The following is a 72,089-nucleotide window of genomic DNA, read 5'->3' on the forward strand; positions in this document are numbered from 1 at the left end:
TAGGCAGCAAGTGTAGCAAGAGATCAAGCCAATGGTAGAAGGTTCCAAAACATAGCTAACCTTAGAAGCTATTCAGATTCACACCAGGAAGCCACTGGAGAATTCTGAGTTGGAGGAGAACTTTATCAGAAGCCTCTTAGCAGCTTCTCGCTTCTTGATCCTCCCACAGTCCAGTCTCAGCTGAGCTGCCAGTCTGCTCTAGTTAAAATGTAACTCAGATCACGACATCTGTCCAGAACCACCAAAGGCCTTACATCTCAGAGAAGCAGAAGTCGAGGCCCTTGATGTTCAGTCTTTCTGACAGGAGCTGGCTCCCAGCAGCTCTCTTACACCTCAGCTACTGCTCTGACTTGCTTGTCGGTTCCATTGTGCTCCAACCAGTGGGAAACAGCAGGATGCGATTCACTTCTAGGTCTTTCTGCCTAATCTTCCCCTTGCATAATACTTTCCCATTAGAATCTGCATATCTCACAATTTTACATCTCTCAAGATTCCACCAAAATCACACATCTGTGATTTGATCTTCCCAAACTAAACTATCAAAAAAAAATTCTATCTTTCTTTGCCATATGCTCATCCTACCTCTTAGCTTTGCTTACAATAGCTTCTAATGTTACCTTGTAATAAAACTAACAGTTACCCTAGGTAATGCATCTCTTGTCTTCTCTTCCTGCAAGATGAAACCTATGAGAACAGGATGTTTTTCGTTTTTCCATGACAAATGTTTTGAGTCTTCCCTTTTGTCTGTTTGGTTGACTGCTAAAGTCCTAATACCTCAAGCAGTGTCTGAGAAGAGTAGATCTTTAGTACATTATTGAATATATTTCATTAAAGGGTGAACATTTATCGTAGGAATGACAGGATTAGTGAGCTACAGAAGAACAGAATATACAGACTTGCTGTGGCAGGACCAGTCACTCCACAATGACAACCACCTTCTGACTGGTCTCCTGCATTCTATTCTCCATACAAAGGCAATCGAGGTTGGAGGAGAAAAGAGAATGTTGGTGTTCAAGCAGTGACCACCGCTTTGACAACTGTCTTTTGGCTTCTCTTCTGGTCGCCTGGAATTCTAATCCTGAAGAGAAGCTGCATGAACCCAAATGAATAGATGGTAGCTGCTAAATAATCTTTATATGTGTCACATCCCCCCCCCCCCAGCCCTCAAGAACATCTGGGACTCTCAGATAACATTTGAAGACAGAACTCCCTCCTGCTTCTAGTTGTTACATAGGTCATCTAACAAAGCATAGAAATTACTGTGAGACTTAATGTATACAAAAGTATTGCAATGATCTAAAGAATTCTAGGAGTGGGCTCTAAGAAGTCAAGGTTGAATGTTATCTTCTAGCCAAAGAGGGGAGAGTAGAGATGCATACCTTTGGATGATGAAGATCCTCAGCAAACACACAGCCTTCATTCTCCTTTCTCCACAATAACTCCTTTCCTATGAAAACCTTGCTTTTTTTGCATTCTAGATTCCCCATGATGGTCTTTTGGTAAAGAATAATAGACCCTGACCCAATATCTCAGGGGCCCAGTCTTTGAATAAACATGATCCCCCTCCCCCCCACTGACTCATCTCCTGGACATTGGTTTTGAGCATGGAGCAGATAGGCTTACATATGTGCCAGTAACACAGCTTCTTGTAGTGTGCAATCAACAGAAGTCAAGTTATTGAAGGGATAAAGAAGCAAGAATGGGTTCAGAATGAATGATACATTAACTTTTTGGCTGTGACAATTAAAAGTACCATAATTATGTTTCCTAGATAGGGAATGTAATAACGGAGTATACAGAAGGAGGTGGTGGTTTCAGAGTCTGACATGCTGAGTTCAGGCAATCTGATGGAAATTTCCCTGGATCTAATCGTTGCCATGAGATGCTCAGGTCTTGGAATGAGAATACAAAGTGCAAAGCTTTGTTTTTCTCTGGAGTCTTCTCCGTGCAGATGAAATTCCAAGCAAAGCCATTCTGGCTTTTGTAACCACCCAGAGCACCCATAAAGGAAAACTGTTTTCCTCTACTCACAAAACTTCTCAAATGCATGGCACGCTCTCACACCAAGCAATCTCCCAGCTCTCTGAGGACAAGTGGCTATCCTGCCACTTAACTCAATCCTGATGATAATTTCCTGGAATCGGTGCACACAGCACAGGTTCGGCATTCACAAGACTGCCCTCTGATTCAGACACCAATAGCACAACCCAGGTTGTCACCTGGATTTCTGGCCACCTGCCTACGAATAAAAGATGACCACAACCTTTCTTGATGCTTAATAACTAGCTATAATGAGTCATAATTTACATGTATTGGTTTATTCAAGAGGCTATTGCAAAGGCTGAAGCCAGTCAGCCAAAAGGAAGAGGCACACAGGGCACTGTGTAAAGGACAGACAGAACTTTTGTGCTGTCTCCGTCCATGCTTTCTCCTAGCACCTCAACCAGCTCACCAAACCGGATGCACTCCAGGTCTCATTACTTAGGATTCTTATGAAGATTTGCTTACCCAAGTCACTAACTCATTAGCTACTGGGGACTGAACTCAGTCTCCAGCATCTTTTCCTCCCCTGGAGGTTGGGACTTGGAGCTGAACATTCTCCAAGTGGTAGGCACACATCGGCTCCCCTGACTACCCTCTACCCTCCAGGTGTCACAACATAAAACTATCTAAGGGGCAACTGAAAAGTGAATAGCTTTCTGCAAACCACTAAAGAGGCTTTTCTGGACCCCCTTCACTCATGACATTGTATTTGTTTAGGAATTCTATACTGGGAATTAGGGGCAAAGGCCAAATAAATATTCCTTATGTCACAACCAAATGGAAGGCCCAGCTGGTAAAGGTATGGGGAAGCAGAAAAGGCCAGGGTTACACATACCAACTGGGGAGAGCTGTGGTCTAGACTCATCCGTGTATCTGTAAAGTTTTCAGATACAGTGTGGCAAAGATTCTGTCACATCCAGGCTCTCAGGTAGGCAGAGAAGAAGGCAAGAGGACTGATACCTACTTTCTGCCCAGGGAACTCAAGAGTTGCCATGGGACTCTGAAATAGCACTTTATCGTTATTTTAATTATCAGTATTTATCACTTATTTTAATATGCAGTAAGGCAATCCGTATGGTTGAGAGGTAGATGTATCTTTGGGTCTGGAGAGTTGGCTCCACTGTTGAGGGGATGTTCTTACAGAAGACTGGAGTTCCCAGCAGTCACATTGGTTAGCTAACAAATACCTGTAAAATGAGTGCCAGTGAACCTAGCGCCTTCTTCTGGCCTCTTAGAGTATATGTACTCACATGCAGGTACACACAGAAAAGCACACACATATAAATGAACATACACAGAGCCTTTTTTTTTAATGATATTGAGACTGGGGGTGGTGGTGAATCTTTTTCACTTTTTTTTAAAAATTAGGTGTTTTCTTTATTTACATTTCAAATGTTATCCCCTTTCCTAGTTTCCCCTCCAAAAATCTCCTCTCCCCTCCCTCTCCCCCTGCTCACCAACCCACACACTCCTGATTCATGGCCCTGGCATTCCCTTATACTGGAGCATAGAACCTTCACAGGACTAAGGGCCTCTCCTCCCATTGATAACCGACTAGGCTATCCTCTGCTATATATGCAGCTAGAGCCATGGGTCCCACCATGTGTTTTCTTTGGTTGGTGGTTTAGTCTCAGGGAGCTCTGGGGGAACTGGTTAGTTCATATTGTTGCTCAGAACACCCAAGATACAATTTGCAAAACACATGAAACTCAAGAAAAAAGAAGACCAAAGTGTGGGTACTTCAATCCTTCTTAGAAGGGGGAACAAAATACCCATGGAAGGAGTTACAAAGTATGGAGCAGAGACTAAAGGAAGGACCATTCATAGACTACCCTACCTGGGAATCCATCCCATATACAACCACCAAACCCAGACACTATTGTAGATGCCAACAAGAGCCTGATATAGCTGTCTCCTGATAGGCTCTACCAGTACCTGACAAATACAGAAGTGGATGCTCACAACCATCCATTGGATGGAGCACAGTGTCCTAATGAAGGAGCTAGAGAAAGTACCCAAGAAGCTGAAGGGGTTTGCAGTCCCATAGGAGAAACACAGAGACTTTTTAAAAACCTGAAAATAAACCCTTAGAGATGTGTTATAGCCCTGAGAGGGAAGGGTTCCCCAATACAAGTATTGCAATTCTGAAGGGAAAGGCATCCTGGTAGTCGGGAGCCAAGAAATACCACAAAGTCACACAGCACAACAAACCTCACACAAGGGGTTTATTGGGAAATACACAAGGGCATGACTGTATCTGCTCAGAAAAAGCAGCCAAGAACTGAGCAGGAGGTAGGCTTATGTAGGGTTTCTTGGGGGCAGAGTTTTCCAGGGTGGAGATTTCCAGGGTGGGGATTGGTAAATGTTCAAAACCCAGAAGTGGACCGGAACTTCTTAACCTTAAAAGAGATATGTCTAAACCATTTCATCTTATGAGAAGGCTAATAAGTATTGATATAATCAAAAGCATTGAGAAGAGTAGGAATATGTCACCCCAAATATGCCTCTTGGACACAAGGATTAGTGTGAATTGATTAGTTTGAGAAACTATTAAAAAATGACTAAAAATAAGTAGGGTTATCATATTGTAAGATAAAATTATAACTATGAAGAAAATCTTGGTTGGTAAAGGTGTCTCCCTCCAGGACGAAAATTTAGAAAACCAGCATTATATTACTGTCAACTCTTTTCTGTACATATGATTTGAGAACATATGCTTTAAGTTTGCATAGGGACCTCACCTCAGCTGGTAGTGTTCTTTCTAGCTACCTCTCCCATAAATGCGACTTTCCTTTAAATACTTCTATCTTTGTTGTCTTTAAATATAAACTCTTTCTTCTCTCTCATATATTATATCCTGACTGTAGTTCCCTCTCCCTCCTCTTCTCCTGGTCTCTCTTTCTCTCTATCTCCTCTTCCCGAGATACATATACTCCCTCTATTTCCCCTCAGAAAAAAGTAGACCTCACAGGGACATCAACCAAACATGGAATAACAAGCTATAACAAGACCAGGCACATCACATAATGCCTGGATAAGTCAACCCAATAGGAGGAAAAGAGTCCCACAAGTAGGCAAAAGAATCAGAAACAACCCTTATTCCCACTGAATCTCACAAGAACACCAAGCTACTCAGCCATAACATATATGCAGAGGACCTAGGTCAGACCCCATCAGACTCCCTAATCTCTTCTAAGTCCACGAGTCCCAGTCAGTTGATTATGTGGGCCATGTTCTCATGGTGTCCCTGACCTGTCTGGTGCCTCTGATCCTTCCTCTGCTTCCCGGTGCACGACTCCCTGAGCTCCTCCTAACGGGTGGCGGTGGGACTGTGGATCTGCTCCCATCTGTTGCTAGATGAAGTGTCTCGGGTCTCTTCAATGACAATTCTGCTAGGCTCTGGTCCCAGGACCCTCTGCAGGCAGGGCAAGCTGTAGGTGGAAAGTTTTGTGGCCAGGTTGGTGTCCTAATCCCTCCATTGGAGACCATGCCTGGTTACAGAAGCTGTCCAGTCTTTCAGAGACACTCTTGAGATTTAATATTGGAATGATACTTTGAGATTTCCAAGTATCTCCCAGGCACATATGTTGTCAACTTCCATTTAAGTTTTCTTAAGTAATGTATCATCTGTCACACACACACACACACACACACACACACACACACACACACACACACACACACATGCACACTTTTCTGTCAGTTAAAAAAAGATTGAACAAGTGAATTCTAGGGAATATCCTGACTTTTTACCATGGATGCCACACACACACACACACACACACACACACACACACACACACCCCTCTATAAGCATTCACACTACAGACGTTGAGTTAAAGACCTTGACCACACATGTTCATGAACAACTGTCACGTTTGAATGTGTACTTTTTTCTGGTCTGTCTATATTTTCATCCACATATCAACTAACGGTTTGAATAGCTGCTATGATGTTCTAGTCCTGGGGAAAGTCAGACCCCACCAAAATACTCAATGCAGCAGTTGACTTAGAATAGTATCTGGAATGGGTTGTGTAGCAAAGTATGTTTGGATAAGCTTCAAGAGCTCTTCTTTGCATTCATCCTCCAGGTGGAGAAGTGATGAGAAAGCATCATCTATAGTTTTTTACTATGCTAGATGATCTCTGACTTAGCTAGATTGTTACTGTAAAGCTATGTGGGTTGGTTTGTTTGTTTTGATGTTGTTGTTGTTGTTGTTGTTGTTTTAATGTGCTATCACTTCGTTATTCACAGCTTGGTAGCAGGAAAACCTATGATCCTAGAAGATCTTGTGAAGGGAAACTCATCACCTGACACTCCCCATCCTCCCGATGCTCATTTCCAGCCTCCTCCTCCACCCATCGTCTCCCTTGCTGCTTGAGTAGCTTTCATTACACTAAACTTCCATTACCGGTATCTGCTTTGTAGAGACAGTACTCATTTCAAATTGTTCATTAGTAATACTCCCTCATATTGCTCAATTGATAATATTTTTCTGCTCATGAATATTGTTTGGGGTGATTTGGGTTGGGTGGAATGCATCACAACTTTTTCCAATTAAAACTAATGGAAAATTGTTTTATTTAATGGCTTTTCGCTAAGTGACAGGGCTTTTCGGAGACAAATTAAAATCGTTCAGTGAGGGATAGTAATATCTAACTTACTCTCCTGGCTTTATTTCCCCTTTAATCTGGCTGGTGTTGTAAAGCAACTCGCTACCTCTAATTAAATAAAATAATGTTAACATCATGGTCCTTGCTTACTTATTTTAATGAAACTTATCTCTTGATTTCTCCTCATGATTCCCTTTTTAAAAAGTACTGTCAAGGGAGGCTGGAGAGATGGCTCAGAGGTTAAGAGCACTGACTGCTCTTCCAGAGGTCCTGAGTTTAATTCCCAGCAACCACATGGTGGCTTACAACCATCTGTAATGGGATCTGATGCCCTCTTATGGGTGTGTCTAAAGACAGCTGCAATGTACTCATATGCATAAGAAAAATAAATAATTCCTTTTTAAAAAAGGTATTGTCAGCTCTGACTTCAACCTCTTGTTCCTCAGACCCAGAAGCCCCTCCTCTCTCATTAAATCTTCCCTTGCTGCAGGCTTGGGAGGAGTAGGGCGGCTGTAGCTGGGATAGTTCATGCTCTACTGATCCTCAGCAGACTCACTCTTCCCCAGCAGGTTCTTCCCTGAGCTGAGCTGAGTGACAGGAGACCAGACAGTGGGGACTGCTTTCAGAGTGACTGCAAGTTCAGAACTGAATGAAGGCAAAAGGAACAGGAGAGGAGAAAAAAAGAAGAGAGGGAGGGAGGGAGGGAAGGAGAGAGGAGAAACATTTGAAGGAGACATGGACACACATAGGCAAGCACACACACATACATGCAGAACAAACCTATGGAAAAGAATGCATGGTACTCAAAAATATTCTTTATGGGAAAAATCTTAATACCAAGGCTCATGAGAAAGTTATGAAATTAAATCTTTTCCCTTTTTATTACTGAGACACTTTTCCAGCTTGTTTTCCTTTTTCATAGATTTCCAGATCAAATTGCTCTAGTACCAAACTCCTTATTTAAAAAAGAAAAAAACCTGACATACTTTATTGAAGCCCAGCATGGAGCATCATAGCTCAAGTATAGTAGGCTTTAAAACGCTTTCTTTTACACGAATATACTTATTCATTTGGGACCTAGTAAGGAGACAAGACACTTTCTCATACTTAATCAGCAGCAAAATGAGAGCTAGCATGGCTTTTATATTAGAGATGAGAGAGCCAGAGTAACACGATGCAAACCAGTATTCCTTAAGGGAAGATTCCTGCACAACTCACCTACCTGAAAATTATTATGGAAAGAATAGAAATACAAAATAAAGACCACTGTATTATCTATTCATAGACGTCTCCACCATTAGTTGTATTGTTAATACGATTTACATTGACTGAAATTTAATAGAAGGAGCAACTGATAATATGGATTTTTCACAATTGATAAAAATCACTAAAAACTGAAAATATTTTTCTAACATTGCATTGTTAAAAATACCAAACATACTTAATGTTTGAAAGAGTTAATGATATTAATTATTAATTAATTATTCAGTGGGGTTGCATTTATTAAGAGTTTCCTTCCTTCTTTGCTATGCCCAACCATATGAATATGTGTATGAATATCTGTTTACCTTTCTGTACATACATCTGTGCATCCATGTAAATATAGGTGTATGTTATATATGATGCATGCATGTTTTTAGGCACAAATTCTTGTCTGAATATATATGTAGGTATGTATTTATATATCTATGTACACATATATGTATATATGGAGCTGTGGATACATATATATTTATGTATGTATATATATATATATATACACATATGTATGCATGTAGGTTTGTATACTTGTATATATTTACATATGGATCTATGTATGTGTCATAGTTAGGATTTCTATTGCTGCAAAGAGACACCATGACCATAGCAACTGTTATATGGGGAAACATTTAATGAAGCTGACTTACAGGTCAGAGGTTTAGTCCATAGTCATCATGGCAGGAAGCATGGTGGCATGTAGTCAGACATGCTTCTGTCTGGATTGGCAGATAGCAGGAAGAGAAAGTGACATTGAGCCTGCCTTGAGCATTTGAAACCTCAAAGCCCACTCCGAGTAACTCACTTCCTCCATCAAGGCCACACCTACTCCAACAAGGCCACACCTCCTAATGACACCCCTTCCTATGAGCCTGTAGGGACCATTTTCATTCAAACCAACACACTGTGTATGCCTATACATATATGTATAGGTGAATGTTTGTATGCAAATGTGTGTATATCAGTGTGCTGGTAGTATGAATGTACATATGTATCTGTATGTGTGTATGTATGTATGAATGTATGTATGTATGTATATATGTATGATTGCATGCATTGGTAGCTTCTTTTTGCCACACCATTTGTACCTGAACTGCAAATTACCACTAAATAGTTCAGCATGTAGCTCCTAAATAAAGATGTTCTCCCACATCTGTTTGTTTGCACAATCACACTTAAGAGAATTAATAACTTCATCACAATATCTAGCCCTCAGTACATATATAAATCCCATCAGACCCAGAGTGACAGAAGATCAAAACCACATCTCCCCCACTGCACCTGCCTGCCCGCTGTCATCACCTCTTCATTCTGGAACAGCTCCCCCATTTTTATGTTTTTTTCATGACATCAGATTTCTGAAGAGACCTGGCAATTTCTTTGGTTAGAATGGTTCACACGTTAGGTTTAACTGGTTGTAGTGTTAGCTGACTCTCTATCCCCATGATGGCTATTCTTGCTTGTCAGCTTGACTACATCTGGAATGAACTACAATCCAGAAATGAAGGGCACATCTGCGAAGCCTTCTTAATATTGGTGGGAAGTAGGTGAATCCACTTCTAGTCTCACCTTTGAGTTGGAAAGACATGCCTTTAATCTGAGCAATACCTTCTGCTGGAAGATTATATAAGGACATAAAAGAAGGAAGCTTTTGCTCTCTGTGTGTCCTTACCTTGCTAGCACATCCACTCCTTAACTGACATGAGAGCCTACTTCTTCTGGATCCCAGCATATAGTGAAGACCAGCTTATACACCAGGCTTATGGTGGACCAACTACTGGGTTATTGGACTTTCCATTCATAGACGGCCATTGTTGAACTATCTAGATAGCAGCCCATAAATTGTTATTTTATTTTATTTTTTTAAATTAGGTATTTTCTTCATTTATATTTCAAATGCTATCCCAAAAGTCCCCCAGACCCTCCCCCCTCACTCCCCTACCCACCCAGTCCCACTTTTTGGCCCTGGCGTTCCCCTATACTGAGGAATATAAAGTTTGCAAGACCAAGGGGCTTCTCTTCCCAATGATGGCCGACTAAGCCATCTTCTGATACATATTCAGCTAGAGACATGAGCTCTGGGGGTACTGGTTAGTTCATATTGTTGTTCCACCTATAGGGTTGCCGAACCCTTTAGTTCCTTGGGTACTTTCTCTAGCTCCTCCATTGGGAGCCCTATGTTCCATCTAATAGCTGACTGTGAGCATCCACTTCTGTGTTTGCCAAGCCCTGGCACAGCCTCACAAGAGAGAGCTATATCTGGGTCCTTTCGGCAAAATCTTGCTGGTGTATGCAAGGATGCCAGTATTTGGAGGCTGATTATGGGATGGAGCCCTGGGTATGGCAGTCTCTAGATGGTCCATCCTTTCGTCTCAGTAGATGGGTTTAGTGCAGAGTTCTATCAGACCTACAAAGAAGATCTAATTCCAGTTCTTCACAAACTATTCCACAAAACAGAAGCAGAAGGTACTCTACCCAACTCATTCTATGAAGCCACAATTACTCTGGTACCTAAACCACAGAAAGACCCAACAAAGATAGAGAATTTCAGACCAATTTCCCTTATGAATATCGATGCAAAAATAGTCAATAAAATTCTCACTAACTGAATCCAAGAACACATCAAAACAATCATTCATCCTGACCAAGTAGGTTTCATTCCAGGGATGCAGGGATGGCTTAATATACAGTAATCCATCAACGTAATCCAGTATATAAACAAACTCAAATACAAAAACCACATGATCATCTCATTAGATGCTGAGAAAGCATTTGACAAAATCCAACACCCATTCATGATAAAAGTCTTGGAAAGATCATGAATTTGAGGCCCATACCTAAACATGATAAAAGCAATAGACAGCAAACCAGTAACCAACATCAAAGTAAATGGTGAGAAGCTGGAAGCAATCCCACTAAAATCAGGGACTAGACAAGGCTGCCCACTTTCTCCCTACCTATTCAACATAGTACTTGAAGTCCTAGCCAGAGCAATTCGACAACAAAAGTAGATCAAGGGGATACAAATTGGAAAGGAAGAAGTCAAAATATCACTTTTTGCAGATGATATGATAGTATATATAAGTGACCCTAAAAATTCCACCAGAGAACTCTTAAACCTGATAAACAGCTTCGGTGAAGTAGCTGGATATAAAATTAACTCAAGTTAACAAGTCAATGGCCTTTCTCTACACAAAGGATAAACAGGCTGAGAAAGAAATTAGGGAAACAACACCCTTCACAATAGTTACAAATAATATAAAATACCTTGGTGTGACTCTAAGTAAGGAAGTGAAAGATCTGTATGATAAGAACTTCAAGTCTCTGAAGAAAGAAATTAAAGAAGATCTCAGGAGATGGAAAGATCTCCCATGCTCATGGATTGGCAGGATCAACATTGTAAAAATGGCTATCTTGCCAAAAGCAATCTACAGATTCAATGCAATCCCCATCAAAATTCCAACTCAATTCTTCAAGGATTTAGAAAGAGCAATTTGCAAATTCATCCGGAATAACAAAAAACCTAGGATAGCAAAAACTCTTCTCAATGATAAAAGAACCTCTGAGGGAATCACCATGCCTGACCTAAATCTGTACTACAGAGCAATTGTAATAAAAACTGCATGGTACTGGTATAGTGACAGACAAGTAGACCAATGGAATAGAATTGAAGACCCAGAAATGAACCCACACACCTATGGTCACTTGATCTTTGACAAGGGAGCTAAAACCATCCAGTGGAAAAAAGACAGTTTCCATAAATCATTCTTCTTTTTTTTTTTTTTTTTGGTTTTTCGAGACAGGGTTTCTCTGTCTAGCCCTGGCTGTCCTGGAACTCACTTTGTAGACCAGGCTGGCCTCGAACTCAGAAATCCGCCTGCCTCTGCCTCCCGAGTGCTGGGATTAAAGGCGTGCGCCACCACGCCCGGCCCATAAATCATTCTTAAAGAATATCCTTTACATATATAGAAAGATTAATTCTGTGCATTCTGTTACTAGAAAACCCTGACTCATACAATTCCCTTTATTTACTATTTCAGCTTGGAAGGTACTTTTGGATACTTGGTTACCCTGAGGTTGAACATTTGGCAAGAATTCTCTCAGTGGTTGGGGGATGGATATTGGGATCTTCACATGACATCACACAGTGCCGGGTTGCTCTTCTTTGTCTATTATCACAGACCCACCTTCTGTTTTTGCCCCCCTTCACACACCCACACCTTAGCAATTAACTAAGTATGTCATGACCTTTTGACTCCATGTGGCTATTCCAGTTCCCAGTGACTTCTCACCTAATGATTTCCAAAAACCATTTTTGATCCCAGGCTAACTCCAAAGTTTCAGAAGTGGCTGCACAAAAGTAATGCTTGATTCTCATTATCTATGTTCAGTTGTAGAATTGGTGGAAATGGGTTAAGGAAAAGCTTTTCCTCAACAAGAAACAAATGATAGGTCCTCCCCCAAAGAAAACCATCTCTCTGTGTTGCTGTTTTGCTTTGTTTAATTATCGCCTTTCAAAGAGATAATGTGAGTACCGTCTCATGTGATGTCAAAGACTCTTACTCCTTCCCTCTAACTGAATTCATGGTTTTTAGTTACTCAATATTTTGTTTCTATTTTATTTACTTTGGTTTTGTTTCTTTAGATATGCTTCTTAGATGTTGCTTCTTTTAGTAAGCAAGCTTGAACCTCCCTATGTGGCTCATGCTGGCCTCGTGTGGCATACGTTTCTTCATCATTATAATCTGAGCTATGATTCTTCTTCTGGTGCTCACATTGCCATGCCCATGGTCCAGAGGAGTCCACCACAGCATCCTCTGAGTCCCTTTGCTGTGCTCCTGCTAGTTTTTACTTATTTCTTGATCTTCTGGCACTAGATGTGGCCTGTGTATATTGTCTCCTGGTCCAAATGTGGAATTTCCCCAATCATCTCTGGCTTTTGTGGGGGAATGTATTTAGAAACCATAAGGCAGTACAGATGACTGTTTCTAAGTCCATCAGTCATATAAAAATCATAAAGTCATACTGATAGTTACCAAATGTAATTTATAAGATTATTTTTCTAAATGTCTTTAATTTCATTTTCTATGATAACTCATTGACTTCTAACAGGAATAACAATAGGATTAGCTTTTGATATGATTGACATTGCCATTTTAATTTGGCATTTATAGGCTAACATATCAGGTTTTGTTAGAATTAACATACATAAAATTATTTTAAAGCTGCACAAATGATATTATTTCTGACAGGAAATCCCTGACTAATGTTTAAGATTCCTTTGTGGTTGTTGTTAAGTGTCTGTTTATCAAAGAGTTGGAACATCGACTCAAAATCCCGTTGGTATAAGCCTTCTCTGGTACCCACCTGCTATCATTCTGCTTTAGAATCAAGTCAGCTGGGGCTAGGCATGTGTCTCAGAGGTAGAGCACATTCTTAGCATGAACGGGGCCCGGGGTTCTTTCCGCAGCACCACAAAAAATGAAATAGAAACAAAGCAGATCTCTTCCCCTTAGTTCCCGTTTAGAAATTATCTTTTTATCATTTGACTTCATTGTGTCTTTTGAATAAGGCATTCAGTGATGAAAACATTAAAGGTATATTCCCAGAGAAGTTAGGTTCTCTTTCTCCCTGCCCATAAAGCTATTCATTTGCTGTAAACTAACTTTTCTTTCTACTGCTTCTTACATTGTAAATAAGTACATAGCTATAAATTCTTTTATGAAATCTCTTTTATTCTCTAAGGTATCATACCATATACTTGGATCTGTACCATATTGGAGTTCTGCTTCCTGTGTCTTATTATACTGAACACTTCTACAAATGTAAATCTAGACTTCTTCCTCAGTCCTAAACTTCTTACTTCATAACTCCTTCACACTCTATGGTGTGATCATCATATACATGTTTGGCCATTCATGCAATGACAATACCTACTATTCAAGCATGAAGAAGATCTCATTTCATGTGAAAATATGTAATGCACATAAATGTTTATTAATTTACCTTCTGGTAGATAATATTGTCTCTCATTTTGTATATTTTTATATTTCTATAGATAACCAGATAAGTAGTATAGTTGTTGCAACTAGGCAACAACTTTAAATTCCTTCAACACAAAGTTTTTCTTCCACCTCCTGGTATAATACTGAAGATCTGTCATTTTGTTTACTGCTAGGTAGTCAGTCATGTGCACTGACTGCTCACTATGCTTATGTTATTACCACAAGGGCTTACTTGTTCGTATTATACATGCTGGTTCAATTATACCCTCTACAACTCCAGGAAATGGATCCTCTTCCTGTGTCCATTTTGCAGTGGATCCCGGTATGGTCTGTGTGTTAACATAGGTTACTGGGTATCAGAGCCACAGTACAAATCCAGACAGCTTGAATTCTGAACATTTGGTCATGATGTTGAAGATGTACAGCCAAATCAAGTGTTCCTACTATGTAAACTCTTCCTTGCTTCAAGCAGTGCTTGACGGTGTTGTCTTTCAACTCTTAAATAGACTTGATGGAAATGAGGTCAGAGCACCTAACATTCTGTGTGCCTGGCTTTCCTCTGATCCCTGCTCTAGGTGCACGTTGGTCTTTGTGATGGTTAGTGTTGACTGCCAACTTAACAGGGTGCTCAATCATCTAGAAAGAAGCCTCTGGGAACACACATAAAGAATCCTCTAGATTAACTAAATCTCTGGCCATGCTTATGAGGGATCACATTGATTAGATAAACTGAGGTAGGAAGAAGATCAACCCTAAAAGTGGGTGGCATCATTCCTTAGGCTTGGGTCCTGTACAGGATAAAAATAAAGAAGCCTGGTGATAAGGTCATCCATTGCTCCTTTCTTCCTGACTGCAAAGGCAGTAGGACCAACTGCTTCAAGCTCTTGTTCCCTTGACCAACCCCCTTGTTACACTGCACCCTTGAACTGTGAGCTGAAATGAGCCCTTCCTTCCTCAACTTGTTTTCGTTGGCATACTTCATCACAGATACAAAGAACTAAAACAGATAGAGTCTTTGTCTTCTACTCTTTGAGATGGGAGGCCAACCATCAATGTTAATCAGCTTATCATCTTTCTGGTCCCACTCTCTTTTGGAGAGGATAAGCAGGACACTAGACCTCATTTATCTTAATCATACATGCTCTACAACTGAGAATTACCATGGATTAATTTTAGTGATGATCATAGCTTCTTTTCTCTCTACCACATGGTCCAGAGTTAACTATAATAGACGGTGTTCATACAAAGAGATTCGAATGAAACTAGCTCATGTCCAATCAGGAGCCATAAAAAAAGACAGGTATTTTCTGAAAGCAAATATTGAAAATAAACATAAAAGAAATAGGCAAAGCACCTTTCAACTTTCCCCGTGCTAAAATAATCCTCTTAACTAGTCAATTGGAATTAGTAAGCGAAAGCAATAATGGAAACGGAATTAGACCAAGAGAATGCTCAATCAGGACACAGACTAGACTCAAAGACCCATCCCAGCTGGGTCACGTAGCAGATAAGATTATTCTATAAACAATAATGTTCAAAGTTCACCCAATTGCCTCTCTGTTTAATATATCATTCCATGCACTGCTCATGTACAGTCTAGATATTCACCAACTTACTTCTCATGCCCCACCGGTTTACCCATCATTTTGAAGAATTGGATTCATGTGGCATTTTTATATCCATTCTCAAAAATAATTCTTCCCTGATTTAGTCCCAATTTGGGTCCCAATTCTACAGAGTCTAAGCATTGTGGTTCTGAGCGACTTGTTCCATTCCATGACTCTCATTTTATTTTATTGTTTTAGTGGTAAAAAAGGAGGTGACAAATCCTCCCTTGTTCACTACACACTTCGGTGTGGAAGCAAAGTCAGAACAGCTTATGTACAAAGTGCTAGAGTATCAGAAGAGACTTACTAAGGAAATGTCTTACCACTCATTCTGCTATGCCACCTCTGCTGGCACGGCCACCCAGCCACCTGTGTTCTCCTGACCATACCATAGGGAATTCAACCATTCAAGTTGTCCCTGATCAAGTGTACGGCACTCAATATGTTCATGCTACAAATCCATCTATGAATCATCTTAGGCCATGCACGTTGCTCCTGGCTGGTGGCAGCTGTGTCTCTGCTAACGGCCTCCTAAGCACAAGAGCCACTTTAATGAAGCAATTATTTGCATTAATCAAAGGCTTCAAGCGAATCTCTCATGTGTGGCTGAATGGGAAAAGTGTATATTCACGCTGTGCTCAAATTAGAGATTTCACAGAAAAAGGCATGCTTCAGTCAGATGTTGCTCCTAAGCTTCCAGCCAATATCTCATTCACAGACCAGCAACTTTGCTGAAGGATATCACTCATATACGAGTGAACTTAATAAAAGTGAATATAGGGAAATAAGGGCATAGGCATACTAGATAATTGAGCCATATTCGGGTTCTGTTGTCCCGAATCAGCTCTAGAGGGCTAAGTATAGAAATGAGAGATAATCAGCATAAACGAACACTTCTTTGAACAGGCGGGATGTTAAGCTAAGCATTCTTGTCTTTTATTTGATCTGACACTGTGGGCAGAGACTTTTAACCCAGAGAAACAAAGCCACATTCCTCCTAAAGATATAGATGGTACCTATGTTCTAAAGGCATCATGGGCACTCAAGTAAGGAATCCCATAAAACACTGCCCTCTGGTCATCTGAGTCATTCCTTTTTCCCTCAAAGATATGGAAAAAATGTGTGTGTGTATATATATATATATATATGTATATATATATATATATATATACACACACATACACATATGTGTGTGTGTGTGTGTGTGTGTGTGTGTGTATTCCAGAATGACAACAGACTTGAAAACCTGAAAAATCCTATGTTGAAGCACCTAAGAGTGGGAGGGTACTTCTATCAAACAATTTAAATGACTTCAAAGTAACTGTGGGTTCACTGGTATTCTAAGAATCTGAGATAATCAACTGATAGAGAGAACAGGTTTTATTTTGGTTCATGATGTTGGAGGCTTCATTTGACTACCGTGGTCAGTTTCTTTGGGACCTGTGATGAGGCAAATCTAATTTATCTCACAGTCAGATGTGTGTGTGTGTGAGTGTGTGTGTGTGTGTGTGTGTGTGTGAGAGAGAGAGAGAGAGAGAGAGAGAGAGAGAGAGAGAGAGAGAGAGAGAGAGAGAGAAGAGAGAGAGGAGAGGGAGAGAAATCAAGCTGGGGTCCTACTGGCTATCTCACAAGAACATCACAATAACTTACACCTTACTCTCACTAGGTTCCATCTCTTTAACGGTTCTACCACCACCCACAATAAGTACCTCATCTTTAACATATGGGCCTCTGACAACGTTTAAGGTGCCAACTCCAGCAAAACAAATAGAAAAGGGGCACTAGAAACTGCTTGAGCAGTGTGTGTGGTGACCTGTTCTCTGTAGGATGGAGGATTAAAAGAAGGAGAAGGAAATCTCACAGCAATCAAATGCTAAAGGAAGCCCCTGCAAGAGGCAAAAGTCATTGAGGAACACAGTGGGTGAGATGCAGGGGAGGGGCGTCTCAGTCAAGCTTGAAGGAATCCATTGCTTCAAGAAGCCTCCCCCTGTGCATCCGGAGTTCTCAGGTTATTGCTTTAAAACTTTACCCTGTACTATTTCTCTAAAATAATAGGAACTAACGTTTTAATGAAAGGCTGATTATCATATTCAAGCATATGCTTTCCCACAGGACTTTGTTCTTTGCATATTTATGATGCCTCTGGCCTACAGCTGAAAGGAACTCATACATGAACAAAGGAGAATAGAATGCTGACTTCTGAGAAGATGGTTGTAAAATGCCTTTTGCAGAGATGATGTGTATGTGTGCCCTGTCCACATTCACTCAACCCTCCTTGGGTTAGCATACCCCACCCAGTCTTGCTTCAGAGACTCCCTTTCTTCCTTACCCTGTAGTTTCTTTTAGAATTGTGTTCTTGGCTCCAAGGGCAGAAATCTAACTCAGAATTTTCCAAGGGAAACCTCACATCTCTGTGGACCATAATTTATATATGGACATGACACCTTTACATTATACCAACTAGCGATAGATCAAGCTGATATGGAAGAGACAGGTCTTTCTTAACCTTAGATTTGGACTTTCAGTGATCTAATCCTGACACAGTGGCCAGCCAGCCATAAAGCCACATAAGAGGGGACCAGAGTCCAGAAAGAAGAACGAGCTGGATTTGTATGGAGCCAGAAACTTTGAAGGCACAGGAGCTTCTAAGGTCTACTCCCGCTGATGCTGGTTCACCTGGGCTCTTTGTTCATGCTTGCCCAAATAGAGCACCCTAGCCCAAATAGACTGCCCCCTAAGATTCAGAACCCCATGGCAGATTGCTCCCTCCAAAGAACACATTGCATATCAATCTTTTTATGCTGTTAATACCAAAATATAGCAGGTGGGGTAAGTCTTAATAACAGAAGTCCATTTCTCACTTTTCTAGAACCTAGGAAGTTCAAAGTCAAGGCAACAGCAGATACAGCACCTTCATAAACTGCACAGTTTAGACTTAGCCTTAAGTGGGGGAAAGGATAACGGGGTTATTTCAGTCCTCTTAGATAAGAACACTAATCCTCCTCGCCAGGGCTCTGCACTCATGATCTCATCACTTTCATACCAGCACACTGGAGTCTATGAACCCTAGGGAAAGGGGAGGCATAATCATTTAATTGTAGTGGAGTCTTTTCCATGTCTAACTTACCAGTGTAAGGACAGAATAGGATGGGGTCAGGAACAGGGACACCAGCTTGCTGGTTGTACCAGTGTGCTGAATGCCTATGAGATAGGAGCTCATCACTGACCCAGGGTGGATGCCTAGGGATTTTTCTCCAAGATATGATGGGACACAAAACAGAGGACTTCTAAGGGCTCTCCAGCGATAGAATTTTCACTGTGCTAACTTGCTCAACAACCCTGCCAAGGATTTTGAAGAAAGAATCAGAAAGAAAAATGTTGTCTACTTAATAGGGTGCTTACTCATGTGCGCAGGATTTTTGTGTTCTTTAATCATCTCTCAGAAACCTTTTAAGCCTTATGGCAAAGGGCATGGTTTAAAAATAAATAAATCAAAGAAGCATACACCTTAGAGCGCGTGCTCCCTCACCTACTCGCCAGAGCTGGCGTGGGAACCAGATTAAGCTATTTTCTAATTTTCTAACCAGGCCAGCTGGGCAAAGCTACATGGTCTTTGATAAATGAGAAAGAAAGCCTCATTAAAGAGACCCTCGATGCTTTGATTTCTTCTTTTTTTTTTTTTTTTTTTTTTTTTACTTCCTTCCCCCACCTCCTCCCTAACACCTCCATCGTGAATTTCCACAAGCCACAGTCAAGGACTGGAACAATCTGCTGACTACACTTAACAATCCACACCATGTTTGTGCCTCTGCTGAACTTGTTTATTTGCATTTAAAAGGGATTCAGGACTGGATGTAAACACTTTGATGGGATTTGTGGCAGAGACAAAGGAGGATTCACATTTTTGATCCAGTGGACAAGAAACTGAAAAGCCATCATTAAATCAGTAAACCAATGGCATTGAAGTCACCTTTGGCAATCACTGATTGGATGTTGGGAGGGGTAAGGATCAAAACAGAAGTGGGGGAGCTCAGAGAAAGAAGGGTAGGAAAAATGTGCTTGTGTGGGGAATTTAAATGCGTTTATTTTGAAATCGTAACATGAAAACCAAAGTGTGTAAATAGATCCACAAGTCAATACACATAGGAATGGTGACACTTGCTTGTAATCCCAGCTGTTTCAGAGGCTGAGATGGGAGACGGCATGAGCCCAGAAGTTCATGATCACAGTGAGGTGCCCTCTCAAAATATATAACTATGCAGTATAGGTAAAAATGTCAAATATTTGGAACAGAAATGCAGTCATATTCCACAAAGAACTTTGTCCAGTGATGGATCTCATAGTGGCACTTGTCCCATGAGAGTATCGTAGAGCTGGAAACTTCCTGTCACCTTGTAGCGTCAGAGATGAGCACCCATTGAATGTGTGCAAGATGTCGGTATGAATGCATGTACCTCCCTATCAGCTGATAAAAGAGAGGTACACAGCACGAGAGATGAAGCTCAATCATGGGTAGTCATAATAAATGACTATGCTATTCTTAGTTGGTGGCTGTGGTATCAGCCTCTGTATTAACGAGAACACCTTTTTTGATAATTTAGATTTTACTTGTTATTAAAAAGTTTATTGTGTAAAAGAGTGCCCTGTCCTTCCTATGGCTGCGTCATAAGCAAATGCTGGGTTTATTTGTCCCTTGATTGCATCATTTTCTCTTGAGTTTGCTCTTAATGTTTGGCTATTTTGTTCACTATGACTTTACAAATCAATGAAGAAGAATACATATATATACAGAAACATATACTTTTTACATAAATCATATATGTATACACACACACACATATACATATATATACAGAATACACCAAATATTTCCACAGAGACTGTATGTCCATGCTATGCCATTTTGGTTTATGAATATATACCCTATGGTTTTTATTACAACAACAAAACTACCTAATGATACATTGTTCCCATCATTTCTTACAATACCTATGTATCTATTCTTACTCCTTGCCTTCAGGATAATTATCAAGGAACAAAGGATTGTCTTCCTGGAAGTGCTCCTTGAGGTCGGAGCCCACACACTGCAGAACACCTTTTGTCTGAATGCTTGCCATGTTTCCAGAATTCCAGCGCCTTCCACAGGAAACACTAACATAGGCCAAGGGTTTCTGATCTCTCCTGCCCATCTAGCCAAATGAATAGGATGCTTACCTTGCAATTTCTGCAAAGATACAACACTTTCTCTGCAACCACATCCTGGACAATGCTGTGCCGGATGCAACGCTTTGTTATTTTCCTTTAGTGCCACCTCTGCAATTTTCTCACCAAGGACAAATCTCTATCGATTGATTGCTATTGAATGAATATCCAATGTGATTGCATGCTTCTTAGGTGCTCAGAAGCATCACTGTGGAAGAACGGCACCAGACCTCAAGGACTTCTCTGGTGATGGCAGATGAGGCGCATACAGGGCGCTTTAGAAATAGAAAGCATCCTAGATCCTTTATTGCATGTTGAAAACAAACCAAGTGAGGGGCTAAAGAGATGGCTAAATTGGTGGAGAAGTGCTTGCTATCAATGCAGGAAGACCTGAGTTCTATTCCCGGCTCACCCTTGAAAGGTGGGTGTGACCTCACACATATTTAATACCAGCACTGAATTAGGCAACAGGATCCCTTGGATTTGCTCGCCAGCCAGTCTAGCCTTAGCAAATCCTAGGTTCAGTAACAGACTCAGTCTCAAAAAATAAGAGTAAAATGCACTCAAGGAAGACACTGAATGTCAACTTCTAGCCTGCACACATGTATGCAATACACACATGCAGATGTGCACTTATTCATGAACACACATAGATACATTCATAGAATATAGTGACTAAACCAACCACTCTTTTACTCCTTTCTGTGCACAGCCGTGGAGCACTTAATAACCCATATGCAGAAAAGGAGGGTAAGGACATTGAGAAACACCCCACTCCTATTTAGCAGATGATCGCTTTTTATACTCTCTACCGCTTTGTTTTAAATATTTAGAATCGCAGGAGTGTTTCTATTTAAAATTCAGTCTCAGCATAGAGGAAAACTCCATGTATCAGCTCCTCTGGTGCAAAGGGGATGAATGTGGACCCCTTGATCTATAAAACAATGCTCCTACTGGGAATCTGATGGCATCTGGGGTAGGCTGGCTACTGAACAATATTAGTGCCTTCTTTTGATTTTTATTTAAACTTTCTTCAAAGCTTCAAATTCTTCAGTCACTTCTAGGAGTGATAATTGTATCTCTCAGGAGGTATGTCTAATGTTTAAAAAGGATCTTGGACTTCTAAAACAATGAAGGAGCTATTTACACTCACAAGAGCAGACAGATCTATTTATCAATAGCCTGTCTCTCCTAAATGAATTAATAGAACTACTCATAGGGCGAAGGCTATTGATGTTCAGTATATCTCAGGCTTTTTTGAATTAATTTTCCACTGCTGAATGGCAAAAAAATGCAACAAAAGACTTTGTCTTTTCTTTCCCCTTTCTGTCTTTTTTCTGCTAATGAGGATAGAACCAAGGACCATGCACACTCTAAGTAGGACACTGTACCCCTGAACCACACATCCACAGCCCCAAGATGTCAAGCTTCAACTCTGGAACAAGAAGAACTGTAATAGCCTGTACCCTGTTCTGCTGGACCTGGGGAGTCAAACTGCCTGTTATTAACTTCTTATGCAAAGATCACGCAATCCCTCCAAGCTTCCATTTGATTGTGAAGGAAAACAATAGAACTGGGAAAAAAAATCAGTTAAATCCTTATGCAGCCCTGATATTCTAGAGTTCTAATATTCCTAGAGAACCGATGTAAGAAGGGATAAGGCCAACTCTTCAGCCTCAGAGACTTATTTCCCTGGAGACAGAAGTTAAACTTCTAATGGGTTTGCTAAGACTTAACACAAGGGAGCAGAGATTACTTCTTCCCACAGTCGCTACATCCCCTTCTACTGCATCAGAATCCCGAAGGGAACATATTAGTTAGGTCTGTTGGGACTGGCCTGTACGTCCTGCTTCTCAGAGGTCTAGGGCATGAGGATTAAAATTTTAAGCAGCTGGGGTAGCTAGTTAAGGCCTAGATGTGATGGCATACCTCCTCTCTCAGCACTTGAGACAGGAGTTCTAGGCCAACCTCAGCTACATGGTTAGGTGCATGGACAACCAGCCCAGGTTTTTGCTACTGCTATGAGGCTTTGTCCTCAAGACAAGGAAACAAGCTAACAAAAAGGCTGAGGAACCCAGGGTGAGAGTGCATGTCTTTAATTCCAGCATTCCTCCGGTGGTGTGGTTTGGGGGCCGTGGGGTAAGGCAATGGCAGAGGATCTCTGTGAGTTTGAGGCCAGCCTAGTCAACAGAACAAGACCCAAGACATCCAAAGTGATATAGGAGATCCTGTCTCAAAAGCAACATCACCATCAACAACAATAAAAAAGGGCTAAGACAATAGCTTAGTGATGGAGTGTTTCTCTAGTGTGTAGAGGCCCTAGAGTCAAACGTTTAATACCAGGGAGAGGAAGGAAGGAAGGAAGGAAGGAAGGAAGGAAGGGAGGGAGGGAGGGAGGGAGGGAGGGAAAGGAAAGGAAAGGAAAGGAAAGGAAAGGAAAGGAAAGGAAAGGAAAGGAAAGGAAAGGAAAGGAAAGGAAAGGAAAGGAAAGGAAAGGAAAGGAAAGGAAAGGAAAGGAAAGGAAAGGAAAGGAAAGGAAAGGAAAGGAAAGGAAAGGAAAGGAAAGGAAAGGAAAGGAAAGGAAAGAGAAAAGAAAAAAGGAAAGAAGGAAAGAAAAAAGGAAAGAAAGAAAGAAGGAAAGAAGGAAAGAAAGAAGAAAAGTGAGATAAGAGAAATATGCTTTCTATAGAGATACAACTTCATGGAAGAACAAGAACAAAACCTCATAGGCTTTCAATTACTCAAACACAATGTCCACACTCTCCTAATATACACACAGCAATGAAAACAAAACAAAACAAAAGAATAAAATAAAATAAAAAATAATAAACTTCCATTGTTCATCTCTATCTATGGAAATTTTTCATTCCAAGTATAAACAGGAGGGATAATGAAACAGAGCTGACTCATGCCCACACATGACAGGAGAAAAGCTTTTGATAAAATCTAGACTCTGGTTCACATCTATTTACAAGACCAGTGCTCAAACCCCTGAGGTCTGTAACCCTTACCTTGAGCCACATACATTTAGGGAAACAATTTTCTCTTTCAACCACAGCACACCTTAGCTGGGGCAGGTCTCACCCACAAGGGGCCTTTCCCCCTTGATCACTAATTGAGAAAATACCTTACAGTTGGATCTCATGGAGGCATTTCCTCAACTGAAGCTCCTTTCTCTGTGATAACTCCAGCTGTGTCAAGTTGACACAAAACTAGCCAGTACAGTGGCCATGGTGTAAAGGAAGCTGGGATGAGAAAGGTGGATCTTTGGAAGACCAATGAGTATCAGTCAGTAGCCAGCAGCAGAGAGGCAGGAGAGAATGAGCAACTGGGTTCCCAGGTGCTCATCCTCTTGTTGATGAGCACCACTGCTCATCCTTGTTCCTTGCTCATCCTTGATGTTGTTTGCTCTTATAAGACAGAACCTTTTCCCATAGCTCAGACTGGTCTCAAATTCATTATCCTTCTACCTCAGCTTCCTGGCTGCTGGGTTCCTCTATAGCAGTGGTTCTCAACCTGTAGATTACATCTCCCCTTTGCAGGTCAATTGACCCTTTCCAGAGGTCAATATATCAAATATCCTGCATAAAAGATGTTTACACAATTATGAAGTAGAAAAATTAAAATAATTTTATGGTTAGCAGTCACTGCAACATGAGGAACTGTATTAAAGGGCTGCAGCATTAGGAAGGCTGAGAACCATTGTTCTACAGCCTTCAAAGGAACCTCCTCTATCATCATCTTGAATTGAGACACTGGGCATTCAGAACTGTGAGACAATATTGTTTTTATAATTGTCTAGACCATGGTATTTTACTATTATATCCCTAGAAAACTAATATAACCAGAAACAGTCAGGTAATCTGCTTTTGCATGCCTGACCTTTAGAGATGTATAAATTCATATAGGCTTATTGTTCTAAGATATTAAATTGGGTGGAATATGATCCTTCAAAAATGATTGGCCAATTTTCTTTTAGACTGGAACCAACACAACAGCTCACTTTAAGTTTGGTAACCTTTTACTACAAATTTTCAATTATCACCTTGGAAGATAACAGAAGGGACCCAAATATTTAACATAAATGATTGATAATATAAAACTTATCTCTATGAGGTAACTGTATTATAAAGATGGAAAGCTGATACCACTCAATAGTGAGATAGTCTCATGAGTTTGCTAGCTGTTTCTGAAGGATGCTCTTCTCTGGGTCATTGGGCACTGTCCCATGAGGATGAAGGGAACAGTAGTCGAAGAACCCACCAGGATCAGCTTTGGGGAGATGGATCAACTTTATTTAGGGTGAATCAAGGGTTAAAAAGTTTTGAAGAAGGGGGTTAGGAATATCCAGGATGGGCAAAGGTCATTGGCTGGAAGCTAAGGTACTGAGCTGTCTCATTAGCATGGGGAATCCATGCTAATTCCAGGAATCTCAGATGCTTGCTCATCTGGTTCTTAATAGAAGAAAGGAACCTGAACCTACTTACTTCTCACTTAGGCTACATGAAATTATGCGGGTAAAAGGTATAGGAGTTTTTGAGTTCCCAAAACAGGGTCAGAGAAGAAGAAGCCCTGCCGGTAAAGAGGGTTCACCATTTTGTGCCAAGCTCAGAAGGCTATCCAGACGATAGTAGACTTCGACCTTAATTAGCCAGGCAACAGATCCTATTAGTTTTTCCTCATTTCTATCAAAAGGACAACAATCAACAAAGCTCACTGATAAAATTTAACAAGATTTTGGGCTTCAAAAAGCACCATTAATTTCCTCCCCATATAGAAATGATAGATAGATGATAGATAGATAGATAGATAGATAGATAGATAGATAGATAGATAGATAGATGGAGGTTAGGAGGGACTAGGTAAACATAGGGAAATCACTAAGAGAAACCATACAAAATATATAGAATTCCATGTGCTAGAAAAATATAATTACAATTTGTCTTAGTTAGGGTTTCATTGCTGTGAAGAGACACCATGACCATGCAACTCTTACAAAGGACAACATTTCATTGGGGCTGTCTTACAGCTTTAGAGGTTCAGTCCATTATCATTATGATAGGAATCATGGCAGCATCCAGGCAGGAATGGCACTGTAGGAGCTAAGAGTTCTACCTCTTGTTCCAAAGGCAGCTAAAAGACTGCTTCCAGGCAGCTAGGAGGAGGGTTTTAAAGCCCACACCCACAGTGACACACCTACTCCAAGTCCACACGTCCTAATAGTTAGTGCCACACCCTGGGCCAAGCACATTCAAGCCACCACACAGTTTGTCCAAATTATTGCTGTTTTTGATAATTATTTTCTCTGTTCTCTACCTCTTATTTTTTCTGTTCTTCCCTCATATAATACACCTTGACCAGTTTTCCCTCCTTCCATTCCTCCCTGTTAAAATATTTTTTCTGTTTTCATTCATTGTGTGTGCACAGGGAATGGGACCCAGTGTCTCATGCATGTTTCTGCTAAGCAAGAATTCTCTCATGGGCCTTCCCCAATGTCCTGTGTCCATAGCTAAATAATATACCTAGTCTGACTATTATAAATTAAGAAGTCTTCTGTTTAACTTCTCTAATTAAACCAATTTGAATTGGGTCTAGGTAAGGTCACTTCCAAGTATTTAAAGTATGGAGAGGTAAAGGAAAAGTAGATTTGGAAATCCTTGTCATATAGCTTTCTTCTCAGACTGCAACTCAGTTTAACACAGCTTGACCCATGGTCCAGTATCTGTGTGCTGGCGCCAGCTCAGCCCTGACAATTCCAGGAGGATGAGTCTTTCTAATATTACCAAGAAGCTTCTCGCTGCAGAAGACAGAGACCATTAACACAACTTGTCAAAACACAGAGAACAATTAATCTTGGTCTCCCAACCCCAATGCTATGGCCACAACACACATGCATCTAAGGCTCAGGGAACATCCCTGAAGAGGGGGGTGAGAAGAATCCAAGAGCCTGAGAACTAGGAAATCGGCTGCTTGATTGTGTCCCTAGAAATGACCAGGGGGCTTCACCCATGATGCCTACCAAGACAGCTGCCTGAAGAAGAATTAAAAACACTCTTAAAAATTAAGTCTCCATTCCAACCCTCTCCCACTTACCACTGAGTAATAACCCGTTATTACCTGCTGCATTATTTTTCTTTTTTGTTAGTAATACAGAGCTCTCCTGTAAAACCAGAACCCTCCTCCTTCAAACTGTCACAACTAGAAAAATCAAAATCCTTCTACTTGGGAGCTGAGGATCTTGTTTCAATTTTGTTCTGTAGATCACAGCTACTTCCAAGAAGGGACACATGCATACATTCATGTGGCCAGGTGATCAGTGTCCAGAGGCACCAATGTCATCATTTCATTCTACTCCTGCATAGTTAAAGATAATGTTTTTTTTTTCTTGAAGTTTGGGTTTCTTTTTAATCAATAAAGGAAAAAGAACAGAAAAGAAAAGAGAAAAAAAAAAGATAATATCCTTAAGACTCCCATAAGAGAGAGAGAGAGAGAGAGTGTGTGTGTGTGTGTGTGTCTGTGTAATTTTTTTCAGCAACTATTGTATGTGATTAAGTGAAGACAAAACTCCATGCTGTGGTAGTTAGAATACTTGTGGAATTTATTAACTTCAGCCTACATGCTAAGGCCAAATGAGCTTCTTTAATTTCCATAATGAAATTGTTTTTGTAAAGTTAAAAATACTGTAATGAGGCCAAAACGGTGTGCTTTCAGGGGGCTCCCATGGCGAAACAAATGAGATTTTAGCTTCTCTAATTGGGCGTACTGCAAGCTGGCTTGATGCTGTCCTCAACACAGGGTGTTTGTTATCCTAACAAAAAAGGGGTCTACAGCTGTCAGCAAATGCTAGATGTCTTTTCAGAACCCTGGCTGTCAGGAGGAAGGCGGCCAGTCTCTGGCTGGGACCACCCAAAGGGCAAGATCAAGTGGAGAACAGAGTTTCTCTTCTCTGACTAAGAAGTTATTCCTAAAAGCAATTTGTTTATAGCTATCAAAGCAAGGCTTTGCAAGCAACCAGGAACAGTCCCCAGAATCCTCAGAAAGAATTTTATTTGATTAAACAATGAATATGATATTCCCCCACACACACCTCTCTCTCTTTCGCAGTTTTTTTTTTCTTCTTATGAATTAAATCTCATTACCTGTCAACACAGGCCTTTGGAGTCTAACTGCTCCTGTAGAAAACAAAAGTTAGACCTATTTGGTCCAGGCAGCTCTGCCAAGCTCAGCTGGCAAGCCCCTCAGTGGGCTCCATGGTAACAACCTACACCCTTCTTTGAGCTTTGGAATGGTTTTGATGTAATATTGTCTTCATTTATTTTTAATCGTGACTTTCAACTACAAAGGAAAGTGAACTAGAAGGTTACCATCAAATTAATTATTAGCCACCGTGATAGGTAAGTGAGAACAGAGTCTGCCCCGTTTGCAGCAAGTATGTTATTTTAGATATAAATATTCAACAGGATCCAGGAAGACCAATAATTTTGCTGTAAACTCACATGCTACTCAGTTGCATTTACTTGGTGGTAGACAAGTGAACGATCGGTATACAATCAAAATATATGAAAAATTAATAGCATATTCACCAGATGAATTCACATCTCCTAAATCCAATTATTCAAGGGGATAAATATTTAAAGGATAATATAAGCTGCTATAGTAGGCTATAATTATACATTACAGTAAGATGTGCACTTCCAGCAGCGCAACTCCAAATGCTCTTTTCGGGTTGTTCTAGAAGACAACGGCATAAATCACCACCATGGAATTAGATGAAATAGATTTTATTATATCAAAACCTCCCCCGCCCCTGCCTTTAATTAATAGCTTCTAGTTCACACTAATCTGATTGCTGTTTTCTATTTGTTCAAAACAGAAAACAATCTCACTTTAATAAAACAAAACAAAACAAAAATGTGAGTAGCCTTCTTTTCTCTGAGACCTTTTGGGTCTAACCGATCCTATAGCCATGCAGAAGATAAATTTCTGTATGAAAGAAACTACTGGGAAGAAAAGGAGAATCTGCCATTTACAATTTTGTAAATGCAAAATCTAAGTTCAAGTGAACTGCTTAGTTATACACATTAATTTTGTGAATAAATGTGACAAACTAAAGCCAGAGCTCCAGAATGATACCAAGCCTCACGGCCACCCAGTGCCAACTTGATCTGATTGCATTAAATTATACAGAATCAAGATTCTAAACTTCTAAGTTAACAGCAAAGCCTAGGGGAACCGCACAAATCCTCCCAGAAATTGTGAGGCCCTGCACACCTGAACTCTTTAAAGCTGTAGTTCCCTCCCTTTAAAGTGTGTGTGTGTGGGGGGGGTCATAAAGGAATCTACCCCCACTGAGCTGCTGTGTATGGAAAATGTGAATCAGTATGCTAGAAGGGTGCCTGTATGTTATAAGTTGTTCAGTTAAAAATGATGTCATTGTGGAGGAAAATAGAGACCGGAGAATAAGACATCAAGATTAACGCACAAAAGAAGCCAGTTTGCAGAGGAAGACTGGCAGTCCTTTGGTCATCTAGACTTCTTCTAAGATCACGTTCAAGAACAGCTCTCTCCCATATGCAGACGTGGGAGAAGAGGGTGTTATGTGAACATCTTGAAAAGCATCTTGGGAAATGTGGTTCAGTGTTTTAGGAGCATCTTCTCAGTTCAGTATAGAACATCTGTTCTTGAGAGTCTTTTATTTCTTCCTTCCTTCCTTCCTCCCTCCCTCCCTCTCTCTCTCTCTTTCTTTCTTTCTTTTTTTTTTAATTTTTTTTAAATTTTTAATATTTTTATTACATATTTTCCTCAATTACATTTCCAATGCTATCCCAAAAGTCCCCCATAGCGCCCCCCCCACTTCCCTACCCACCCATTCCCATTCTTTTGGCCCTGGCATTCCCCTATATTGGGGCATATAAAGTTTGCAAGTCCAATGGGCCTCTCTTTCCAGTGATGGCCGACTAGGCCATCTTTCGATACATATGCAGCTAGAGACAAGAGTTCCGGGGTTCTGGTTAGTACATCATGTTGTTCCACCAATAGGGTTGCAGATCCCTTTAGCTCCTTGGGTACTTTCTCTAGCTTCTCCATTGGGAGCCCTGTGATACATCCAATAGCTGACTGTGAACATCCACTCCTGTGTTTGCTAGGCCCCGGCATCGTCTCACAAGAGACAGCTATATTTGGGTCCTTTCAGCAAAATCTTGCTAGTATATGCAATGGTGTCAGCGTTTAGAAGCTGATTATGGGATGGATCCCTGGATACGGCAGTCTCTAAATGGTCCATCCTTTCATCACAGCTACGAACTTTGTCTCTGTAACTCCTTCCCTGGGTGTTTTGTTCCCAATTCTAAGAAGGGGCACAGTGTCCACACTTCGGTCTTCATTCTTCTTGAGTTTCATGCGTTTAGCAAATTGTATCTTTCTTTCTTTCTTTCTTTCTTTCTTTTTCCTTTCTAAATAAGCGGTCTATAATGGCTACTTTTATGTCAACTTAACTAGAGCCATCAAAGCAAAGGGAGTCTCGATTGAGAAAATAGCTCCATAACATTACCCTGTAGTACACACCTAGGGCATTTTCTTAATTGGTGATTAATATGGGAGGACCCAGCCCATTCCAGTTGGCACTGTCCCTTGGCTGGTGTGGTAGTTCTGGATTCTTTAAGAAAGTAGGCTGAGCAAGCGATAAGGACCAAGTCAATAAGCAGCAACCCTAACCTCCCCACCCTACCACTGTGGCCTCCACATCAGCTCCTGGCTTCAGGTTCTTGCTATGCTTGAGATCCTGTCCTGACTTCCTTTGAGGAACTGTGGTGTGGAAACTGAGAAAGCCCTTTCCTCACCAAGTTGCTTTGGTCATGGTGTTTCATCACAGCAATAGAAACCCTAACTAAGACATTGTCTCTAGTTCAGTTTCCAGCAAGCAACTATCATGAACTCCAACTCCCCTGAAATCTTCTGGCCTCCACAAGTCCCTATACACACATAGCCTACATGCACATAAAGAAGGGTTTTCAAACCTAATCTGTCTCGATTCCTGCTTTGTAATCACAAATCCCTAAGGCAATCCTTTGCCCTGAGACAGACAAGCCTGCTATTAGCTTCCCTCTGGACTCAGATGCTCAGTTGATGCTCCTAAGTGGACAACTTGTTTCCCTACACCTAGGGCGTTCTCACTGTTTCTCTGATTCTCATGCGTAAATTAAAAGTGATCTGAAACTCACGTTATGTGATGTAAAACAGGCAGTGTTATTCCATTACCTGACACAGAGTCTTTTAGGTGGGAGGATTTCAAGCATGGACCAAATGAGAGGGTTACTTCACTGAGGAGGGGAGAGGACAACGGCAGAGCCGCAGAAGGCTCAGGTCCTACAGAAGGCTGCCTGCTGTCGACCGTAGCCAGAAGCAAGCCTGCATCGAATGGCAATAATCGAACACAGAACTTGAAAGAGCAGAGCCTAGACTCACAGCATCACAACTCTCCAATGGGAAACATATGCCTCTACATTTCTTAGAGCAAACAAGCCATCAGAAAAGACTTCAGGGTGCTTTGTTAGTAGAAGCCCACAATAGTGTGAGTCTTCTTGCCAAACATCCCTCCAAGTAGCATAGTTTTCTGAGCTTTGAGAGTTTCTGTGAATGTCAGCAATGGAATGCATTGCTACAACCAAATATGAAACAATTAATCTGCAAAGAGGAAAGGGTTATTTTCACTCACGGCTCTAGGCCAGGATCAGTGGAACACACTGCCTTCCCACCTAGGCTGGAAGTGCCAGGGGACAAAGACAAGGAGCACACACCAGAGCCATGGAATATCAGGGGCCAAGAATGAGCAAAGAAGGGAGGAGATAAAGACTGCAAGGTACTCTGTGAGGGCACTCTGTGATGGTCAGTCTTGATAGAGAGCTTGATGAGATGTATGCCCCTGAACAGGCTTCCAAGCAAGTTTCTAGAGTGGGTTAAATGTGGTGTGAAGACCTACGTTGAACATGGGCAGGACTACTGCTTGGGCTTGCAGTTCTGAACTGACCACACAGGAGCAAGTGAGCAGAGCCCCAGCATTCAATACTCTCTCCTCCTAAATGGGAACACAATATAATCATCTAAGTCTGTCTCTGGCCTGTTGCCCTGATTTCTTTACACCCAAAGAATTGTCACCTTCCCCTCCTCCCTTTTAAGTTGCATTTGCCAGGTAGATTGTCACAAAAGTGAGTGGTGAGCCATAAGGACCACAAATTCTGGTAATAGGACCACCTTGGAGATCACACCTTAACATATGGGTCTTTCAGAAATGAACCCAAACACCTATGGTCACTTGATCTTCAACAAAAGTGCTAAAACCATCCAGTGGGAAGAAGACAGTATTTTCAACAAATGGTGCTGGCTCAACTGGCAGTTATCATGTAGAAGAATGTGAATTGATCCATTCTTTTCTCCTTGTACAAAGCTCAAGTCTAAGTGGATCAAGGAACTCCACATAAAACCAGAGATACTGAAACTTATAGTGGAGAAAGTGGAGAAGAGCTTCGAAAATATGGGCATAGGGGAAAAATTCCTGAACATAACAGCAATGGCTTACGCTGTAAGATCAAGAATCAACAAATGGGACCTCATAAAAATGCAAAGCTTCTGTAAGGCAAAGGACATTGTCAATAAGACAAAAAGGCCACCAACACATTGGGAAACGATCTTTACCAATCCTAAATCCAATATGGGACTAATATCCAATATATATAAAGAACTCAAGAAGTTATTGGACTCCAGAAAACCAAATAACCCTATTAAAAATGGGGTACAGAGCTAAACAGAATTCTCAACTGAGAAATACTGAATGGCTGAGAAGCACCTGAAAAAATGTTCAACATCCTTAACCATCAGGGAAATGCAAATCAAAACAACCCTGAGATTCTACCTCACACCAGTCAGAATAGCTAAGATCAAAAATTCAGGTGACAGCAGATGCTGGCAAGGATGTGGAAAAAGAGGAAAACTCCTCCATTGCTGGTGGGATTGCAAGCTTGTATAACCACTCTGGAAATCGGTCTGGCAGTTCCTCAGAAAATTGAACATAGTACTACCAGAAGATCCAACAAAACCACTTCTGGGCATATACCCAGAAGATGTTCCAACTTGTAATGAGGACACATGCTCCTCTATGTTCATAGCAGCCTTATTTATAATAGCCAGAAGCTGGAAAGAACCCAGATCCCTCAAAAGAGGAATGGATACTGAAAATGTGGTACATTTACACAGTGGAGTACTACTCAGCTATTAAAAACAACGAATTTATGAAATTCTTAAGCAAATGGATGGATCTGGAGGATATCATCCTGCGTGAGGTAATCCAATCACAAGAGAACACACATGATATAAACTCACTGATAAGTGGATATTAGCCCAGAAACTCAGAATACCCAAGATACAATTCACAAAACACATGAAACTCAAGAAGAAGGAAGACCAAAGTGTGAACTTTGTTCCTACTTAAAAGGGGGAAACAAAATACCCTTGGAAGGATTTACAGAGACAAAATTCAGAGCTGAGACTGAAGGAAGGACCACCCAGAGACTGCCACTCTCAGGGACCCATCCCGTAAACAACCACCAAACTCAGACACTATTGCAGATGCCAATAAGATTGTGCTGACAGGACCCTGATATAGCTATCGCTTGTGAATCTCTGCCAGTGCCTAGCAAATACAGAAGTAGATGCTCACAGTAATCTATTGAATGGAGTACAGGGTCCCCAATGAAGGAGCCAGAGAAAGTACCCAAGGAACTGAAGGGATCTGCAACCCTATAGGAGAAACAACAATATGAACTAACCAGTACCCCCAGAGCTGTGTCTCTAGTTGCATATGTAGCAGAGGATGGCCTAGTCAGCCACCAATGGGAGGAGAGGCCCTTGGTCTTGCAAAGATTCTATGCCCCACAATATAGGGGATTGCCAGGGCCAGGAAGTGGGAGTGGGTGGGTTGGGAAGCAGGGGGAGGGTATAGGGGATTTTCGGAGAGGAAACTGGAAAGGGGATTGCATTTGAAATGTAAATGAAGAAAATATCTAATAAACAAACAAACAAACAATAAAACCAACATTTGGGTCTTCAACTACTTCAACACATAAACTATAGTCCTTTCCTATATCGAAACTATCTGTCCTCTCTCTCTGTGCATGTGTGTGTGTGTGTGTTTCTGATCTTCTTGAGAAAGGCTCTCACTATGTATCCTAGATTGGCTTGAAACTTATAATCTCCTCTGTTAACCTCCCAGTGTTGGGATTCAGTTGTGCACCCTTATGACCAGCTTTCTGCTTTACATAATATTTAACTAAATACTTATTCTTGGTGGCTATCCACTAAGAGAGCAGAATTTTCTTCATGGGAAGGCTTTTTAAAACCAAGATACATATGTCGAGATTAAGCCAAACTATTTGTTAATAAACATATGATAGATAGCTCATAAATAGCATTGTTCCACATGGTACCAAGCACTAAAAGCCACTGTTGAGTATGAGATTGAAAGATTCATTTTAAAGCCATTAAAATGGTTTTCTCCACTGTTTGCCTCAATAGACATTCGTCAGCTCATCTTGATGGTCTCAAATCCATTATGGTATATGAATCTCTCAATTCGCCAACATCTCATTGTCTTTTCAAAGACAAAACATATGTGTACCTGTTTCTGTGATAAACATACTCTTAAGAAAGAGCTTGGACGCCTTCATCGTTTCAGAATTGGAATTTTCAATTGTGCAAAGCCCTCGGCAGCACCCCCAAGCCCCACTCATCTCAGACACAAGCTCTGAAACGTAGATGGCCAGAGCTGAGGAAAATGTATCATGACAGCAACCAAATCATAATCTGTAGCTCTATAACCAGCTCCATTTCCGAATAATTTCTCTGCCGCACATTATTTTAGGCTGCCAGATTGGCCCATTCTTCTTTTGTCCCCTTCCTTTTACTTTGGGGTTGAACTGCACTTTCAAATTCACATTATTTTGCAGATAGCTTGTCACCTTCACTTACATTGCTAAAGCTGGCATTTCTCTCCCCTCAGCTGCAGCAGTTAATTTACTTGCATTGACCAGCCAACAGTGTAATCTAGCACCAGTTGTGTTCTTCTTGGGTCCCCAGTGTCTTAAAAGACAGGGGAGACATTTTTATTTTTATCCTCGTAGATTTGGTCTTAAATTCTTTGAATTGTTGAAGGACGCCATAACTAGGCAAAGTGTTTTGGTTTTGATTTTGTTGTTTGTTTGTTTTTTCTTTAAAAAACCTTTATAGACAAATCTTATTCATCCATCTGTGTTGTGTTTAATATAGGAACACAGACCATACTGGAAGGGAGAAAGCCAGAGAGGAACTTAACATACAGTAAAAATATAAGGAGTGTTCACACTTAAGAACCAGTAGATAAATGGTCTATAAACAGATTATTCTGAAAAAGACAATTTTGCCACGGGCATCATTCACAGAGGCGAAGAGAAAAATAATGAATATAATACAATAAGCCAAAAGACATCTTCTAAAACGTTCACACCCCAGCCCTTAAATATCCTAAGTCTGGGATAGAAATGGTATTTTTTTAAACCCCCTAAGTCATACTGAAAGTAAATATTTCTGCTAATCCAAAAGACATGAGACCATTAAAGCTTGCCAGAGATGAATTTCACAGTTATTTTAATCTTCTGTAAATAATTACTATTTCCACTTCTCTCCAGACTATTATAACACCAGAAAATGCTAATTCATACTTATCAAGTGGAGACAAAGCTAGAAACCATCCCCTGTTCAGTCTGCTACATTATTTTAGGCTGAGAGACTGCAATTTTGACAGTGGGGCCATCTGTTACTAACTTTCCTCCTCATCTTCATGCCAGTCCAGTCAAAAGCAATTAAACCTGTTTTGCCATTATAATATGTAGATAATGATGATAAATTATAGCTTTAAAATGAGTCTCAGGTTATGCCCATACCAGGTATTTTCCTCACAGCTACGGACATAAGAGCTATCCTTGTACGTGTAAAAATTTTCAGCTCTTTTATTAATGATGTTACCTCCATAATGAGCTACCTACCAGGATATTTTGCAGGCGCAGAGCCTAGCAGTCATTATAAATCTATTTATATCTCAGCAAGATGTTTCAAGTGGCGCGCGTAGCCCTAACATTCTGCATTCACGGCTGAACAAAATATATCGCACATACAGCCCCAACTTGCTATGTTTTATTATGTCATATAATCAATAAAACACATAAATACCACCAATAAAACGTAGCAGGAAGAAAATTCTATGGCTCCAGCACAACATGGGGCTCCCCAGCAGAGAGAAGATGGGGCTTAATGATTTCTGGGACAGACACAGTCATCATTCTTGAGGCAAGTCGCACATTATTTCTGATTTTCATCAAAAATGTTAGGACTTTCATTCGATGTAAAAACTATAAATAAGCCCATGTTTGAAAATAATAACCAACTCCAGTCTCTTTTTTTTTTTTCTTTTTCTTTTCTTTTTTTTTTTTAAAGGAATCCCAGTGGGATACACCATTATAGGAACCACATATTGGACAATGGTTCAATGTGTTCAGTTGGGATTTTCAAGTTTGTAGTTAATTGTATAATTGTTTTATTTTTTTGGAAGTCTGGTAGACACATTTTTTTCCAACTTGTAATCATGTCACAAAAAAAAGAAGAAGAAAGAAAACCATAATATATACCATGAATCCCCCTCCTCATTACAGATGCTCAGGACATACCCTCTCTGAATCAGGCAGCTGATACGATCTTGCCAATTAAAAGTCACAGGAGCTGGGTCAGAGCTTGCTGCACAAGCGTTAGGATCTGACTTTAGATGTCAGCACCCGTGTAAAGGTAGCCATGGTACTGCATACTCGTAACTCTGGTACTGAAGAAGACTCGAGATTTCCAGAGCTCGCTGACTAGCCTGTCTAACCAATCAGTGAGCCCCAGTGTCTGAGAGAAAATACAATGCAAAAAAAATAAGGTAGAGAACTCGACCGGTGAGAGGGAAAGTGCTTGCCACCCAAGGCTGATGACCCGAATTGGGATCCTGAACCCCATGTAAGATGAAAGGAGAGGACAAAGTCTATTATGTTGTCCTTTTATCTTTGCATTCAGATCGTGGCATGTGTGTGTTCACAATCCCCTTCCCAAGCACATGCACATTAATAACATGGAGAGAAACTGGGGAGTAGAGCTGATCTCCACTTCGTGCCTCCACACTCACATCCACACAGAATAACATGGATGGTACATATGTATGTATACATTGTACACACACACACACACACACACACACACACACACACACACACACACAGAGAGAATATAAAAGGAAAGCCAACAGAATTGAGTACCCCTCCCTACTGTTTCCGACAATTATTTTCTCTTGCAAGAAACCATTTGGCATAGTAAACATGTATTAATTATGGATAGCCAACTTTCTAATTCTGTTTTATCATCAAAACACAAGAGTAATGATTATGGGGAGAAATAAAGAAACAATTTTATCAGAAAGAAAAGAAACTCTTAACCACATTGGGAATGGCTATGCCTGGCAGTGGTTCATTACAGCCTATCTTTTCATTACTATGTAACACTCATAAATAAGTCAGGGAATAGAGGAACATGGAAACATGAGACACTCGCCAATTACACCCACCACAATGCTGTATAAATGGAGGCAGCCTATTGATATTTTAATAGGTCTTCTCCCAAGCTGTATTAGAAACAGGAATCTCAATTACAACGAATCATCTATTTGCAGACAGAGGCATTATTCATCATGACTTACACAAGGATGCACCTCCGTTTCACACCAGTCTTTAAGTCACCACATTAGGTCAGACCCTTAGCAGCCCTTGGATTTCTCCAAAGTTCCAGTAATCGGGACTGACTCAAAGCAGGGAAACTTACCCATTCTAGATGTGAACTACATGCATCCTTCACTTTTTATTATCCCATTTTGGTCTTGGTTTGTAGGAAAGACCCTTTAGGAGCTGATACAGTTTTACTGGACAGAAGATTGGTGGCCACATTCTTACACTGGGAAAATATTTCAAATCCTAAACAAGCAATGATACTTCTCTTCCATTTCTCCATGGGCTTAGCTATGTTTAACGAAATACATGCTGTGAGGTGAATGTACACAAGTGATGGTTATAAACAAAAGTATGTATTGTACTGGGAAATAGCATTTGAAGTGATCAAGGTAGATATTTTAATATTGGCCTTAGCAGAGAAATTGAAAGCAGCAGGGATGATAAGATAGGAAAATAAAATAAATAGGAAGAGTAACTATCAAGGACGAATATTGGGATAAATGTACGTAATGAAGAGCACAGGATGACCTCATTCCCCTAGGTCTGAAAGAGCGGAAGTAAAGGACTCTGAAGCATCTTCAAGTGAGGTCCTAGGATAGCCCTGAATCCGAAGGGAATGGTGGAATCCAAGAGCAGTTCTATCCTAGATGTGTTAGGTTATTCAGAGACTATTTCTTAATCTGCCAATTAAATAAATACATCTTTCTCGTAGGACCACTAGAAGATGTAGAGATATGCCATAGAACGGTACTTACTAAGAGGCTGGAGAGAAGGACCAGTTACTGAAGTTCTTAAACTCCAAGCATAAGTGCCTGAGACTTCAGCACCTGCTTCAAAAGCTAGGTGTTATGGTGTGTGCTTACAGCCCTGTGCTGCAGGGCTTGACACTGACCAATCTCTGGAGTTAGCTAGACAAGTTGCTTAGCCTATACCATGAGTCCCAAATCTCCGTGAAATTCCCTGACATGGGCGTCGGAGGAGGGTGCAGATAATGCCCTAGGAACAACACAGAGGGATATGCTATAGCATCCACATCCACCATGTGTGCACACCACACACACACACACACACATACACACACATCTTCTCTGTCCTTTATCAAAGATAAGCTGTTACTAAATGCCACTTATCTTGATTGCCTGCCATGCCCACCATTTATTTCAGGTAATATTTTTCTAAAGTTACATGGTAACATCATGAAAGCATTTCTCTTTTGATCTTGACATACTAAAACAATGCTTTCTCCTTGCTGCTACTGAATTCTCTACACGAAAGGACCCTCCACTTTCCTGCTACTCCAGGGCAGCCAAATTCCACACCACCTGGGGCACTTTTGAATGAATGCTGGAGCCCCTGATTAATTTATCTGTGAACTCTTAAATTTCTGAGAACTCTACAGGGGTTTCTAATATGAAGCCGAGTTTGAGCCCAGTGCTTCATGCTATGTGTGGGAAGAGCTGGACTTGTAAGCAGAGGTGAGCTGAGTCACTGGTGAATCTAATTTTCTGTTGAGCCTAGATTCTTTAACTTTAATAACTATTTTTAAAGAATCTCCTTACAAATAAAAACATTCTCTATTCTATCAGAAAGGTTGAGTGGTATTTAGAACATGGTATCTTTAAAAACAGCACCAAACCAGTGAGGTGAATAAAAATATATTCCATTTTTCCCATTTGGCTCCTTTGTTCTCATTAGCATCTGGTAATGTGTCTTCATACTTTTATTCCCTTTGGAAGAAGAGATAAAGTGCTCCTTAAAGGGCCTATGGCCATCAAGAGGATGGCTAAGATAGTAAGCAAGATATCACTATCCTTGCTCTTATCTTCTAAGCATGAAGCAAACCTGTGTCTGGTCCCATATCCATCTCTGTGTTGGATTTATTTGAAACTCCAAAACCATTCTGCCTTACATTTCCACAGTTAAATCATCACTTCAAAATTCTGGGAAGGCAATACCTTATCTTTTATTATTTATCCACAAATGTGCAGTCCTTCATTAAAAATGTGTCCTTAACACATCTTCAAATCAAGTCCTTTCCTAGAAATTAAAAGAAGACATGACTGAATTAGACCCAGCCCTGATCTACCTAAAAGTGATGCTGTGCGCTTCAGATCTGCCTACTTTTCTAAGACTCTATTCAGCAGGGGAAAGGATTTACACTTTTCTTCAAGTTGGGAATGACAACTCGCCCTCTTGCTCAATAGCAGCAGTTAGCTCAAAAAACGCCAATCCATCCACCAACTGTGTTGATATTCGTCAATTATGACAGTACGAAGCAACAACAACAAAAAGTTCTCCATGAAAACAAGCTGTTATGAATTGCTATTATATCAAAATAGCTATATTGATTTCAACTCCGTGTTACAAAGAAAAGTTCAAAATGGGTTTCCAAGCAGTAGACAAGAAAGAAAGGAACAAGGACCAATTTCCTGAATATTGTTTGTTTTGTTTTTACAAATAATGTTTGCCTCGAAGCACACCAATTTGGAACCAATAGCTGGCTCTTACCTTCCTCTCAATACAGTTTAAATCAAAATTAAGAACCAATTTATACAGATAGGGAAGGTCTGTTGGACTGTTACTGTGGCAACAGGCATCCCCAAGACACACAGTCACTAATAAGTTGACTAGATGCACCTTGTCCCAACCAGCCATATAAGCCATCTCACTAAACCGCTGCGAATCACTGGCAACTTTGTGGAGGGAAAGGAGGGAGGGCTGGCGCATGGAGTCCACCAGGGAAGCCGATAATCCAATTTAGAAGTGCAGCTTCTCATTTCAGTTTCATTGGCATGCTCATTTCGAACTAAAGGGATCTGAGCAGTAATTCTATAAACAACCAGCATTTAGAAATCAGAGGCAGCAAGATCCTCCGGAGGTATAATTGCTTTTAAACCAGGCAACCTGAAATTGTGTCTGTCTCCTATTGCAGCAAGAGAAGCTGGGCTGGGAGAAGAGGGGCTGGCCAAAGCTCCAGCCAGCTGAGCACATCTAGGGTACCTCCACTTTCCCAATAGCAGAATGCTATCTAGTAAGATTCAATGAGGTTTGCACTAGGGACCAATATTCTTCGCATCAACTAAAAATTTTAATGTGAACCATAGATTTTAGTACCAAAAGGACTATTACATAAACAAGACCAACCTGGTTCAAATCACCCAGTCTGCTATCTCACTATCAGGCACAGAGTCCACATCAACGTGGCAGATCCTACCTTGAAAATGTTAGTAGTGGTTTCATCTCAGTTTTAAGTATCATGTAGAACTGACCCTGTATTTTCCACAGCTCTCAAAGATTGGCAGCCCTCAGTACTATGCTCATCTTGGGAATAATAATAAGAATTCCATTGGAAAAGGCTTTGTTGTCAAAAGAAAACTGCTCTAACAGAATAAGGAAGAGTAAAATCAAACAGTTATATTGAAGAAATGGGTTATGGACATTCAAAGACCTGAATACCTAACAGAGGTATTTTAAGAAAATAATTTTAAAGGTTTTTTTTATATGAAGTCTACCACTCTCATGAGGCCATTGGCCCTGCCCTTCACAGGGGCACCAGAACCCTCCTCCTGACCTTGGCACGGCAGCTCTCGTGGTCTTTATTCCTCCTCCTGGTCTTGGTTTCCAGAGGACCTGTTTTCTCAACATCCTTCTGGCCACTAGTCAAGTCTTAGTTGGTTTCTCACCTTCTCCCTATCCTTAATCATTTTATGTGCCTTAAGGCTCAGCCCTTAGGCTTTTTCCCCAGCTAGTCTCTCTTCCTTGGGGATGTTGTCTAGCTTGTGAATTTAAATATCATAATATGTTGTTTATAGCCCCATCTTTGGCTTCTTTGAAGAGCAAGATCCACTCCACTGTGACATCTAAAAGGGACATGACAGGACTGGAGAGATGGCTCAGTGATCAAGAGCATTTTTTCTTGCAGGTAACTGGGGCTTAGTGCCCGGCACTCCCATGTTGACTTACAACCATTTATATCTCGGATTCCAGGGGATCTTATACCCTTCTGTGACCTACATGGATACCAGGCCCAAACACAGATGTCTACAGGTAAAATACTCATATACATTAAAATAAAATAATAGACTTTTAAAAAGTTAAAGACATGTCTAATTCAACATACTACAGATCATGGAAATTTCAACTTAACTTTGAGAGACATTATTAGTTCTACTTTCTTTCACATCTCACATCCATCTTTTCAAAAGTTCTGCTGTCTCTACATTCGGAATATACCAGAATCTATTTATCAGTTCTGACTCCCGTGGCTGGCACCTGCTGTGAACCCCAGACCTCCTGTCGTGATCCCTGGATCGGCCTTCTGCTAGATCATTCAATATCCCCCCCCCCCCCCCCGATCCTTTACATTCTGTTTCACACAGAAGCACTACAGTGGTTCTGTTGAAATGCCCCAGGTGATATGGTCTACCAAGTATGACCCCCATGACTTTCTAGTTTTCCCTGTAATTCAGTTTGCTCTAGAAATTTGGCAAATGTAGGGTGAATGGGCTTTTAACCAGGCCCTGTGACATACTGGTTGAACACTCTGGCCAGTTTGAGTCTCTTTGTGCACCAAGAGCTTCAATCTCAACCAGATAGCTTATGCCTTCAGTGTGATTTATCCTGGATGCCTGCTATTGTTGTCTTGAGCCCTAGCTCATACTACATCAGTTTGACCTCAGAGGAGTCAGGGTTAGAGATCAAAAACCTAAGATCAACCATCCAAGTGTCCTATACCTGCATGCCTGATGTCCAATAAAAGCCTGGGTATGAAGGCATTGTGGATTTTCTTGGTTGGGAATACTTTGTGTTTATTATTATACATCACCATTGGGAGATAAGAAGCCCTCCTTCTGTGAATCCATTGACAGAGAATGATGGGAGCCTTGGCAGGGTCTTCCCTGCTCTTGGCTGAGTCTAATTGTCATTCTTTCATTAGAACAACCATCCACTTGAACAGAATATCTTTCCTCAGCTCCCCGGGCCCTTCCAGTAAATCAGCAAACCTGAGGGCAGCCTAAGGGACAACAGACACACACCCAGAATTTAGCACACTGTCTGGCATCTAATAAGCTGGCAATAAAAGCTGACTGGCGAATGAAGGATAGAATGAATACAACAGATTAATGCCATGTTAATACCATCTACATATTTTTCTCTCTCCCTTCCGCTCTGCATCCTCCGGGTCTCATTTCCTTTCTCATCCATTCTAATTTCCAAGATCAGGTCTGACCATTGCCTAGTAAAACAGCAGCCCTTAAAACTGTCACTAAACCCTGTTACAGCTGACAAAGAGGTAGGATTTACAGATCAAGATCATTTGGGTAAACAGGCCTTTGCTTCTATGGGTCATCTCCCGAGATGAAGAATTTGTTTTGCTACTGACTCCCACCTTTCGACCTGGCTTGAACCCAACTTAGGAATGAAGGATTCAAAATTGGGCTCTAGCCATCTCCTCATTGAATCAGTAACAAGGGAAATTTATTTGCTAGGGATGTGACAGCCAAGTGACAGACAGGACAGGGAGGTGGCCAGGGCCCTAGTTTGGCTACACAGAGCTGATGTATAATGGCATGTGCATGTGTGAAATTTAACGACGGCTGATAACACTCAAGTTGTTGAGGTTTCTTCTAGCCTACTGCAATGACATCTATCATTTTAATAGCTACCAAGGAAGAAAAATGTGTGTCTCATTAATATCCTGAATTTGACCTTCTGCTTGCCTTGATTTGAAGATCGGTCATAGCTGGGAATGCAACTGTGCCTATTAAAAGAGTGGAGAGGCCCTTTCGAAGAATCTACTTTTTCCATGGAATCAGAAGTTGCAGAATGGAGGAAAGCCAGGTCTAAAGGTGGGCAGGGTTATAGGAAAAGAACTCATTTCTGTTTGAGGTGTTCAAATAAAAGAAACCATGAGATATCTTTTCAGCTAGAAACCAAGGTAACATTCATTTAAAGTCACTTATCTATGGAGGAAAAAAGTATACACAAAAATTAAAATATAATGAAAATTCACCCACTTTAAGAAGAATACATGTATGGTTAATATTATCTACCTGGAAATCTGAGTAACAATTAGACAGAGTTCTTGAAACCAGAGAGTTTTAAGTAACCAATATGTTATATTGTATTAAAAGATTCAGTCTGTAATATATCAACGGATGGCTCTATAGCAGTGGTGCTCAACCTTCCTAATGCTGTGACCCTTTAATATAGTTCCTTATGTTGTAGTGACCCCCAACCATAAAATTATTTTCATTGCTACTTCACAACTGTAATTTTGTTACCATTGAGAATCAATACATAAAAAAAAAAAATCTGTGTTTTGACACCTAGGTTTTAGGGTCATTCATACCACCAAATGGGTCTTGACCCACAGGTAGAGAACCATGGTTCTATGGGGTTTCCCAAATTTTGAAACTTTCCAGTGTATCATCAATTATGAGAGTGAAACAGTAGCCACAGTGACAGCTGCCTTTCTACCATGTGTGCCCCAAAGTAGGGCAATGTATTCACTGTTGAATAAAGAAGCAATATCAACCAAGGAGGGATTCATCTGCCTAAGCATAGAGGCCAGCACACTCTGAAACACTCAGAGAGCAGTTCTCTTTATTATGGAGGGATTAATAAGGAAGTACTTGCTAAATCCTATATGAAGCTAAGCTGCCATATAAAATCTGGATTTCTGGTTGTATATATTTAAAGGAAATGGCCCAAATACACCAGTTTGATACTACTTAGGATCTATTTAGTTACTCAAACATGTAGCGCATCCCTAGACTTGCTCAGTACCCACATCACCCTTTCCCTGAATGTGTGGTCTTGGACCAATCAGCCAGACATTTAAAAATGTATTTATTAAACATTTGCTTTGAGTACAGCAGAATGTGACATCATATGAAACATATGTACTCTACTCTAGGGACTTTCCATTCTACTTAAAACAGGAACAAAAGCATAAAAAACTAAGTTTAAAAGGCAGAGTAGCAATGAGACCCAAGAGCATACCTAAGAAGAAATCTGAACATTATTTGTGTTTTATCACACAGCTAAAGAAAGAGACAGTTAAAATGGGTATATGAAAGAACAAAGCTTATGGTTTATGTGTCTTAACATAGCCACAGTGGGGGTGCTGTGAATGCAGAGATAGCTCAACAGATAAGAACACTTCCTGTTCTTGCAGAGGACCTGAGATGGGTTCCTGGGACCCATATCAGAGAGCTCACAGCTGCCTGTAATGCCAGCTACAAGGGGTGCAGTGTTCTCTTTTCAACTTCATGGGTGCCCATGAGCCTCCCCCCCCCACATATACACACGCATACACACCAAACTACACACACACACACACACACATGCACACGCACACACAAAGATAGGTACATCTTAAAGTCATCTAGAGGCTGCCAAGATGACTCAGCAAGTAAGCACACTTGTCACATAAGCCTTGTGACTGGAGTTCGATACCCAGAACCCCACATAAACACAGAAACGTAAAATTCACTGTGCAAAGTAGTTCTCTATGCTTCACATGTGTGTCATAGCATATACACCCACCACCATGCCCCTACGCACACATGCGTGCACACACACAGGTACACACATATACACGAATAAATAAAATACAGAAACTTTTAAAGCCATCTGGGAAGATGGGAGAAGGGAAAAATTAGTTGTGTCTCCTTCCTCTGATGGTAACAGAGAGTAAGTTACAACTAATAGGGAGTGTGTAGCTTGGTTTGATGTTACACAGATGAAAAGGGAATGTTCTAGCCCAAGGGAACTGTACAAACAAAATGAGAACTCAAAATTCCAAAGACCTGGTAATTTAGCAAATATTTAAGAAGCCTGGGGCCCATGGACAGGGTGGTCTGAGGCCATGCTATTAGGCTTGTTGAGGTTACATATTCCTTCTGAAATGCTTGAGTGAGACTAGAAATATTCCCAATTTCAAATGCTTTTTAGACTTTTTAGTATTTCACATACAATATTATATACTTCAGGGATACAGAATCATTTATATTTCATAAAACTAGGCACACGGCACCGGCACGGCACGGCACAAAGGTCATTTTGCACACTCCTTGGTTTTACCTGTGGTGGCATGAGGCCACATGTGGAATTTTCCATACATAGCACTACACTGGTGCTCACGAAGTTCTGAGTCTGAGAGAATTTAACGTTTCAGGGTTCTGGGTTAGGAAGGCTTGATTCATCTTCTCACAAGGTAAGTGGATGACAACTGAACATTTGGGGCTTCGACGGGAGCATGATCTGATTAGTGCTTTATGGCGGGCATCGGAGCAACCGAGTTGAAAAGGAAACACACCAGATGGAGAAAGACCCTTCTTGTTTACCCAGGCTGCTGGAGTCAGGCTCCTTGTGATGGAGCTTGCAAACTCCTGAGCTTGAGACAACTCTGACCTCTTAACTGTGGAGCACATCTCTGTCTTGTTTCTCTTTTAAGATGACTAAAAGTACAATATTAATTATTATTATTATTATTAATAGGATTTCTCATATAAAAAGATATTTCCATCTTTTCTTAAAAAAAAAAAAGAACTAAACAAAACAGATCTGTCAGAATTGAGTCCAAATTCCAGCTAAAGTTGAGCAGTGGAGAAACCTCTAAATCAGCGGGTCTCAACCTGTGGGATGTGACCCCCTTGGCAACCCTCTAGCTCCAAAAATATTCCAATTACAATTCAAAGCACTAGCAAAATTACGGTTATGGGGTAGTGATGGGAATAATTTTATTCCTGGGGGTGACCACAGCAAAAGGAACTGAATTAAAGGGTGTTCGCATTAGGAATGTTGAAAACCACTGCACCTAACAATAGCAACCCTCTGGGCCCCTTTGTCTGCGCGGAACAGGTCTCTAGTTGCGGGTGGGCAAAGAGTCGGATGGATTGACAGACAGATACACACAGGAGAGGTTGTGTAAAATCTGAATGCATGTTGTCAAATCGAGCATCAGACATTTTATGCAGAAGACAATAAGGAAGTTGGGTGACACACCAGCAAGGTACAAAGAGGTTACTGAAATATTACATAAAACAGAGGAATGCAAACACAGAAGGTCTAACAGGAACCACCTGGGACAGAATTGTTAACAACTGGGATCAAAAAGGGCTCCACCTAAGATTCGCTTAATCTTAGAAGCCAGGGTCAAGGGCTTCGTGCCCTTGCCATAGTTCTTATTTTAGTCTATTGTATAGTCCACCTTCCCCTTAGGCCATTGTAAATACGTGAGTATGGGTGTAACTCAGCTATAGTCTTAGAAGCCAGGTGTGAGGTCTTTACTCTCCTAGGGCAAGGGCTTTCACACCCAAGTCATGGTTCTAACTAGGGAGTTCCGTTCTAGCTAACCATCTCATGAATAACGCAATACTCTAAAACCACAGCCTGATCTACTTCATTCTAAGACTGTTAGAACACTGGCTTTAGCTATGTCAGAATTCAATCTTAAAAGGCACTTATAATAGGATAATACTAAAAGAGAGCACGTGGTTCCATACACTAGACTAATGTGGGAATAGAAAATTAATGTATGGGTTAGAGAGAACGCCCAGACTCCAGGAGCAAGTTTCTGTGAAACTCTTTTGTCTCGTGAGTAGCTTTTAAGCCTCTCGGCTTGTCAAACTGACTCAACCAGAGTGCGTGGCAGCAACCAGCTTCCATAGTCTCACGTTTTTACTGTTCCTGATATTGAAATCATGCACTAGTGGCCACAGTTGTGATACACTCCTAGTGGTCATTTACAGTAGAAGACATAGTGTTTGCTCCTGCGTAGTGGTTGCAAACAAGACGGTAAGATGTAAAGTGAGAGAAGAGGTCACTTCACAAAGAGCAGGCACAAGCAAAGCCCTTGCGTGGTGGCCATAGTTCTATAATCTGAGCACTTGAAACAAAAGCAGGAGGATTGCCTAGAGGTGAGGCTAGCCTGAGCTACCCAGCCGTGGTAGTTTCATTTCTGATGTAACGCTGATAACAGAAGCAATGGGCTTAGTTAAGTTTGCCATTCCAGAGGGGCTACAATCTACCATGGTGGGGAAAGCATGCTACAGGAGCATGGCACCATTGGATCCAGTGACAAAGAAAGAACAGCACGTGGCCAGGCTACAAAATCTCAGGGTTTACAGCCCTATAGGTTATAATATGAGCTAATCAGTACCCCCAGAAATCATTTCTCTAGCTGCATATGTAGCAGAAGATGGCCTAGTCAGCCATCATTGGGAAGAGAGGCCCCTTGGTATTGCAAACTTTATATGCTCCAGTACAGGAGAACACTAGGGCCAAGAAGTGGGAGTGGGTGGGTAGGAGTGTGTGTGTGTGTGGGGGGGGGGAGGGTATGGGGGACTTTCTGGATAGCATTTGAAATATAAATGAAGAAAATACCTAATTAAAAATAAAATAAAATAAATCTCAAAAGTGTCCCTGAGTGACGCTGGGGAGTACTTCCTCCAGCAAAGCTTCACTCCCTAAAGGTTCCGTAACCATTCCAAATAGCACCACCAGAAGGGACACGGGTGTTTAAACATGGGATCCTGGGGAACCTTCTCATATTCAAGACACAAGCAAGAACCCTGTACAACCCGACACCCCCAAATAATCCCTAATGCAGAAAAAACGAAGAGAGGGGCTGTGAGCTGGCTGAGCTGCTGAAGGTGTTTGTCTCTGAGTTGGATCCCCAGGACCTACATGGCAAAAGGCAGTAATCGGCTACGAACTGTCCTCTGACCTGGAATGACACAAACATACATGTAGAATAATTAACTTTCTAAGTGAAGGGAGAGTATTTCTTTATAGAAATGATTACCAGTTCCATGTTTTGGATACAAATTCAACGTCTGGAAGAATATTGCTCTTTATTGCACCACCCAACTGTGGTCATCATTTTACATATGAATTCCCAGCCTAGGGCAAGAAGTTAGGGGTGGGTCTTCCTGAAAAAGTATCTAGGCCCAAAGTTCACTTTATAGAGCCAAATATACTGTTTGGAATAGTGATTACAGATCTCCAGCGAAAGTGTGTCAATTCTGATGTTCTCATCTAAGTTGTTTCTAGTCTGCTAATGACTGGGCTAGCAAGAAGACAGGGCTTGGGACATGTTATGCATCCATTTAGCCAATAGTTAATCGTTTTCCAGGTTCATGGCTTTCCTGCTCAGTTCAGCAGAGGTCGAGAGAGTTATCATGATGAATATAATAGCTAATGACATTTATAGCTAAATGACATGTCATACTAAAATATGGGTGGTATACTGGAGAGGTTAGCGTACAGCTTACAGTGTGAAGGTCACTGTGCCAATTAGGAATGCTTCCAGCAGCAAGTAAGACAAAATCTGGATGACTGTGCTTCAAAGTTCTAAAAAAAAAAAAAAAAAAAAATATCAAGAGTCAGGTATGAAGTTGCTACCGATGCTTTAGCCCCTCTGTTCTGACTGGGGTGGTATTTATGGTTTCTAAACCGAATCTTTGGGGTCACACAGCTTTTGGATTTGGATGTGGGTGACAGGGGAGTAAGAATCAAGGGAGGTACAGACCTCTGCTCTCCAGCTTCTTAAATTGTTTCCACCTATGATGCCCTTTTGCATAAGAAAATTCTGTCTAAACCTAGGAATGCTAACATATAAAATAGGCTTACATATTAAATATATACTGATGATAAATAATAAAGAAACATATTTTTAAATTATATATTATATAATTTTATAATATGATTTCAAATTATATGTATAAACACCAATTGTATATTATATATAATTTCAGCATTTATTAAAGACTAAATCAATTTTACTAAATGTACTAAAGAGATAGTTTGTTTAAAACAATACAACTCAAAGATATGCTAATTGGATAGTTACTGCTGAGGAATGATGGTAGGAAAATATTAAAACCCTTTGTTTCCTGTAATTGAACCAGTGTTTCTATAAGAACTAAAAATTTGACTGTATTGCACAAACAGTGCAATCCTAACATGAAATAGTTTGGAATTTGAGCCAAGGTATTTAGACAGCGTTCTTTGTGTTACATGATGTGACTCATGTGGGTAAAACCAGTGTGTGTGAGTTCAGAACCAACTGTAGGGTATCATGTGATACATCATCAGTGAGCACTGCCAGAAACACCTCATGGTCAGGATAATTTTGAATTAAAAGTTAACCATTGTGTATTCAGGAAACTTTCACTGTTTTCTCTCTCTCTCTCTCTCTCTCTCTCTCTCTCTGTATATATATATATATATATATATATATATATATATATATACACACATATATATACACATATATATGTATATACACACACATATATATGTATATGCATATATTTACATACACATATATATATGCATGTATGTGTATATGTATATGATATATATGATGTATATGTATATTGCAACCACACATTCATTTATTCCCATGATTTATGGCCTCAGAAGCTTTGATCTAGACAATTGCATAGAAAGGGAGCCACTTCCAAAGACAATGGCCATGGGAGGAAGAGGAGATCTGTGAGGAAGGCTAAGTGATGCTGAGCCTGAGACATGCTAACAGAGGCACTAGGAAGATGGCTTGGTGTGAACTGGTCCTGATTGCTCAGAAGGAGCAGGAATTGTTCCACAGATAGGTATCATCATCATCATCACTATTTATTATTATTATTATTATTATCATTATTATGTTTTGTTGGAAAGAGAAAATACCTTTACTGAGATTGCTAAGTGGCTATGCAAAGGCACTCTGCCTCAGAGAGATTTTGGAGCTTGAACACCATTCTTTGAGCATGTGTGTACAGCCAGACATGACTTACATCAAACACTAGATGCTCTCAATACGAAGCTAACACTTGTACTGGACTTCTGTCTTTTCAAACCCAGAGGGTGTCGGTCAACATGGGATCACCCATTTTAAGATAGTGATTTCAATCATAGGAGTAGATAAGATCATTCAGAGAAACGACACACAGTGAGAAAGAAACAGCTGGCAAAGAGCTCTCGGGTTCTTAACCATTGAAAATCCACAAAAGATTGAGAGTCAGGAAGTGTACCAGGAGAGTGAATATGCTCTGGGTGTCAAGTGTTAAGGAAAAAGTAAATCAATAGTAGCCTTGGGTCCTAATTCTATAAGACGAGAGACTGGGACAGTATTGGTGGGATTTGAGTGAACTAGGCAGAGATCAGAGTTATGCACTGGAAACAGAGACACTATGATAGCCTCTGTGAGTCTAGACTTCTGCCTAGAAGAGAGGAAAGGATGGCAGTTGGCAGTGAGTAAGACACTCAAGAAAGGATGTTCCTAAAAGGAGAACTGGGTACACTTAAGGCTAATTGGACTCTGGCATGGTCAGGCCTGGCCATAGAAATGCCTAATGCAAACCCCTGAGGAGAAGAGGGGTTAGTGTGGCCCAGTCACTACAGAGGCAACAGAGCAGTAGTTGAGTACCTTAGGGATCTTCTTCCAGCCTGCTCAGCTCCGCTTTCAGACAGGCTCTGACCAAGTGTTGGTAATGTGGTCAAAAGCAAGAACGTTCTAACAGCCGCCTCGGGGGCCCTGAGCAGGTTGACAAAAGAGGAAATAAACTCTAAGGGGGCTTTGAACTTCATAGATTGGTCAACTGAGAGAAATTGAAGTAAAATGTGGAGGAAAAAAGTGAGTGCTAACACCTCAAAAATTCTGATTCATTGCCCCCTTTTTTTAAAAAAAATGTAAAATTCTGCAATTCTAGAGAGACATTGCTGAAGCCTGGAAGAATAAACAGGGCCAAGGAGCATTCAGGTAGGTGGCTCCCCAGACCAAGACACAAGAAGAATGAGATCCTGTGTGAGGAGCACCCAGAGGACTCCCTTTGGCTGAATTTGAATGGTCATGGTTTATAGCCCCTGTGTAAGGGTGGAGGAACCTTTCGGGCAGTGTTTCAACAATGAGAGGAATGTGGGAGTCCCAAATCATCAGGTCAGCATTCTGTGAAAAGAAAGGGAGCTTAGATCTTGTATGGTAAACAGGAATCCGAGGTGCTCACCTGTACATGGAAAATTGGATAACTCGTTCAAGGATAACTAACACACTATGGAAGTTCATTCTTGGACGATATATTTTCTTAAATGGGATTTCCATTTGCAAGGGACGAAATGGTATCTGGAGAAGCAGAGGGAAAGGATGTAGTCTGCCTGGCTCCACTTTCTTTTTACTGTATTTTTAAAAAATGATTTAATGTGAGAATACACCAATATGAATGGACAGGAGCTCTACAGCAGAGCCAATATCAAGTGCATTAAAAATGTATGACACATTGTATATTCTCTGAGGAGTTCCATCCAAGACCTTTACACAGATAAAATGACATAAAAATGTGATTAATAATATTGTAAATCCCGCTGATTGGAAAACTCAGGGACATATGACAGATTGATCTGACTCTCTGATTCAAGCCAATATCACAGAAATAACCTTTCAGGGCTTGAGAAAAATAATGTCTTGCCTGCAGCATAGAGCACAACATGAGGAAATGCAGTTGTCTTCCAAGGTTTGTTTTCATACATTAAATGCCCTCAAAACCTTCTATATTTGAAATTTGATGTCCAGCTTCTAGCCAAGAATTGTTACTATGTCATTAACCCCTGCAAGCCGTTCATAAAATATTCAATGCAAAGTAAGAGAAAGGAAGCCTGCCATGATGCTAGCTGAGAAAATATCTAGGTAAGGAGTTTGAGTGGTTTCTCTCTACTTTGAAGTACTTCACAAGTTTTTTTTATTTTGTTTTGTTGTTTTCTAGAAAAATGCAGTTGTGAAATACAAAGCAAATATTTACACTAAAAAATAAATAAAAAAAAGTTCTCAGCTTTACAAATGAAAGGGATATACCTACCATTCTAAGTTCATCAAAAGAACCCCTTAGCTACAAGTAGCAAATAAATAATCAATACTTTGTAGGAAGCATAACATTACACATAGTCACAAGGCATGTCCTGCCTGAGGTTCTTCATGTGGATTCTGCCATACCCTAGGAAATACCCTTCAATGAGGGTCTTCTATCTGACCTCTCCTCTTTTGGTTGGATGCACCTACCTTCAAAGCAGACAGATACCTTTTGTTTTGTGGTGCATGTTCTCCTAACATCCATATCTCAACAGTCTCCTAGGAAACCAGCTCTTCTTACACATCTTAGACTCTATAAGATTCTGGTAGCATCGACTCCACCTGGCTCCAAGCATGGTCATGTGATTCCCTCCTAACCAACCAGATTATATTTTCTGGATATGGCCCTTGGTTCAGAAATGGGCACATGACCAGTTAAAGTAATGTAGCTAAAAGGCAGGAGAAGCACCTGCTCTTCTCTGATGGACTTGAACTTGGGTACCCAGGTAATATCTTTGTAGTTGCTTTGCAGTCCTGTAATGACAGAGAGTAAGCCCTCTCTAGAGAAAGAAAGCTTTACATCATTTGAGACCTAAACACAGCCAATTCCAAGGTTTTCTCTGCTTTTGGACTTTGCTCCTATTTATGTTTAAAGCAGTATAAGTTTAGTTCTTCTGCTTACACCTGAAGAAGTTCCAATAGAGAGAATATTTTCTCTACTTAATATTATATTCAAGGGGATTATCCCCAGGGAGTCACCACCGTTCTAGTAGGATAAGACCAACAGAAGTGGATAAGAAAACTCCAAAACCATGTTCCTTTGAGTGTATCTACTTCCAGTATTTCTATAGTGTTCTCTTTTAGAGCTTAGATGCCAATGTTTGCCAACTGCATATGTAAGTACAACTACCAATGACTTTAGTGCAAATAAATTTATATAAAATCTAAAAATGTATGTTAATGTCAACACACCCACTCCAATAAATAAATAGTGCTCTAGATAATTCTAAACAGTCCACAATAACAGTTCTTATGTTTTGACAAAGATACTGGATGCAATATTCAGTGTTAATTATCAACTTGGCAGAGTCTAGACTCATCATATCCTCTTGGCATGTCTGTCAGGGGGATTATCTTGATGTCTTTAACTGAGGTGGCAAGTGCCACCCACTGTGGGTGGTGCCATCATTTCCTTCTGGGGATCCTAAAGCGAGTTAGTCAAGAAAAGGAGCTGAACATATATTGCAGTTTTCTGCTTCTTGGTTGTAGATGTGATGAGCTCTTTCAACCTCTTTTCTGCTTGCTCTGAAATGACTTTTGTCAAGATTAGGTTTTTTAGATGGTTTGTTTGCTTTTGTCAAGAAGTAACTCAGATGTGCACTATAATCTTAAGTAAAATGACCCAAGTCTCCTTGAGTTTGTCATCCCTCACTGTGATGGATGGTTTTATGTTAACTGGACATAAGCTAGAATCCTTTGAAGAGAGGGAACCCTAATTGAGAAAAAGCTCTATGCCCCCACCCCCAAAGTGGCCTGTGAACAAGTCTGTGAGACATTTTCCTGATTGATGGCTGATGTAGGAGGAGCCAGCTCACTTGAATGATGTCACTTCATGGGCTGGTGGACCAGGATGAGATAAGAAAACAAGCTCAGCTGGCTATGAGCATCAAGTCAGTAAGTACCACTCTCTCATGACTTGCTTCAGTCAGTCCCTTGGGATCCTGCCGACATCCTTCAGTGATGGACTTATGATGTAGATGTATGCTCTAAAATGAAGTTGCTTTGGGACAGCAACAGAAAAGCAAACTAAAATATCCATAGTCCAAACAACTTGAAGATCAAGGATTTTGCATCTGAAAGTCTAAAATGTCTGTCTAGTCTAATATCAGGCATGCATTACTTGGGAATTCCATCCAAAGCTGGAATTACAAGTAAGCATCTGTCTGGGGTGCCAAATATGGAAGTAAATATACCATTTACTCTGAGAGGATCCACGAGAAGGTTTCAGGAAAAGAAGCAACTGCACTGTTCTGTTTTTCACCTTTCTCCCACAGAAATGAGATTCTGTGGCAGAGACCAGCACGCTCATAACAGTGAGCAGGTATCAGAGGAGAGCAGTGATACAAGTATTCTTCCATCATTGCTGATGACAGTTATTTCTGCAGCGATGTGCCCTGTACTGTAGTACACCCATGCCCTTCACTTACACTCATAATCATTTTGTTAGGATAAAACGTATTCTAGCTTCCAGATAGAGATGATGACAAATGAACACATTTTCTGTATTTGTGATATGTTCTGTGATATGATATTCTTATTCAGTGCTCAGCCCAAGTAACTGCATACAGCAGGTTATAGGAGCAAAAATACCCACATACACTTGCATCCCCACACATTCCAGCCTGCTGTCAAGAATTCCAAATGTTTTCTGACAAAGATAAATACTTGCATTCATATCAGACACATTAAACAAGCTTAACCTGCCCTGTCTAGATAAGGGATCACATATGCAATACCAGCTACAGAAAAGAAAGGATTGTCCTTTTAATACTTGCCATACGCCAAAAAGTATAAAAATATTTTATATTTTTTTTTCAAAATTATTCATTTTTTAAAAGTATTATTTTTATTTTATGTATGTGAGTATTATTGAAATACAAATGTGTGGGCAGTACACACGGAGGTCAGAAGAGGGCATTAGATTTTCCAAAACTGTAGTTACAGGTGGTTGTGAGCTGTCATATGGATGCTAGGACGCCAGGATTTCAGGAACTGGACCTGGGTTCTCTTCAAGAGTTGCAAGCCTTCTTAACCACGGAGCCATCTCTCCAGACCCCATCAAATGATCCATTTCTTAATTTTTTCTTTATGTTTGCTCACAATTATAATAAGCTTTTAAAAAGTCTGAGAAAAACAGTAATATGTAAAGCAAAATATAAATCTCCTTCCTACCAACAGTATCAACTAATCTGGACCCCTGGGAGCTCCCAGCGACTAAGCCACCAGCCAAAGAGCACACACATGTATATCAGAGGACAGCCTTGTCTGGCCTCAGAGAGAGAGAGAGAGGATGCTCCTAATCCTGTAAATACTTGATGCCCCAGGGAAGGAGCATAGGGGAGCACCCTCTCAGAGGTGAAGAGGATTGGAGACTGGGTGAGGGGAAACATTTGGGAATGTAAATAAATAAAATAATTTAAATTTTTTTTTAAAGCCAGAAAAAATCTCTTTCCCAACCACCATACTTCCTCCTTAAAGATGAATACTATTGATAATTTCTTGAGTGTTGTTCCTTGAAATCTATGTACATGTAATGTCAACAAGCAAACATATGGGTTTACATAAGAAATATAGAGTTGATCAAATATGTGCATCATAACAGTGAGTTTTCCTAAACCATGTGTTTGCCTGAGGAGAAAGGTTCAGAAAGAAGCCTTGACTAAGAATCCTTCTACCTTCTCTCATAGCTATCAGAGGCCAGCAGTCAGCCAGTGCTTTGGGGTGAGACCCCATGGAGCCAGTGTGTATGTGTGCACCTTAGAAAATGCCAGTTCATTTCTGGGTTTAGGAAACTTGTTTTGTAACTAAGCTACAACCTCCATTTTCTTATGAGAAAGAGGTTTTCAAGAGTCCAGTCTCTGTTAGACATCAGGGAAACTAGTTAGGTGGTTTGGGGCTCAACAGAAAAAGAAACTAAGGACTCACCAGGGGGAACCAAAGGATACCAACTTACCACCAAGGTCAAAGACTGCCACAGAAGGTCTTTTGTGAGCTAGAGAATAGTAAAGCAAACTGATAATATCTATATCTCCTTGGAATAAGCCTAGGCCACCATTGCTCCCAGAGTGAGGCATCCCAGTACCAGACCATCACAAGCAAAAGGCCACTTACTATTGAGTAAAAAGCTACCGTGATGGCACACTCTGATGCTGGAAGCTAGACTCATCTTCCATTTTCTTGCATTGCATAAGCCCTGTGGGTTTTGAAAAGGTCCTAGGTCACGTGGACACTTGAGTGGTTAGTAGAGAAAGCAAGAGTGACACATTCATCCTTGGATCAAGTTCAAGAAGCATACCAAGCTGGTTATACATAAAAGGTTATGTGTTTTGAATGTTTATATATACTTAATATATGTGTATGAGTATGTATGTATATATGCTATACTTTATCATTGGAATCTATGGGAAATTGGTACAGGAATACTTGAGGATACTAAAACCTTTGGATGCTCAAATCTTTTACATAACATGGCTTAAAATTTGCATATTTGCCTACACATGTACCTAATACAATACAAATGATATCAGAGCCATAGTTAGGTTCCCTGTTTATAGAATAAAGACAAGAACAAATGCCCATTCATGTTCAACACAGATGCAATTTTTTCAGATGTTACCTGCAGCTGCACAGTCCACGTGTATGTATGATCCATATCCTATGCTATTCTTCAGAGAAATACTTAACTATTTAGAATTACAAACAATAGAGTAGTATGTATTCTTACATGTATATTTTTACATGTCAGTGATATAAACTTTTAGAAGTGAATTTAATTGTCAAAAGAGGGTAAGAAGAGAGTATATACTGTCATGTTAACCTTAAAAATATTTAATATTCATATGAATAGAAGAACCATTTATTTTTCTAAAAAACATAGAATTAACTGTATATTTTTTAAAAATTCATTGATGAAAAATACCATTTTATTTGATATCGCAGAAAGTGGCAGGAAATAAAAAATATTCTCCCAAATTTTCCAATAAGGAAACCAATGCAGAAAATGACGATATGACTTATTATGCTTCTAGAGAACAAAGGGGCTAGAGAGGTGGCTCAGCTGTTAAGAGCCCTTATTCAATTCACAGCCCCCACATGATAGCACACAACCATCAGCAACTCCAGTTGCAGGGGATCTAGCACTGGCTTCTGCCTTCCACGGGTACAGGGCACAAACGTGGCACTCAGATACACGTGCTGGCAAAACAGTCATCCACATAAAGGAGAAAAATTAAATCTTCAAAAAGCTAGAACATATCAGCTGATGTATTTGGTTCGAAACATTCAATTATTCGCTAAACTCATTCGCTTAGTAGTTTTGGTGGCTTTCAGTACTGTTCTAAGAATGCTAGAAGTGCTTATTTCTTTATCTTCATATCAAGTCTTCAAGGAAGATGCCGTTGATAGTCCCACCTCAAATGTGAGATTGCTAAGGCAGTAAGAAGTGCCTGCTTCGAGTTAAGGAGCCAGTAAGTGGCAGAGTTGTGACTAGAGCCTTGGCTGTGTGACTTCAGTTTGTCTTCCGCTCATCAACAAACTCATGAAAAACTTAGCAAAAAGGAAAAACAGTTCTCTCGGACTGTATGCCAATGTTTGAGCATAAAAGAATACACGGAACGAGGAGAACCATTTCAATGAGTTTGAAAGGCCATAGATTTTGATATTCACCCACTGCCATCTTTCTCTGTTTCCATCTCAGACTAGTACTTCTCAGTTTCGTGTGTGTGTGTGTGTGTGTGTGTGTGTGATGTTCATGTATGTGAGAGTTCAGGGCCACACATACACCACAAATCACATATAGAGGTTGGGTGTAAGACAATGTCCCTTTTATTGACTAGTATGTAAGTCAGGCTAGCTAGGCCCTGAGCTTTCTGGTGATCCTCTCTGTCTCTGTCTCCCATCCCCTGTTAGGGTATGCCCTGACTGTAGACATGCAAGGTGCTATGTCTGTCTCTTCACATGGGTTCTGGGTATCTGTACACATGGCACCAGGTTTGCACATCAAGTACTTTATCCACTAAGTCCAACTAAGTCATCTCCCTGGACCAGTTGTTGGTCCTTTCTATTCAAAGTTCCACAGCCATCACACACATTGGCTTAAGCTCAGGGTACCAGGCGTGTCCCAGCCATTGCGCATGATCTGCTCTAAGCATCATGAGTAAGTATGTGCCTGCAGAGTATTAACAGGTCATAATTTGAATTATGCTTAGAGCAATGCAAAAGAAGACTCATTATTCTAATGTTTGTTCATAATTAAACCGTTTTTATGAGAGATAGTTTTGTAACTTATTAAACCCAAAGTTAGCATTGCTTGAATAAAAGATGAAATACTAGATTGCAATGTTACATCCATATAAATTAGTATTTTGGAAACATGGTAGCAGGCAACCATAGGTAACTCCAATTCCAGGGGGACTGAAAAATAAAATTTCCAAGAGAAAATATAAAGTATAGTTGTCCAAATAATAATTTTACAATTCAAATGCGAAAATATACTTATGAGTCACCCAGTTAGACACATCACCTAATAGTCCTATCTAATGTAAAGAATCTTACTACATTTGTGATCTTTGAGTATATTCTACATCCATATAAACATACATGTATAAATGCATTTCTGTCCAGTGCAGTAGTGCAGAGCTATAATCCCAACACCTGAAAGGTTGAAGCATGAATAGGATTATCAAGTTGGAGTCCAGGCTTCGTTGTGGGGACTCTGCCTCAAAGAAAAACAAAGTCAGGCCTGGGGATATGGCTCAGTCAATAAAGTGCTTACCATATTAACATAAAAGATTTGAGTTCAGTCCCCGCACCAATGTAAAATTGACAGACATAAGAGTATGTGCTTGTAACTCAGACCTGGAAAGACAAGGGAATTCCTGGGGCCCGATGGCTTGCCTGTCAGCCTAGCCAAACCAGTGAGCTCCAAACTAATAAATAAAAAAGCTTGCCCCAGTGTAGGGGAATACCAGGGCTGGGAGGAGGGAGTGGGTGGGTTGGTGGGGGAACACCACCATATCCTTCTATGAGGATAGAAGCAGGGGGAGACAGGATGGGATGGGGTTTTCCAGAGGGGAAACTGAGAAAGGGGATAACATTTGAAGTGTAAATAAATAAAACATCCAAAAAAAAAAAAAGGCTTATCTCACACACAAGATGGATGACTTGAGAAGAACAACATTTGTGGATGAACTCTGGTTTGCACACACACATTCACATATGCACGCATGCAAGCATGCACAAAGCAGCACACACACACACACACACACACACAGAGAGAGAGAGAGAGAGAGAGAGAGAGAGAGAGAGAGAGAGAGAGAGAGAGAAACAGGCATCAGATCTATTAACATTTTTGCCCAGAAAATCCCAGCAGAGTCTTTTGATCTGGGTAAGGCAATCACTGTCCATGTTCACATTTTACATCTTGCTACTTTTCACATTCTCCCTTGTCACAAAGCCCCAAACAATGCTAAAGAGTTGTCCAATTACTACTGAGGCAGGATGCCATTAATTAGGCTTCTTAATTGACTGGAGTATACAGAAACTACTTGCATGGGCTTTTAAGAGCAGTCTTTTTACTGAGACAACTTTTCTTTGGTGGCTATGGCATGTGATAAACTTTATTATAGCTGTCTCCTGTCAATAATGTCAATGATTGTTCAGGTAAGACTTTGTGCTCATCCCTTTTATAGTAATCTCACTTTTGAAATGGTAATTTAGCTAGCATCTCTTAGGGCTTAAACTCTGTAATAATTTCTCACAAATTGAACTGCACCTTGAATATAACAAAAGCTCGATGAGACTGGCCGACACTAGCTATGGAGGAAGTATTAGCATAATACTGCGTTCCTCTCCTTGCACCTTCCTGTCCTTCCCTCTCTGATACCCAGGCTCTCTCTCTAGATTTCTATGTATTGAGAAACAGAGATGGGCTCAGAAACATAATGGAGTATCAATAATTTTTTAAAGGCAATTTGTTAAAGAAGCATGCAATTCTAGATCGATAGGTCTGATTCCCATGGAGATTAAAGTAATTACACTGAAAACTGCATTCATGTGGAGGATAGGCCTGACAGAGCTCTGTCATATACTTTTAAATACATATTACATCATGCTATTAAGCTCTATTATAGAAAGAAACACTCCACTTGATTGCTAAGGGGTAAAGCAATCAAGTAAGCACGCCATCCTGGTCAAAATAATAGGAAAGTATTCATCCATCTGTCCATCCACTCATTCATTCTCACAGTTGGTGGCAGATATCTGATTGGTTGGCTCCCTGCTAAATTTTAGGAATACAGCAGAGGCAACTCACTTTATACTGGTGACAACCTACAATTGACATACTAATAAGGACAACACAAGTGGGTCACAAGATGATAACTAAAGCAAAGACAGGGAGGTCAGGAGAAGACAATCCAAACCTTAATCATCATTACAGAAGGACCTCAAGAAGGTGGATTTATCTAAATATTTACACAAAGGAAGAAAGACAGCTATAGCTATGGACATGGATGTGGAAGAGCATCATGGTGGAAACAATACTTGGTACTCAGTGAGACAGTATGTTTATGGCCTGGCTAGAACAGTCTGGGCAGAGCAGAGTGGGTAGAGTGGCCCTTGGAAGATGGAAAGGGCCTAGGTCCAAGTCAAAAGTCCTGGGTAGAATGGACTAATCTTAAAGTGGTTGGCTTTTCTTTGGAATGAGATGAAGAGCTGATGATGCTACTGAGCAGAGGAGAATTATGAGTGGACATCAAAGGGTCCTAAGGAATCACTCATTAGCTATGCTGAGCAGGACTTCGGAAGGCTGCTAGGATCATCCAAAGAGAAGGTGGCAGACTGAAATCTGTGGTAGCCAAGGAAGTGGTGAGAGAAGCACGTATTCTGAAGTCCTTGAAGGCAGCAACAAGGAGATCTGTTGACTCCTGGGAGTTTGGATTGAGAGAAAACAAAGAACTAGAGCCAAATCCAAGGTCTTTGGCTAAGGAACTTGGAGGGTAGAAAAAAAAATGTCAAAATGAACAGAGAGTCCAGAGAAAGAAAAAATTACATTGGAAGATATTGAAAATGTCACAGGCCAAATATGAAAGAATCTACTACTATTTGTTATATGGACACACTATCAAACTGCCTATATGTACCTACCTCTCTTCCCATTAATTAATGCAGCTCTCACTTCTCTTCAGCAAAGCGTTTGTAGCAGTGTCTGGTGGCTAACACTGAGATTCCCCACTGGTCAACATGCAGAGAATAGGTGTCTGGCAAGTAGTGTTCAGCCATAAATAGATCTTTCTTGTGACAATTTTCCTCCTTCACCTTCCCCCAGGCTCAGGGAATTTGGCAGAGGAAGAAAGAGTGTAAGAGTCAGAGCCTAGAGAGGGTGGCTGGAAACCAGAACCTTCTGGACATAACAGGGAGTCCTTACTCCCATGAACTCCCAGCAGCCAGGGTTACAGGCACAAGACCAGTATAAGATAAAGCCAGTGAAAATTCCAGGAGGTGCTCATGAGCATCAGCACTGAGCTGAACAGCTATTGATGGCTGGTACCTACTGCGGGAGGGAGAGGATATTCCACTGCTAGATTAAAGGATCATACCCCAGTGGCTCTCATGCTCTTGCACATGTTCATACACATATAGGAGCACTATTTAGACTTAGAAACTGGGACATGAGAGTGTGAGAGAATCCTAGAAGGGTCTAGGAAGAGTTGAAAGAGAGGGAGTAGAGGTGATAATATGATAAAAATTTGTTGGGTGTGTGTATGAAATTCTCAAGGAATTAATAAAAAATATGTTTTTGAAGGTTTGAAAATTTCTCTGGACAAATTGAGAAACAAAATGATTCCCATCACCTCTAACCACCCACAGTCAACAAGGACCAAGCAAAAATGGCTCCTAATTGGAGATCAGTTTTCTTGATATAGGCTACTTATTATCTACAGATTGTACATACCTTTGGCTCCATAGATTGTATGTATAGTTTCCTGTAAGAATACCTTTCAAGCTTAAAACATGATTCTAGAGACAAGTTTTGTTCATTTGGGGCATTGGTATTTTATCGCATAAATAAAATTGTTTACTTGGGGAAAAAAATACAAAGTCAACACCTATTGTAGACCAGGCAAGATGCTGGATGACGTCAGTAGGAACATTAAGCATTGGGAGTATAATTACAAAGAGTGCACACTTTCATCTCTTACCTTTTCATGTTTTCCTAGCGTTTTGATAATGCACCTCCACTATAAATAGGCAATTTGAGAGTAAACAGTACTGTGCTAGCCCCAACCTGGAGACCGATCTAGCCAGAAATAGCTGGTAGATATCCTGGTCTGCAAGCACCAAGTAGGGAGAGAGAAATGAATGTTAAATGTGAGCGTGACCTAGGAGAGAGCGAGGCCATTCATATTTACTATGTAAAATGTTTTCCATTACTGAGACACTTCAGCTCGGCCATCTTCTAGATTAGGAAAATCAGACATGCCACATTAGCGATTTCTCTGGGGCTATGAGGCTCAGGAGCTTGGGGCAACTATACATCAAAGTAATATGGCTGTGCTAACGTTACACTGGTGGAGAAGGAGGAAAATGCGGGAGATGGATTGAAAATGTCACTAAATCAAAAGGTTCGAGGCAGCAGGCTGAAATTGGCAGAATTAATCAAAGGGTAACTTTGAGGGGGTACACAGGGGTAAAGAGGGTGGCATTTGATTGTCACTGGAAGTCTTAGATGTAGGAAAGCCACACTGAACATGCCTCACTCACACCTGTCACAGAGCTCTGAACAGGGAGTCACGGAAGGCACAGTGGACTATCTTGTGGCAATTCCCCAACTTAGTCTGATTTTCTTGATTTCACTCAACCTTGTGCTAGTCTTTCCTTCCTTTAATTTTAATTTTAGTGTTGTTTTTTTTCCTGTCAGGGAAGTAAATTTCATATTTGAGACCCAATGGGACATTAGAGCCCCAATCTCCCTTTGCTTTATTAGAAAACATGCATGCCCACATTAGACATTAAGTGCTATTAGAGTTATTTTCATGTCTTTGTTTTACCATGTAGTCAGTTTAAATGTTCTACAGAGTCCAGATTGAAATACTATTAAAAATAACTTTGTATTAATCCTTCTGAAAATAATTTTAATAATAACTATTATTATTAAACAAAATAATTACTTTTTTGCATTAGTATTAATTTCAAGGTGTTTTTCATTTTCTCCTTTTTGTCCTTAAACAAAAGTCCCAGGAAGTCATCCAGTGCAGGACATTAAATCTCTCTTGCCTTTCTCCAGCCCCTCCTGACCTTTAGATCAATCGAATTTTACTTTTGAATGCATTCAAGCTTCAACAAAAATGCAATGAGTGCCGGAATGCACCCCACCACTTCAGTCCAAAGGCAACCCAGAGACAAAGAAGCCAGCCTCTCTGTGTGCCATCTAATCAAATCTCTCCCAGGTCTCCAGCTAAGTACAGGAAATCTCAAGTTTTTAGCCAGTCTTCAATTTCCTAATCCTAGCCTCCAGTCCCCTTGGGTCTTTCTGCTTGACCTGGTGATCTCTGCCTAGCAGACTGGTCTAAGCAGGCTGGGAGCCTCCTGTGCTCACAGTGTTAAGGGCAATCTGAAGGGAACCTAGCTGTTTTGGCTCTGGAAAAGCCATGTTGGCCTGACAAATACTTAGCTCCTGGGGGAAGCCCTTGTTCCTATCGTGTTCAATGCTGCTAGATCTTTCTGCTTTTGTAACTGTTTCGTTTCAGGGGAAGCTAAGTTTGAGAAAAGTTCACTTAACCAGACTTCTGTGGAACCTCGCTCTGATTGACTTTTCAAAACAATTTCCATTTGACTTTCACAATGGCTGCAACATAAAAGTGATTTGTTGGGTGTCACTAATGACCTTTCTCTCGAAAGCTTGATTCAGATTCCTGACGACAGTAAACAACATCTATCAAAATCTTCCTGCAGCACCTTGGAGCCAACAACTGTCTCGACATTGCCTCTTAGTCCTTCTAAATTAACCACATCCTGCGCACCGCATATGTGTGTGCGCACACGCACAGGGCTGATTGATTTACACATGTATTTTTGGCATTTATAGTTGATGAAGATGAAAATTGGGAGCATTCTCCAGGCAGAAGAAACTCATCTAAAGTTCTGGAAGGATCATAGATCCTCATTTGTAACTTTGGTACCCACACTTGCAGGGTGGGATCTTAGAGATAATTTAACACTAGGGGAAGCCACTGAGGGCACAGATCCGGAATATTACAAAAGAATCTCGCAGCCCCTCCCAAGAACAGAAGTAGCTTTATATCATTCCTTGGACCCCAATTGTCCCTTAAAAGAAATCTATGTATGTGGGGGGGGGGGTATTCTTCAAAAGTGGTCTTATTTTCTGTTTCAGTGAGAAACTCTTGCACTCAAATTGACAAGCATTTAAGTAAAACTCAAATCCAAAGGGCAGAGCAGCAGACCGAGTCTCTGTAATTATGAAGACCTAAGTTGAAATCCCCTCTCCCTCCAGACTCAGGTTAAAGAGAGTAGGCAATACTGTGTCTGGCCCTGTTTCTAACCTCATACCTGGGGTGGGGGTGGGGCAGCTGTGGGGAGATTTCAAAAACTCACCATCCAGGCAACTTGGCTGAACCAGCAAGCCTCTGTTTCAGTGAGAGAAACTTCACCATAGTAAGGCAGATGGAAAGTAACAAAGGAAGAGGCCTGAAGTCCTGCTCTGGCCTGTGTATCCACACAAGGTCACATATTCCACAAACTCATGTTTGTGCCACTTACATACACCATACAAATACACATAAAAATCTAAACTAAAAACAAAAGACCAAATCCCACTACAATTGGCTCGCATATATAGCTCACTAGTTAATTTTCATTGTTCTGACATCGCCCCACAAGTTAGGACCCTCTGTTCATCACCCCACAGAACAATGTGCTCTGTGTCAATGTCCTTATTAGAACTCTTTCCTAGTTTTGAACAAGGCAGCAAGGCAATGCTCATAAGAAGGCAAACCAGTGACATTTAATTATGCAATTAACCCTTTAATGCTGAAAGAATAAACACCACAATAATAACAAAAGAAATAGTAATATCAATGTAGGAAATTTTACACCCAACGAATTAGGGATACCAGAAAGACCTAGAAAAAAGACCTTTATTCAACTTCACATCTGGAAAGATGACCACTGTCATCTCCCTCAACACACTAAGGGATTGAAAGTGTAAAACATTCATGTGGTTTGCTTGGGAATCAAAGGCAGAAATGCCTCCGATGGGCAAAGGGCTAGGGAAGAAATGTTGAAAGAAACATGGTAAAAAGTGAAGCTTTCAGACTCCAAAGAGGCCAGTGAGGTTGCCCAAATAGAGAGGAAAGGCGGGGGGGGGGGAAGTCTGGGTATCAAATTGGCTTCATTCCAGGCATGTTTGCTGTATACTGAGGATAATCACATGACTTTCCAAAGCTTGCGCACAGAATAAACAATCATTCCTGGGGAATCTGTGTCGTTAAAAGTGTGTTTCAGTTTATGGGTCCCCTTCTCACAAATGTAAACACATACACAGTCTTTTGCCTATCATTTCTGGTGTTTGGAAATTCCTAAATTTCAATAATTAAAATTTACTGAAGTGACATGGATGACCTAAGTCTCAAGGTTTCTCCTTGCTTCTGGGACACTCTTGTCTCTGTGATGACTCACAACAGCTGAATTGAGCCAACGTTCCTCCTGGAGGCTCAGAGACAAAGGTCCTGCCTACCAGGGGTTGATGAACATGCTCTGTTTGTGAGGATTTATCCAACATTCCAGCTGCTTCTGGAGCAGGTCAAACTTATCAGGAAATCACAGTAAGTCTCACCTCTTCAGGCAATCACTTAAAGAAATCACAGACTTGCCTCAATTTCTGTGAAAAAAAGAATCTAGCAATCAGTTCTATCTTAAATGTATTTATCATTACTCTATATCCCTTAGAAGAAATTCTTATGATACGTTTTTGTTATTGTTAAATTAATCATGTCACCAGATGTTTTGCATGCCTGATTTGTGTCCATCAACACATCAGAGAGTGAGTCTCCTAAGCTAATTTATACTTTGTAACATAAACAGGCTGATAAACTGGGAATTCTGTTGAAAATGAAAAATGTTTGGCCCATTCTAGTTCTGTGCTGATTTGAGGCTATAATGGGTCATGCAGCATCTATGCTTTCTGTATACCTGTATGACACACGACTTTCTTCAATGATTTTGTTATTGTCAGAGGGTATGTGTGCCATGGTGTACCTGCAGATATCTCAGAACAACTTTGTGCCATTTCTTCTCTCCTTTATGTGGACTACAGAGAGCACATATTGCCAGACTTGTGGGGCAGCAACTGACCCATCAAGCCATCTTGCAGATCCCCCTGCAGTTACTATCCCTTTATTCCAGATTGTAACAGTGCTGAGGAGTGTTCCCTTTTGGATTTTGTATTCTGTTTCCTTGTTCAGTTTTTCAATGTCAATGTGCTTGAATTTGGCTTCATTTTTCTGGCGCACGGAGCTTTGTTAAAGGGAACTCACAGCAAAGGAGGAGGAGGAGGAGGAGGAGGAGGAGGAGGAGGAGGAGGAGGAGCAGCAGAAGAAGAAGAAGAAGAAGAAGAAGAAGAAGAAGAAGAAGAAGAAGAAGAAGAAGAAGAAGAAGAAGAAGAAGAGGAAGAAGAAGAGGAAGAAGAAGAGGAAGAAGAAGAGGAGGAGGAGGGGGAGGAAGAGGGGGAGAAGAAGAAGAAGAAGAAGAAGAAGAAGAAGAAGAAGAAGAAGAAGAAGAAGAAGAAGAAGAAGAAGAAGAAGAGGAAGAGGAAGAGGAAGAGGAAGGAGGAGGAGGAGGAGGAGGAGGAGGAGGAGAAGGAGAAGGAGAAGGAGAAGGAGGAGAAGGAGAAGGAGAAGAAAGAAGAAAGAACTAGGAGAAGGAGAAGGAGAAGGAGAAGGAGAAGAAAGAAGAAAGAAGAAAGAAGAAAGAAGAAAGAACTAGGAGAAGGAGAAGGAGAAGGAGGAGGAGGAGGAGGAGGAGGAGGAGGAGGAGGAGAAGAAGAAGAAGAAGAAGAAGAAGAAGAAGAAGAAGAAGAAGAAGAAGAAGAAGAAGAAGAAGAAGAAGAAGAAGAAGAAGAAGAAGAAGAAGAAGAAGAAGAAGAAGAAGAAGAAGAAGAAGAAGAAAAAGAAATGGAAATGATTTGGATGAAAGGATAAGAAAGAAGTCAAACTTGAGAAGGGAAATAGCAGAAATGAAGAGTTATGGCAGGAATACAAATCCAGAGCCAGGAATGAACTCTGATTCCAGACATACAGGAACCAAGAAAGACAAGGCAGAGGTGAGGTGGCTTGGGGAAGGTCATGGTTTTTGGCATGTGGAAATAGCTTAGTATTGATAGCTGCTGTAGTTGTTGTTCAAGACACTTCTTTTTCTTCTTCTTCTTTTACTGTCATTAATACACTTTTTAAAAAAATTTATTTGTAATTCATTTTTTACACTCCATATTCCATTCCCTGCCCCTCCCCTCCCCTCCCATCCTCCAACTGCTCCACATCCCCTCCTCCCCACCACACCCCGTCTCCACATGGATACCCCCATCCTCCACCCCATCTGACCTCTAAACTCCCTGGGGCCTCCAGTCTCTTGAGGGTCAGGTGCATCATCTCTGAATGAACATACCCAGAAGTCCTTTGCTGTATGTGTCTTGGAGGCCTCATACCAGCTGGTATATGCTGTCTGTTTGGTAGTCCAGTATTTGGAAGATCTTGGGGATCCAGACTAATTAAGACTGCTGGTCCTCCTACAGGATTGTCCTCCTCAGCTTCTTTCAGCCTTCCCTAATTCAACAACAGGGATCAGCTGCTTCTGTCCAATGGTTGGGTGCAAATATCTGCATCTGACACTTTCAGCTGCCTCTTTCAGAGGGCAGTCATGATAGATCCCTTTTTGTGAGCACTCCATAGCCTCAGTAATAGTGTCAGGTCTTGGGACCACCCCTTGATTTGGATCCCACTTTGGGTCTATCACTGGACCTTCTTTTCCTTGGGCTTCTCTCAGTTTCCATCCCTGTAATTCTTTCAGACAGAAACAATTATGTACCAGAGATTTGACTGTGGGATGGCAACCCCATCCCTCACTTGATGTCCTGTCTTCCTGCTGGAAGTGGGACCTATAAGTTCCCCCTCCCTACTGTCCAGCATTTCATCAAAGGTCCCTCCCTATGATTCCTGGGATTGTCTCACTTCCCAGGTCTCTGGTGCACTCTGGGGGATCCCCAAATCTCCTATTCCCTGAGGTTGCCTGTTTATATTCTTTCTGCTGGCTCTTGGAGCTTCAATCCTTTTCCCTCACCCAATACCAAATCAGGTTACCCTCTCCCCTCCCCGCTATGCCCCCACCCCATTCACTTTCCCTCCCAAGTCCCTCCCTCCCTCCCTCCCTCCCCACTTATGATTGCTTTCTTTCTCCCAAGTGGGACTGAGGCTTCCTCACTTGGGCACTTCAGCTTGTTGAGCCTTTTGAATTCTGTGGACTGTATCTTCTGTATTCTGTATGTTTTTGTTTGTTTGTTTGGTTGGTTGGTTTGTTGTTGTTGTTTGACTAATATCCACCTATTAGTGCGTACATAGCATGTATGTCCTTTGGTGTCTGAGTTACCTCACTCAGGAGGATATTTTCTAGTTCCATCCATTTGCCTGCAAAACTCAGGATGTCCTCGTTCTTAATAGCTGAGTAGTATTCCATTGTGCAAATGAACCATATTTTCTGTATCCACTCTTCTGTGGTGGGACATCTAGGTTATTTCCCGCTTCTGGTTATCACAAATAAGGCCACTATGATCATAGTGGAACATGTGCCCCTATGACATGGTGGACCATCTTTTGGGTATATTCCCAAGAGTGGTATAGCTGAGTCTTTAGTATAGAAGATCTACGTCCAATTTTCTGAGGAACCTCCAGATTTCCAGAGTGGTTGTACCAGTTTGCAATCCCACCAGCAATGGAGGAGTGTCCCTCTTTCTCCACATACTCTCCAACATGTTTTGTTACCTGAGGTCTTGTTCTTAGCCATTCTGACTGGTGTAAGGTGGAATCTCAGGGGTTTTGATTTGCATTTCTCTGATCACTAAGGACTTTGAACATTTCTTTAGGTGTTTTTCAGCCTTCCAAGATTTCTCAGTTGTGACTCCTCAGTTTAGTTCTATACTCCATTTTTGACTGGTTTGTTTGGGTTTTTTGTTGATTAACTTCTTGAGTTCTTTATATATTTTGAGTTATATATATATATATATATACATATATATATATATATATCCGCTATTGGATGTGGGGTTAGTGAAGATTTTTTCCCAATCAGTTGGTTGCCGATTTGTCTTATCGACTATGTCCTCTGCTTTACAGAAGCATTCCAGTTGTATGAGGTCCCATTTATCGATTCCTGATCTTAGAGCCTGAGCCATTGGAGTTCTGTTTAGGAAATTTTCTGCTGTGTCAATGATTTCAAGGCCCTTTCCTACTTTCTTTTCTATTAGATTCAGTGTATCTGGTTTTATGTTGAGGTCCTTGATAACTTGGACTTGAGCTTTGTACAAGGTGACAAATATGGTTCTATTTTCATTCATCTACATTTAGACAGCCAGTTAGACCAGCACCATTTATTGAAGATGTTTTCTTTTTCCATTGTATATTTTGGCGCCTTTGTCAAAAAAATCAAGTGATGATAAGTGTGTGGTTTTATTTCTGGGTCTTCAATTCTATTCCATTGATCAACATGTCTGTCTCTGTTCCATACCATGCAGTTTTTAATCACTATCGCTCTGTAGTAAAGCTTGAGGTCAGGGATGGTGATCCCCAGAGCTGTTCTCTTACTGTTAAAATTTTTTTTTTTTTTGCCATTCTGGGTTTTCTAACTTTCTAGATGAATTTGAAAATTGCTCTTTCCATGTCCTTGAAGAATTGTGTTGGGATTTTGATGGGGATTGCATTAATTCAATTGCCTTTGGTAGGATGGCCATTTTTACTATGTTAATTCTGCCAATCCATGAGCATTAGGAGATCTCTCCATTTTCTGAGATCTTCTTTGATTTCTTTCTTAAGAGACTTAAAGCTATTGCCATACAGGTCTTTCACTTGTTTGGTTAGAATTACTCCAAGATATCTTATGATATTTGTGGCTATTGTGAAGGAAATTGTTTCTATAGTTTCTTTCTCAGTCTGCTTATCATTTGTATAATGGAGGGCTAGTGGTTTATTTGAGTTAATTCTATATCTGACCACTTTGCTGAAGTTATCAGCTAGAGAAGTTCTCTGGTAGAATTTTTGGGGTTGCTTATGTATACTATCATATCATCTGCAAATAGTGATACCTTTATTTCTTCTTTACCATTTTGTATCGCCTTGATCTTTTTTTGTTATCGTATTGTTCTAGCTAACACTTCCAGTATTATATTGAATGGAGAGAGTGGGCATCCTTGTCACGACACTTCTTAAACAACATAGCTTGTTAATAATTTAACTAGTCTCTGTATTTTGTGTGTGTGTGTGTGTGTGTGTTTATGTGTAAGATTGTGGTTGGGGAGTATAAAAGATACATAGTGTTTTCTTTATACTGACACTTTTTATAGTCAGTAATATATCTTCAAACTCAGAAAGAGTTGAAATAAAATAATAGAAGAGAAGCACCTTCCTTTAGAAGTTCAAAGCTTGGTTTCTGAGTTCTCAGATGTGCAGGTCCAGAGAGGCTGCAGACAGGAAGACTTGATGAGATAAAGGAAATCATCTCATCCATCTCTCTAAGAGCCATTAGATTCCCCAGGTCTGAAGGTTGTGGATAAACAGGGTGATGGTCAGACAGAGGGAAAGCCAGCAAAGAGGAGAGGCTATTCATATAGGGTAGTCAGACCAGAGACAGCATAGATAGGGGCAAGCACAGGGATGGCATGTATATCTGTTAACTCATCAGTGACAGGCACTAGTCATGGTCAAAATAGAAGGGGGTCACATCTTTAACAGTAATAAATACTAATAACAGTTACAGAATATCCGGAAAACATTGTTGAATGCTTAATGTAAGCCTGTTAAGGCACCTTATATATAGCAAATCTTATCAGTGCAACTACCCTAAAGGATAGATATTAGGTATAAATTCCATATAGTCAAATTTAAGCCAAGTAAACTCATTATAACAGGCCATATACCTCACAAGTAATAATTTGAGAAAATTTTTATCTGGAGGCTACAGGATAGACTAGAAGGATGAATAGACTGGACTTAGAGAAAATCAGGCAGGGATATGAAAGGGTGCACACAGGGAGTCTGGGACCTGAGACTAGATGCTCTGGGGTGTCAAGGATGACACTAACATTTCTGGCCTCTGTATTGGTAATATCAGAAATGCAGAGAAACAGCAAGTGAAGGGTAGAGAGATAAGTCATATCAGAGAAAAGCTTAGATTTGATCCAACCTTAAAGTCAGGGCAAAAATTGAAACACAGCAGAAACCATCATGACACAATCATCCATAATCAATAAGTAATTCAACTGCAATTTCTCATCTCATCAGATGGTTGATAATCAATGCCTGTGTCTAATTGCTTAAGTCACAAAATTGAGAGTATTATGACATAGCACTAAATCAAGACCAATGAATATAGTGGAAAGATATAACATCAAGGATTTTTAAAAAATATTTTACAGATAAAAGCAGTTAATAGGATTCAGACTCTGGCATTAACAAAATCAAATTTTAAAAGACTTGTGCTCTGCAGAAAAATGGTCCCTCAAAGATACTTAAACAGCACACTTCATTTCTGATAGATGTGGGAGTCCAAGGGCAAGGCATCATATGATCAAGTGTCTGATGAAGGCTCTCTTCAAATATCATAGACATTAGTTACC

The sequence above is a fragment of the Mus caroli genome, unplaced genomic scaffold (assembly GCF_978045245.1).
Source record: "Mus caroli unplaced genomic scaffold, Mus_caroli_1 scaffold_9, whole genome shotgun sequence".
Lineage (NCBI taxonomy): Eukaryota > Metazoa > Chordata > Mammalia > Rodentia > Muridae > Mus > Mus caroli.